The sequence below is a fragment of the Camelus bactrianus genome, chromosome 8 (genome assembly GCF_048773025.1).
Source record: "Camelus bactrianus isolate YW-2024 breed Bactrian camel chromosome 8, ASM4877302v1, whole genome shotgun sequence".
NCBI lineage: Eukaryota > Metazoa > Chordata > Mammalia > Artiodactyla > Camelidae > Camelus > Camelus bactrianus.
In genome coordinates, this window is record NC_133546.1 from 54,889,714 (window position 1) to 54,961,802 (window position 72,089).

The 72,089-nt window shown below is 36.4% G+C and overlaps 1 long non-coding RNA gene and 1 other non-coding gene across 2 annotated transcripts; both read right to left on the reverse strand.

The window, feature by feature from the left end:
* Nucleotides 1-27,237: 27,237 nt before the first annotated feature.
* Nucleotides 27,238-43,794, reverse strand: LOC123614941 (uncharacterized). The gene is made up of 2 exons (XR_012508726.1): nt 39,243-43,794; nt 27,238-36,122 (listed from the first exon to the last, which is right to left on the reverse strand). It is a non-coding gene; the product is annotated as an uncharacterized LOC123614941 (long non-coding RNA).
* On the reverse strand, nt 40,883-40,988 carry LOC123614951 (U6 spliceosomal RNA). The gene has a single exon (XR_006722453.1). It is a non-coding gene; the product is annotated as a U6 spliceosomal RNA (small nuclear RNA).
* Nucleotides 43,795-72,089: the final 28,295 nt, after the last annotated feature.

Sequence of the window (72,089 nt, forward strand, 5' to 3'; positions counted from 1 at the left end):
GACACAGAAAAAAGAGGACACCAAAAACGGTACTGAGAGTGTGAGAGGGAAAAAAGGCATTACCACTGAACACCCTGCTAGGCAAGCAGCCACTCTTTTTTTCTTCTGTGAAGATGGACATACCCATGGGGATTGGCCGCCTCTATGCTAATGACTTTGAAGATAATTTGTATAATTTTTCCTCTGCTTGCATGGTTAAAGAAATGCGCTGGGCAGGAATAGATACTGGTGGGGTTTTAACATTTAGGATAGTTCTAATGCACCTCCCTCAAATTAACTCTATAAATAAGTTCTGAGCCACCTAGTTATTATCTGAAATTAAACATGTGGAGAATTATATTAAAGGTTCCTTCTTAGAAATGGCTTTCCTCACATGTTGTGCTAAGACTATAATATAACTTAATTAGAGAGCTTCACTACTGTCAGCAACTTTGTGTGTTGGAAACCAGCTATTTTAAACTCACAAATTTTCTCATTTAGCCATTGAATGGTCCTAGAGATAAGAAAGCTTTCTTTGCTACCATATTTCTCCCAAGCTGTCTTTGGAGATGGGATTGTTGCTCTCTTGGGAGAATGTTATACTTTAGCTCTGCTAATTACCAGGAAAGGGAATATTATATATGAGCAATCAATTTTCACTGAAGGCATAGATAAGGTAAAGGAGATTTGAGGTCATAAGAAGGTCTGTTTTCAAGTGCTTTATAATTTTTATACCCTTTTAAAATCTTAGTTATAGTCAGGCCATCTGCACTATGCTTAGAATGTTACCTTAACCATCTTTTTCTTTATAGTTACTTTATATGTAGCAGGAGTAGAAAAGTACTCGTTTTTTGAAGGTCAACATATAGCAAAAAATAAGAATTCACCTCATCAAAAAACAGGTTAGTAAAACTCCTCAATTACATTGTCTATGTATTTTTTCATTTAGTTTTTCTGCAAAAGAAGGGTCTTAGTATTTTCATCACCTGAGTGGCCATAATATTTTATTAAAAAGACTTGTATTTCATTATCAAGAAGGATGCTAAAATTTCTTGAAGGTTTGGAATTCAAATTTCTAGGGCTACTTTAAAATTACCTTTTAAAACTCTATTCTTTCTCCTGAGTAAGTATAGTACCACTTCAAGTACATGCTAAAAAAATACAATGTATCAACCTTGAGAATAAACACTTCAAGTATATGCAGCTTCTCCTCAAAAGCAGCAATTTAGTGTCATGCAGGTCCATTTTATCCCTTTATTTATTTAGAGGTAAAAGTAAGAGTAGGAAAACACACTAGCTCTCTAGCAGTTCAAACTCTGGGATATTCAATTACTTGGTGGAAGCTGATCATTTGATTAGATACATCCTAGCACGTCACAGAGGGTGGAAAGGTTCCTCCAGAGACAAAGGTGTTTTAGAGCAATTTCACTTCTAATTTTGTTTCCTGTAAGGTTTTGTTTGTGTCTGACTTAAAATAGGATGTAATCTGCTAGAGAGAGAAAGAAATCAAAAGATTAACATCACCTTATTATCTCCTATGAAATGGGCCTGGGCTTAGGCTGATGTGATGAAAACTACTTATAGAATTTTTTTCTCTGTTATTTAAAAGGGAGATTGCCACTGGGTAGATAACGAGCAGATGTATTAATGTAGTGCGGTGTACCAGCATAACATCAGCTAATGTCTATAATACAAATGTTTAGCTTTATTGATATATACCTAAAGAAGATTCTAGAGTTTGTTCATTCTTGGATTGTGACCATTGTAAATTGTTTGATAACTGACATGCTAGGGCCTGCAATGAATGTTGGCCAAGTTTAACTGAATTATGAAAAAGAAAGATGTTTCTTTTACTTACTTCATCTTCAACATTAGAAAACAAAAAAAATGTAAATGCATTTTTGACTCACTGTAAAACTGATTCAGGTTATGTCCTTGTGGACTTACTTTTAGATATTGTTAATTTGAAAACCATATATTCTGACCTTTTTTGTGCCAATTAATTACAGATTTCTGTGGGGAAGTGCTTGGAAATAACCAGTATACTCCTGCATGGGTTATTGATGGTTATGTTTTTGAAGAGAAAGGGTCTTATTACTCTAAAAAATTGTTTAGGAACTAGAAAAATAGACAAATGAAATTTGTGGTACTCAATAATGTACAGCTTAATTCTTGTTTTCCATTTTGCCTTTAATATGTAGTCCGTGGGAAAGCATTTTTGTCTTGCTCTTGAACACAATCTCAGTCTTTGGCCTCAAAGTTTTAAAACTCACTTTTAGACAGTAATACATTCTGTAGTCATAGTCACTTAACAGAATCTTAATTTAAAAATTATAATTGCCAGTCCTTTACAATAATCAAATTGCTTGCAATAGCCAGTTTTTCACTGCATTAGAAATATCTTCAAAATGTCAGTGACTGGCAAGGAAATTGGTTATTTCTTATTCTCGGATCTGTGGAGTAGATATAGTTCTGCTGAACTCCTCTGGGTTCAACTGGTCTAAACTGTGTATGAGGCTCCAGCTCAGTTCAGATCTTTCTCACTAGTCTTCATCATTCTTCAACTAGCTACTACCAAAGCATTTTCTTCCCATGGTAAATAGAAGTACAAGAGATCAAAACAACCCTGCAAACACATTATTTAAAGCCTCTGCTCTTTAATACTCACCAACATTTCATTGGCCACAGAAACTTACCCGGCCAAGCTCAACATCAGTGAGATGAAAAATTATACTCCTCCCAAAATGAGGTAGGTGTTGAGACATTGACAGAATGGGAAAAAATAAATGTTGGAAAACTGTAATCTACCACAATGTCAAGTGTGATTTAACAGCAGTTCCTCTTCCATCCTCCAGCCTGGGTCATAGGCTGCAAGTTTACAGTGTGGATAGTAGATGTGGTCATTTTATTCTAATCTCTTTCCCACTCAACCCCACCCATCTCCAATAACCGTACTAACTCATTCATAGGTAGAGAGTGAGAGATCTTATGGGAAGGGGGACAGTTAAGGGAAGAGGTCAGTTAAATTTTTTACATGAATGATTATTGGCATAAGATGGCTTCTTGCTGTGTGTGCCTGGCTGATGTTTAGATGGAGGGAAATATTGTGGGATCTGTCCTTGGTACTGAACACATTCTCCTGGTGGTACTCTCCAGCTGATACTTTTGGAGCATAAGCAATACTTTTCCTTCAGATGATGGCTTCCCTATTCATCTCCTGTTTGTTTTTATGTTTTGTGTGTGCGTGTGTGAGAAACCCATTTCTCATAGTCTAGAGTCGTGGCACACTTTTTAGTCATTTCTCTTGGGCAGAGCTCTCTCCCGTGTGGAGTTTATTTGTTCTAAGGAAGCACTCATGCATATTTTGACATATCAGCGAAAGGTAGTCCAATTAATCCCTAAAGTAATCAATTACTTGTTTCTCTCCTGCCCGGGCAGCTCTCTAATCAATCTCTGTGACCTGCTTTTGATTCTTTCTGAAAAGCAGAGGACATATTCCAAGCTTTCTGTAAAGAGCCTTAGAAAATTTGTCTTTCTGTAATTGATGTGAAAGAAGTAGTCTCCCTCTCCCATCCTTTTCCAAGAGATGAGGGAGGGTGATGGGACTCATAGAGGGCAGCAGTTGTCTTTCAAAAACTCTACTGACAAATTACTTCTTTTTTATTGTATAGTACTTTTTTTGTTGAAATACAGTTGATGTATAATATTATGTTAATTTCAGGTGTGCTACATAATGAGTTGACATTTGCATACATTATGAGACGATCATCACAATAAGTCTAGTAAGCATCTGACTCATATAAAGTTAATAGAATGTCATTATTGGCCTTATTCCTTATGCTGTGTATTACATCCTCATGACTTATTAATTACATCACTGGAGGTTTGTACCTCTTAATCCCCTACATCTATCGCACCGTCCCCTGCCTCCCTCCCTTCTGGCAACCACCTGTTTGTGCTCTGTATCCATGAGTCTGTTTCCATTGTGTTTTGATTGTTTGGCTTTTTAGATACCACGTAAAAGTGAGATCATGTGGTATTTGTCTTTCTCTGACTTATCCCACTTTGCATGATTTCTCTAGTTCCATTCATGTTGTTGCAAATGGCAAGATTTCATTTTTGAGGGCTGAGTAATACTTTATTATATATTATATACATCACATCTTCTTTATTCATTCATCTATCAATAGACAGGTTGCTTTCTTACCTTGGCTATTGAAAATAATGCTGCAATGAACATAGAGGTGTGTGTATCTTTTCAAATTAATGTTTTTGTTTTCGTTGAGTAAATACTTAGAAGTAAAATTTCTGGATCAAATGGAAGTTGTACTTTTAATTTTTTGAGAAACCTCCATACTGTTTTTCCATTGTGGCTGCACCAACTTACAATCCGACCGACAATTCATGAGGGTTTCATTTTCTCCACACCCTTGCCAACACTTGTTGTTTGTTGTCTTTATGGTGATAGCCATTCTGACAGGTATGAGGTGATATTTCATTGTGGTTTTGATTTGCATTTCCCTGATGATTAGTGATGTTGAACATTTTTTTATGTGCCTGTTGGCTATTTGTGTGTCTTTTGGAAAAATGACTATTCACGCCCTCTGCTTTTTTAAAAACCGGGTTATTTGGGGTTTTATTGTTTTTTTGATATTGATTTGTATGAGTTCTATCTATATTTTGAATATTAATCCTTTATTGTATATATCATTTATAAATATCTTCTCCCTTTTTGTTGGTGGCGCGTTCATTTTCTTGATAGTTTCCTTCATTGTGCGGAAGCTCTTTAGTTTGATGTAGTCCCATTTGTTTATTTTTGCTTTTGTTTTCCTTGCCTGAGAAAACATATTTTAAAATATTGCTAAGACCAATGTCAAAGAGTATACTGCCTTTGTTTTCCTCTAGGAGTTTTATGGATTCAAGTCTTACATTTGAATCTTTAATCCATGTTGAATTTATTTTTATATGGTGTGAGAAAGTAGTCTAGTTTGATTCTCTTTCATGTAGTTGCCCAGCTTTCCCCACACTATTTATTGAAAAGGCTGTTTGTTTTCCCCATTGTATACTCTTGCCTCCTTTGTCATAGATTAATTAACCACATAAGTGCATAAGTTTATTTCTGAGCTCTCTATTCTCTTTTGTTGATCTATGTGTCTTTGTGCCAAAACCATACTGTTTTGAATACTGGAGCTTTGTAGTTTGAAATCAGGGTGCATGATACTTCCATCTCTCTTCTTTCTTAAGATTATTTTGACAATCTGAGGTCTTTTGTGTTTCCATACAAATTTTAGGACATTTATTCTAGTTCTGTGAAAAATGCCATTGGTATTTTGATAGGGATTGCATTGAATCTATAGAATGCCTTGGGTAGTCATCTTAACAATATTAATTTTTCTAATCCGTCAGCATGGTCTATCTTTCCATTGTGTTATCTTCAGTTTTTTTCATCAGTGTCTTATAGTTTTCAAGTACTGGTCTTTTACCTCCTAAGTTAGATTTTTTTCCTAGGTATTTTATTCTTTCTGATGCAATTGTAGATGAAACTGTTTTCTTAATTTCTCTTCCTGGTAGTTTGTTGTTAGTGTATAGAAACACAAAAGATTTCTGTATTTAATGTTGTAACCTGAAATATTAGTGAATTCATTTACTCTAAGTTTTTTGGTGGTGTGTATAGGATTTTCCATATAAATTATCATGTCATCTGCAAAAATTGACAGTGTTACTTCTTCTTTTCCAGTTTGGATTCCTTTTGTTTCTTTCTCTTGTTTTATTTATGTGACTAGAACTTTAAATACTATGTTGAGTAAAACTGGCAAGAGTGCACATTCTTATCTTGTTTCTAATCTTAGAGAAAATGCTTTTGGCTTTTCACCATTAAGCATGATGTGGTCTGAGGTTTGTCTTTTTTACGCCTTTATTATGTTGAGGTATCTTCCCTCTCTACCCACTTTGTTGACAGTTTTTAATATAAACAAATGTTGAATTTTGTCAAAAGCTTTTCTGTATCTATTGAGATGATTATATGATTTTTATTCTTCAATTTCTTAATGTGATGTATCGTGTTAACTGATGCTAACTGATTTGTAGATATTGAAACATCCTTTCATCCCTGGGATAAACCCCATTTGATCACTGCATATGATCCTTTTAATATACTGTTGAATTCAGTTCACTAACATTTTGTTGAGGGTTTGCATTTATGTTCTCAGTGATATTGGCTTGTTATTTTTGTTTTGTTTTGTCTTTGTCTCACTTTTGATATAAGGGTATTGGCTTCATAGTTTGAGTCCAGAAGTGTTCCATCCTATTCAACTTTTTGCAATAGTTTGTTGACAGCTTTTTTTTTTTTTTTAAATTTACTGCTTCAGTTTTATTACTGGTAATTGATCTGTTCATATTTTATTTCTTCCTGATTCAGTCTTGGTTGTCCAATTTTTTGGCATGCAGTTGGTGGTAATCACTTAAGATCCTTTGTATTTCTGTGGTGTCGGTTGTAACTTCTCTTCCACTTCTGATTTTATATTTGAGTTCTTTCTTTTTTTTCTTGATGAGTCTGGCTAGGGCTTTGTCAATTTTGTTTAAGTTTTCCAAGAATCAGCTCTTATCTCTATTGATGTTTTCCACTTTTTGTCTCTATTTCGTTTATTTCTGCTCTGATCTTTATTTTCCTTTCCTTCTACTAAATTTAAATTTTCTTTTTCTAGTTCGTTTATGTATAAGTTTAGGGTATTTATTTGAGATTTTTCTTACTTCTTGAGGTAGCCTTGTAACACTATAAGCTATCCTCTGAGAATATATATCTGCATCTGTAGTATGTTTCTGTATCTGTTTCTCCACCAAACCTTGTTAAATCCTAGACTTTGGTTTTCCTCCAGACAGTGCAACAAAATGAATGTCTTTGCAAAGCCTAACAATGATTCTAAGTTCCCTACACTATGTTACAGCTGATCTTTAAGAGATTTAAATATCCTGTGAAAACATAAACTCTTCAAAAGCTTAAGTATTATCTCTTTTTGGTTCAATGTTTATTTTGTTTTTTAAATCAATTTTAAATATGCAAAAATTTTTAGTAGGTAAATGGCCAAAGGGCATAATTAAAAAAAAAAGGAATTCAAAGATTATGAAATAAATAGTAGAATGTTTAATCTTACAATTTAAAAATACAAATCAAGATAAAAGATTTTTTTGTCAAATAACATTTTAAAAAATTTTTCATGAGAAAAGCAAAAGATTCACAGACACTAGTAAGAGAGAAACGTTCAAGTAATCACTCCTTCCTGGCATAAATTAAACCACAGTACCCTACATTTTAACTATTTTTAAATTAGCCCCTGCTCTTTATTTTCTTATTTGCATGCCTAAAAGCTAAAGCACAATTGTTTCAATCTAATGATTTTAATAGTATTTTTACCTCACCATAAAACTTTGGCCTATATCAAGCATGAACATTTTTATTAAGGCTAACCCACTACTCCATATATCTACATGTGCTTAGAAAAAAAAAACAGCTAATCAACAAACCAGTCAACAACAACAAAATTCCATTATATTTTCATTTGCAGCGATTCCATTAACTATAGAAGATCCAAAAGTAATCAGACCCAGAAATGAATTTACAGTTAGTAAGAATAAGTTCATAGCTTGTGTATGGAAAGGTTTGGGATGAGGTGAAATTAAGTAAGATGGAATTGTGATACCTTACCTGAAGAAGATGTGTCCCAAGTCAAAAAGAACTGATTTAATTGTTGGTAATACAGGGGTCCAGTCTTCCTTCTGGCTTCTTTTAATTTTCTCCTCAGATTTAGCTGGTCTTTCAGTTTCCCATTGATGCTGCAATGTTCCTCATAAATCAGTTTTTCTTATGGCAGCCTGAATTAGCTCTGTGCTTCTATTACTGAGTCTCAGGAAATCACATGGTCTTATAGAGTCATAGAGTTTGTAAAGGGAAAGTTAAAAAAGTGGTATTCTAGTCTCAAACCACCCTCTATTTTTGATAAATATTTAATTCTCAACCATACAATAAAGAGTTGATCTCTTAGGTGAAGTAATTTCTACTTCTAAGACTGGTTTTCTCAGTGTAGATTTCCTCAGTGGACAAGTTAAACTCAATTTGAATATAGCACATTATGATTATGCAATAATCTTCAATCTATCAAATACTTATTTGAGTATCTGATAGCCCAACCTGTTCCTAATACCTATATCTGTGTATAATACCTCTGTACTTTTCTGAAAAACATACTTTAGGTACAGCATTTTTTAAATATTTTTTCTATTTGATTTTATTCTCTTCCTGCATAATGAAAACTTCATTTTCATACTTTGAAAAGTAGCTTATGTGTTATGTAATTCAATTTCAGAACATTATTCACCATCATGTGACATAATCTATGGAGTGATTTTCTGAGGACAGCTCTCTGCTTGAATCTATCTGGTTGCCACATAATAAAAAATGCTGTTATTTTTCCTTTTGAATTTTGCAGCTCACATCTTCTCTCTGCACAATAATTCGTGGGTATATATAAAAAAAAAAACCTCCACACCTACAAAATAGCACAGCTTGGGCTGCTCTGAATTCATGATTGAACTGAAGAAACTGTGCTCTAAGAAATATATTTGTATACATTGTTATTAAGATTTGGGTTTTGAAATAATTTGCCAACTAATCTCAGACAGGATCCTATCATTGATTTTGCAAATGGTTCTGATCAAAAGTGCTGGGATTTATGAAAAATGCTTTTTTGGTGTTCTGTGTAAGTTCTTATGTATAAAAAGAACATACATATTTTCAAGAGAAACAAGCAAATCATTTGAGGCAAAGTGATTTTTTTTCCAAGCAGAAAATTAAAAAGTTCAGAAAAGAACATGTTTTGTCAGAGCCCTTGAAAATAATGGTTGGTTTTTAAAATGTTGAGGTGGTAACATACATTGACCTAAATATAGCAATGTAATTAAGGGAAAGAATTATACATATAAATGTGGTGAATTAATAAGCAGAGAAGTGTTTAGGCTATAAAATTTGTTCTTTTGCTTAAGATTGAATTTACCAGCATCATCATCCCACCATTGGTGAAGAACTTTTTTTTTTTTTTTTTTGCATAGGAATCAGGATGCCAAATTATTACATCTAATGTATTACATAAGCTATCCTTGTGGTTGAATATTCATAATTCAGCTTATATATTTCTGGAAGAAGAGATCACAGTACAAAGACAGCTAAGTCCTACCTATTGACAGTCTAATGAATAAACACACATAAACACATACATGCACACGCACACACACATGCATTCACAAACTCAAAATTCAAATAGGAAAGAAAAACTCATATAAGGTTTCATTGCATTTTTTAAAAATTCTGTGAAACAAATAAGCCAAACAATTGTATATAACAACTGCTTATACAAGTATACATGTATGTACACACACACACACATACATACACATACACATATTCATGATAGAAGGGCATAAATACTTGAGGAACATAATCAGGTCCATTGAATATAGATCATAAAGCCTGACTGAGGAACCAAAAGAAGAACTGAATGAAGAATGAGCATTAAACAGACGTTGCCAGAAAGCCAAGGCTGAAATACCAGCTCTTAAAGGATGTGTTAAAATTTCATAACTAGAGGGCCTCATATTTGCAGATTTGGGTGACTGGAATCTAGAGGACTATAGGTTGAAACTTGTTCTTAAACTGCCACTGATTAGCTGTGTCATATTTGTAGTTATTTAGCTTGCATGGACCTCAATTTCCCCATCTGAAAATGAGACAATGTGAGTGGAGGATGTCTTAAATTCTTTCAATCCTAAATTGCAATAATTATTACATATCTAGGTTATGCATGATCTTTATCCCCTTTTCTTCTGTCTGTAAAATGATTTTTTTTCATTTTTATTGTTGAAATCCTGCTGATTCTCAAGTGAGCTGTATGCCTTAGCATGTTCATTACAAGGGTATACATTTTAAGGAATAACTGAAAAGAAACTAAATAACCAATTAAAAAATAGCTAAATTTTGGTTAATCAACTCTGGAATATTATGCAGTCATTTAACTTAAAATTGTAAATAAAACTTTTAATAACCATGAAGTTTTTAAAAAGTAGAATAAAAAGTTGAATGTATATTTCAGCTGCAGTTATATAAATGGTATAAACACATAAAGAGAGTAAAATGAAAAAAAGCCAAATTAATTTTTTTGAAGTACTAGGACTATAGGTGATTTTTATTTCTTTTGATATTTATTAATGCGATACTTAAGCAATAATGCTGGTAATGATGACAATTTAAAAGTGTTATCCATATCTTAAGACCTAGCTTAAATGCTTCCTCCTGAATAAAAATAAATTTTCTCATTTGTTTCTACTGCACACTCTACATCTTACAGTATTTATTAATTTAAACTTTATTATATATATTTTTTCTATATCAGTATCCCTTATAGATTATAGACTCTTTGAGGGAAAGAACATGTTGTCAACCTCTATAGTTGTCTGTAATCTATAACTCTATGCCTTGTAGATACTTTGTGCTCAGTAAGTTTGTTCAATTCAGTTCAATTTAATTAGCTAGACTGCACATCATGAAATAAAGCAGAGTTGAACTGATTAATATACTCAATATATATTTATTGAGAGTCAGGTTCTACTTGAGGAGCTGGGGATACCACAGTAAAAATATAAACAAAGTTTATGTAAAACTGTATAAAACATAACTTTTCAGTGTGTTACACCTAACAACGGGAAGGTTTTGTGGCTGCAGAAGAGAAAGAAACAGAGAGGTAGGACATAAGGTTTGAGGAGAGAGGCAAGGCTAGAGCATATAAGGCCTTCAATGTACCTGGGAAGGAGTCTGGATTTTTATTCTGGATAACATGGGAGGCCGCTGGGAGATTTTAAGCAGGGAAGTGCCGTGAATTTACTGGAATTTAAAAAAAATTTGTAGTTGGGAGCTATGCTTAAACGGGACAACATTGAAAGAAGGAAGACGAGTTATAAGGTCGCAAGGGATTTGGACTGAACATGGTGGCATAAATTTTGATGGCAACTATGTTATAGATGGTCTCTGCCAGATAAGTCAGGTCTCTTCTTTAAGGTTGTATACACTGCTCATCTTGGTCACTCAGAGCCTTCATATCCAGTTAAGGTCTTAAAGTAGTCTGGTTGCTGTGTCTGTGTGTTACATTAATCTTAACCATTACTCAATCTCTGCTAAATCCCTATATAATCCCAATTCTTACTGTGTCCAGAATTGGCTTTTTTCTTCTTTTTTTTTCAGATAAGACATAATTCCCACTTTAATTTTCTATGTACTAGTTCTTAGGGGAAACATATATATAGTACAGGAATTGTTTCAATTTGCAAAAGAGTAACTGAATTAAAGAATTTAATTTGCCAAACAGCACAAAAAGCGTAGGCAGAGAGAAGTGAAATATTTATTTTCCATCTACCATTGATACTATGCAGTATATAAGACAGTTATATATTTACCACATTTAATCTGCACAAATCCCCCATGAGGTAATAGTTGTTTTCCTTAATTAACAGATGAAAAACAATAATTTAACTGATTTTCGATAATGCTCAGCTATTAAATTTTAGAGTGAGGATTTACACTCAGGTTAGTTTAATTTTTAAGCTTCAGCCTGCCATCAAAGCTACCTACTACAAATTCATCACTCAAATTTGGATGTTCTTTTAAATTTTGTAGTTTAAGATTTAGTCTTTTGCACTTTTTATAAACAAAATGCAACTTCTTTATGAGGATTCAAGTAGTGATTCTTTGGTTTCCTGTGAATTTGTAGGATTCAAATATTTTAGTACCCAAGTGCAAATTATTCCAAATCATAGAGGTGGAACATAAATGTAAATGTAACTTGTTACTTATATTTTTATGTGTTTGTGTGGTTTGTGTGCATGTGTGTGAAGGATATACTACAGTTAGTCTACGTCGTTAACTGTTGAACTTTCATATAGTAAATTAGTTGGTGATTTTTTGTTTTGGCTGCTGGCATAGTGGGTCAACATAAATACAAACATTGATATGTGGAATAAATTGCTTGTCAGCTCTCCTGTGTTTGAATCGTCATAACTTACACACAATGGCTGTTAGCAAGATTGTTAATAATGTCTACAAACTTACTGTACTTTTTGGGCTTTCAGATTAGGTATCCTCTTAGAATCTGTAAGGACTGAAGAATGTATAGGTGTTCATACTCAGGTTTATTTATTCCAAAATGTATTTGAAAGTACATGGGTTAGAGAAAATCCATTTGGTAAATTTACCTTAATTCTCCATTTCCTAGCTATATTGATTTTTTTTTCTCTCACACTTTTTGTCATTGACTATTTTCTAAAACTTAGGTAATGACAATATGCTGCTAATTTCCCAATTTCCCAACAACCACAGAATCAAATTAGAAGACCCATAAAAACTCCCCAAGCTATAATTGAACATTTGGAATTCATGAAATGAAATTCTGGATGTCTCAATAAATCTGGTGTACATGCAGTCTGCCTTTCAATGACTTTTAAAGTGAGTCTGGGCATTGTTCACATGATACAATATTGTTGTCAATAGGGCAGTATGGTTTCAAGACAAACAGATTAATGAATCAGACATCATCTTGTGCTTGTCCTCTATGTAGAAATTTTATGTAGGAATAACAAAATACTATTCCTGTGAAAATATTGTCAGTTTACTTAAAATCAAACAAATTTTCCTTCCTTAAAAGATTTAACGACCCAGAAATACGTAAAATCACAATGTTCAATAATACATAGTATTTTAATTCTATTTTATGTGAAGGGTCTGATATATTTGTCTCTTGGAATTATTGAATAAAATGACATCTGTGTGATTATGTTTGAATCAACTATTACTATAGTATCTTCTATGAGGAAACCCAAGAAATGAGGCTCATAAATTATAAAATCAGTCTTAATAAGATGCTACAAGAATTTATGCGACTAAAATCTTTTGATCCAATGTTCTTCTTCATATGCTTACCAAAATTCCATAATATTTCAAGGAAGTATCTAATGAAAGACAAACACAGCATTTAAGACCACCTCCCTTTCACTGTATTTGTCAACTATGATGCTCATAGTTGATTCAAAGATGAACAGTCATCTGGATCAAGATGGCAAAGTAGAGGGATGTGGAGCTCATCTCCTCCCAAGTACATCAGAAATACGTCAACATGTGAAACAGTTCTCACAGAATACCTGCTAAAAGCTGGCAGGAGATCTCATAAAACCAAAATTACAAGAAAAATCTCCATATGACGAGGTAGGACAAAAGAAAAAAGAAGGGCTTAGGATGGACCTGCACCCCTGAGAGGGAGCTGTGAAAGAGGAAAGATTCTCTCATCCTAGGAAGCCCCTTCAGTGGGGAAATCAGCTAGGACAGAAAGGGAGCTTCACAGGCTCAGGAGAGTGCGGGAACCAGTATGTAGCAGGCAGAACAGAGAGAGGTCCGGGCCAACTTGCTGCATTGCCCAACCTGAGATGCTCATCTGCTAGTGTGAGCGGGGGCTGGGTGCTGAAACTCGGGCTTCAGAGGACAGATCGGGGAGAAGACAGGGGTTGGCTGTGTGGAGACAGCAGACTCCAGGATGCAACTGGGAGTATGCACAGGAAGGAGCCTTGATCTGCGTTGAAGCCCCATTGTTAACATGCATACTTGAAGGGAGGGGTGGAGCCCACCCTAGCAGCTTCATTCTAGGCATGCTCACAGCAGGCTTCTATGAGTTCTGGGAGTGTGCAAGCACTGGCAGGTTGCCCTGAAGCAGAGGTGAAGCTGAAATCCAAGCCAGTCACCAGGGGCCTCGTGACTTTGGAAGCAGGGCTGAAATCTGAGTGTCCTAGCAGCTGTGCATTTCATGTATTTACCCGCTGCAGGCAGTGGGGCATCCTAGTGGCTTCCTGGTGCTTCCATGGCTGGGGCAGGTACAGTTGCCAGCTCTGCAGGCATGCACACACAGAGTGGGGCCGGGGTATGAGCTAACTCAGTAGCTACTACAGTGGGTTGAGTGCCTGACCTCAGTGATTCTGTGCCATCAGATCTGTGCTAATGGCTTTGTGAGCACAGTGACTGAAGGACATCCAGGTCGATTGCCTGAATTCCCACAGTTGAGATGGGGCTGAGGGCAGTACCAAAAATAAGGTACTTTGTGAGCCCACCCAGGGGGTGACAGGTGACACCATAGAGCACACTTTGCAGTGGATGGCTCCTGCACAGCTCTTCTCACAGTGGGAGGACTCTAGTCCCGCCCACCCCACATCACAGTTGAGAGACAGATGGGGGGGGTGTTGACTCCAACAACTGGGAGCATACACTGCCCGCAACAGAGCTGTGACAACCACAGAGCAAAAAAAGAGACCCTGCTCATCACCCAGTGCAGGCTCTGGTCATCACACCAATCACGTCCCCTACCATGGGGGTAATGGCCAGCACACACTGAGGAAAGAAGTTGCAGGCATCCACACTAACAACAAAAATATTAGGCTCACAGAGGCTGCATAGGGACACTTCCACATAAAAATAGCTCTTCAAGACCACAGTAGATAACTGCTTTTACTAAACTCACAGAGTTAGAGAAATATAAGAAAATGAAAAAGCAGAGGAATTACTCCCAATTAAAAGATCAAGAGAATTTCCTTGAAGAAACAATGAACAGACAACTCCAGTCTACCAGAAAGCCCAGAAATAGACCCTTGCAAACCTATGGTCAATCAATCTTTGACAAAGGAGGCCAGCAAATATAATGGAGAAAAGACAATCTCTTCAGCAAGTGGTGCTGGGAAAGTTGGACAGCAGCATGTAAATCGGTGAAGTTAGAACATTCCCTCACACCGTACGCAAAAATAAATTCAAAATCGCTTAAAGACTTAAATAGAAGACATAACACTATGAAACTCCTAGAAGAGAACGTAGGCAAAACATTCTTTGACATCGAGTTGTACCAGTGTTTTCTTAGGTCAGTCTCCCGAGACAATAAAAATAAAAGCAAAAATAAATGGGATCTAATCAAACTTATAAGCTTTTGTACAGCAAAGGATACCATGAACAAAATGCAAAGACAGCCTACAACCGAGAGAAAATACTTGCAAACAACGCAGCCAGCAAGGGCTTGATTTCCACCCAGACCACATGACTCCAGAGAAGTTAATCTTAGTCACAGTGCCGTGGTACATTGGAAATGCATGTTTAGAAACAGACTGTATGGTTATGAAATCACAAGTATTTATTTCTAATGTATTTTCCTGAAGTCATTACTTTGTATGACTTTGTGACATATTTTCCTACCCTAGATCCCTTTTTCTAAGCTTCCGTGCATTTTCCTTCTTTTCTTATGTGTATAGCATTGTTATTCTTCCATGATTATTAATTGCATATATCCTATACTGTACGCCATACTTTCTTATGTAGTTTTAAGACTTCCTACACCTAATGATGGTACTGTTTCTTTGCTCCTGATGCAAAGAAAATATATTCATTGATTTCCCCAAAAATATCACTACAGAATATTCTGTTTCAGGCACTGTGCAAGGCACTGTGGTCATAATAATGGGAAAAGAATTAGAGCCTTTGTATTTAGATAGGTTCCAGCTTATTTAAGGAGAAAGACATTAATGAAATCACTATTATATTGATGACTGTGTAAGTACAACTGATCAGAGCTCCACAGATGAAGACTAAGTATGAAGACTGAGACAGCATAAAGAAGAGGACCAAACCAATGTGTAAAAATGGAGGGGAGATGTAAAATGTTGAGAAAATATCTGGAGCAAAGTTTTCATGGGAGAAGGAAGAATGGCATGAAATGAGATCTGAGAGAAGGTTTGATAATGCGCCCAATGTCTTAGCTTAGTCAGAATGCCAAGACTCACTTCCACACTTCTAAATATTGTTGGGTCCGGTTATGGGTTGAGTTGTTTTATACACACACACATACATACATATAAAATTCCTAACCCCAGTACTTCAGAACGTGACCTTGTTTGGAAAGAGTTGTTGCAGATGTAATTAATTAAGTTAGATGCTGCCATCCTGGAGTGGGGAGGGCTCTTTACCCAGTGCCACTGTTGTCCTTATGAGGAGACAGACATGTGAAGACACGGAGATTCAGGAAGAAGGCTACGTGATAAGACAGACAGAGACTGGAGGTATGCAGCTCTAAGCCAAAGAATATGAAAGATTGTCAGCAAAACATTAGAAGCTTGGGAGAGGTAAAGAAGGATTTTTCTACAGGTTTCAGAGGAGTGTGACCCTACCGACATCTTGATTTCAGACTTCCAGCTCCAGAACTGTGAAACAATAAATTTCTGTTGTTTTAAGTTTAATTCAATTTTTGATGTTTTGTTCAGCAGCCCTAGGAAACTAATATATTCCCTTCAACTACAACCTAGAATATGAGCTTCTATTTTTTTCTAATAAAGTGTGATTAAGCTTAAACCCTAGGATTAAGTCTAAGGTATGAAAATTTTAGAATTTAGTATCAAATGGGGAAATGGAAGTTCCCTTTCTAAAAATGCAAATTGAAAAGGTGAAAGTGATAAATCAGAACAACAGTGTAAAATTTTGGAATTAGCATTTTTGTTTCTTTATGTGTATGTGTGCATGTGTGTGCTTGTGCGTGTGTGTATGCTCCATTAAATATGAAAGAGAAAAATATAGATAAATTCCTTCAAAGTATTGTTAGCACATCAAATTTCATTGCATAAAGGACATTGCTTGCAATAATTTTCATTTATCAAGTGAAACCCAGTGATTACAAAATCAATCATTTGAAAAACAGCATAAGCAGGAACAAGAAAATAAAGGAACCAACCACAAAGATAATTTTTAATTGTTCTCATTCAAAACTGCATGTACTTTTCAAAACATTGCTCTCATTTCTGGGAGACTAATTACAAATTGTATCAGAGTACATCTAACTGCAAGTTCCACTCCTCCTAGCAGATTGTTGTTGGTATGAGGACATCAGAGAGTGGGGGGGGAAACTGCCTGCACCAATGACATAGTTTCTTTATAAGAGTCAAAGATAGAATCAGAGGATAGGTAATTTCTAGTGAATGTGATCATGCAGGGTGCACGTGGCCACATTATTTACACACACACACACACCCCGTTTTCTTTTTTCTGTTAAGCACAGGGATCTTAACAAGAGAGTGATGCGCGTCAATATTTCCATATTACTTTAGAAAGCTATGTGTCATAACTTTTGGTAATTAAAATAATTTAGTGATGACCTTGTTATAGCAATTACTTAAAAATATAAACTATAGATCCCACTTTTCTCCAATTCCCTCAAAACTTGTAACAAGAAAATTTCATATTGATTGTATAATAAAAATTATTTATAAAAACAAATTGCAAAATAGAAGTAAATATGTCATCTTACATTTAAAAATTTGGTCTTAGTATTCTGGATTACATGCCAACATTCTGAACAGTTTTTAAAAGTAACTTCAAAAATAAAAGATAAGTTTATTATTCATTCATTTAGTGCCAGGCACTGAGAATAGATTTTGTATTAGTATACTTTGTTTGATACATGAAGTTTCTTTTTAAAATTATTTTAAAGGTAAATATGCTTTGCTAAGTGGCTTTTGTCTTCCAGGCACATGCAGTCTCACTAGGCCTTTCTCTAAAGTGCCTGTAGACAGAAAAAAAAAACAAAAAATATGCACATTATTGAAAATTAAGATTACCAGTTAACCCTACATCCTATTAGAAATATCCCTCTACTCTTAAATCAGTGGTGGTTCATTAAAAAAAACAAAAGTAATAAAACAACAAACAACTACCAGGCTTCAGTTTATATAGTCTGTGCCCTAGTCGTGAAATGGATATAACCTGTTAAAAATGTATTATCTCTCCCCTAAAAGTTGGGAAATCCTAAGCTAAGTCATACTCTAAAAGACTTCCAACAATGATTGAAAGTAAGGGAATATGTGTTTGGGGAACACAGGAAAAACCAAAAGACAGTACAAGAATGTAATGGGGATGATTAAATTTTTTCTGATAGTACATCAATGCTCTTTCTGGTATCTGTTTTGTACTCCCAAGCTATTCTCTTTCCAGTATTTTCTGCGAAACAATACACAATTTACCACAATGCAAACATTCCCAAGATTACATGAAATTAAAAGCTGATTGAAGAAGTGTATCTAAAACTCAGAATTATGTGGGAAAATTTTCTGTCTAGGCAAAAGAAAAATTTCTCTTATTTTTAAACAAAATTGTCTACATTTAGGGTGTACAACATGACGATTTGATATATACACAGTGAAATGATTACTACAATCAAGCTAATTAACATATTCCCTCACAAGGCGACCACTTTGATTGTGAGATGAGTGCACCTGAAATCTGCTCTCAGCATTTTCCAGTGTTCAGTACACTATTAAGTATAGTCATCCCGTCTGCTGCATTCGATCTCTAGCCTCATCCATCTCACATAACTGGAAATTCTTACCCTTTGACTGACCTCTCCCCTTGTCCTCTCACCTCCAGACCCTGGTAAAGACCATTCTGTTCTCTACTTCTATGAGTTTGATTTTTTTTTATTTAAAGATTCCATTCATTAAAAGTGATATCATGCAGTATTTGTCTCCCTCTTTCTGGCTTATTTCATTTGCATAATGTCTTCTGGTTTCATCCATGTTGTTGCAAATGGCAGGATTTCATGGCAGAATATTTTACTGGGTATATATATATATATATATATATATATATATATATATATATACGCATATATACCACATTTTATTTAACACATTTTCTTTATCCATTCATTGGTCAGTAGACAGGTTGTTTGCCTAACTTGGCTATTGACAATAGACTGCGATGAACTTGGGAGTGCTAATATCTCTTCAAGATAGTGATTTTATTTCCTTTGGATAAATACCAAGAAGTAGAATTGCTGGATCACATGGTGATTCTACTTTTAATTTATTGAGGAACTTCCGTAGTGTTTTCCATAGTGGCTATACCAATTTAGATTCCCACCAAAAATGCACAAATGTTTTGATTAATATATCTTTGTAGTATATTTTCAAATCGGTAATGTGCTGTCTCGAACTTTGTGTGTGTGTTTTTCTCCTCAAGATTGCTTTTGCTATTTGTGGTTTTTCGAGGTTCCATTTGAATTTTAGGGTTGTTTATTCTGTTTCCGTGAAAAATGCCAGAATTTTGATAGGGATTGCATTTAATTCATATATTGCTTTGGGCAATATGGTCATTTTAACAATATTAATTCTTAAAATTCATGAGCACAGAGTGTCTTTCCATTTATCTGTAATCCCTTCGATTTTTTTTGTTAATGTTTTATCGTTTTCAATAGACAGTTTTCACCTCCTTGTTTAAATTTATTTCTAGATATTTTACTCTTTTTGATACAATTGTAAATGAGATTGTTTTTGTTAATTATCTTTCTCATAGGTTATTATTAATGTATAGAAATGCATTAGATTTTTGTGTATTGATTTTGTAACCTGCAAATTTACTGGATCTGTTTATTAGTCCTAACAGTCTTATGATGATATCATTAGGGTTTTCTATATATAATATTGCCATCTGCAAGTAGTGACAGTTTTGCTTCTTCCTTTCCAATTTGAATGACTTTTACTTGTTTTTCTTGCCTATATGCTCTGGCTGGGACTTTCAATACTATGTTGAATAAAAGTAGTGAGAGTGGGCATCCTTATTCCTGATATTAGAAGAAAAGCTTTAGAAGCTTAGAAGAAAATTTTTCACTATTATAAGGTTAGCTGTGGGCTTGTCATATATAGTCATTCTTATGTTGCGGTACATTACCTCTATGCCCACTTTATTGACAGTTTTTTATTATAAATGCATCTTGAATTTTGTCAGTTTTTTTTCATCTATTGAGATGTTCATATAATTTTTATCTTTCATTTTTTTAATGTGTATCACATTGATTTGTGGATATTGAATGATCCTTGCATCTCTGGAATAAATCCCACTTGATTATCGTGTATAAATCCTTTAGTGTATTGTTAATTCAATTTGCTAATATTTTGTTGATATTTTTTGCACCTGTGTTCATCTGGGATATTCATCTGTCATTTTCTTTTCTCGTGGCCTCCGTATCTCGTTTTGGTTATTGGGGTAATACTGGCCTTGTAAAATAAGTTTGGAATGTTCTCTCCTCTTACCCTTTTTGGAGGAGTTGGAGAAGCGTTGGTGTTAATTCTTTGAATTCTTGGTAGAATTCACCAATGAAGTTATCTGGTCTTGGACTTTTATTTGTTCACGGTTTTAGATTATTGATTCAGTCTCCTTGATAGTAATTGGTCTGTTCAGATTTAGTATTTCTTCATGATTCAGTCTGAAGATTATATGTTTCTATGATTTATTCATTTATCAAGGTTGTCTAATTTGTTGGTATACAGTTATTCATAGTAGTCTCCTACAATTCTTTGTATTTCTGTGGCATCTGTTGTAACATTTTCTCTTTTATTTCTGATTTTATTTGAGTTCCCTCTCTTTTTTTCTTCATGAGTTTAGCTGAAGTTTTGTCAAAGTTGTTTACCTTTTTCAGAGAACCATCTCAGTTCTACTGGTCTTTTCTATTGCCTTTTTTAGCCTCTATTTCATTTATTTCTGCTCTCATATTTATTTCCTTCCTATTACTAGTTTTGGGCTTCATCTGTCCTTTTTCTAGTTTCTTGAGTATAAAGTTAGGGTTTTTATTTTAGAATTTTCTGATTTCCTGAGGTAGCATTTTTGCTATGAACTTCTCTCTTGGAACAACTTTTGCTTCATCCCATGAATTTTGCTATATTATATCTCCATTTTCAGTGTCTCAGTGTTCTTAATTTTTTTTGACCCATTAATTGCTTAATAGCATCTTGTTTAATCTACACATATTTATACATTTGGAACTTTTCTTCATGTAATTTCTGGTTTCATATCATTGTGGTTGGGAAAGATGCTTGATATGATTTCAATTCTCTTAAATTTACTGACTTGTTTTGTGACCTAATATATGTCTTGGAAACTGCTCCATGTGTACTGGAGAAGAATGTGTATTTGGTTGCTTTGGGATGGAATGATCTGTAAATATGTGATAAGTCCATCTGGTCTAATGTGTTGTTGAAGGTCAATGTTTCCTTATTGATTTTCTGTCTGGATGGTCTACCACTGATACAAGTGGGATATTAAAATCCCCTATTACTATTGTATTGCTGTATATTTCTCCCTTCAGGTCTGTTAGTATTTGCTTTATATCTTTAGGCTCTCTTATCTTGTGTGCAAAAATATTTACAGATGTTTTATCTTCTTGTTAGATTGATCATCCTTATCATTATGTCATGTCTTTGTTTTAGTCTTTTTTTGTGTGTGATTGATAGAAACAGAGCTACTCCAGCTTGCTTTTGGCTTCCATTTACATGGACTATCTTTTTCTATTCCTTCACTTTCAGTTTGTGTATGTCCTTACATCTAAAGTGAATCTCTCGTAGGAAACATACAGATCAGTTGTGTTTTTTGGTTTTTTAGTTTTATTTTTAATCCATTCAGCCACTCTCTTTTGATTTAGCCACAAAATGAAGAATTTAGTCCATTTTCATTTAAAGTAATCACTAACAGGTATGTGCTTAATGCTATTTTGTTCATTGTTTTCTGGCTATTTTTGTAGTTCTTTTTTCCGTGGTTCTTCTCTTGCTCTCTTCCTTTGGTTTGATGACACCGATGATAGTGATATGCTTATATTACTTCCCTTTATTTTTGTATTTACTATAGGTTTTCCTTTGTGATTACCATGAGGCTTATATGTAACAACCTATAACAGTATATTTTAAGTTGATAACAACTTAATTTTGATCCCTTTTAAAGCCCAACAACATTACCAACCCCACATTTTGTGTTCTTGATGTCACATTTTACATCTTTTTATCTTGTATATACTTTAACAATTTATTGTTATAATAATTATTTTTACCACTTTTAACCTTCATACTAGCTTCGTAAGTGATTCATCCACTATCTACTATATATACTTCTGTGTAAAAAAGCTCTATGTTTAACTTCTCCTACATTTTTTGTTATTGTCATCACAATTCACATCTTTTCTATATGGTGTATCCATTTAACACATTATTGTAGCTATAGTTATTTTAATGTTTGTCTTTTAACTTTTATGCCAGAGTTAAAATTGATTTACATAGCACCATTACAGTATTAGGGTATTCTGAATTTGTCTGTTCTTAGCTCTACAGTGAGTTTTTACCTCCATGTATTTTCATATTGTTAGTATCCTTTCATTTTAGCTTGAAATCATTTTAGTGCTTCTTGTAAGGTAGGACTATTGGTGATAAACTCCCAAAGCTTTTTTTTTTTTTTCATTTGGTCTGAGAAAATCTTTATCTCTTTCATTTCGAAAGGACAGTTTTACTCAGTTTACTCAGTAAAGTATTATTGTCTGGCAGTTGTTTCTTTCTGTATTTAGAGTGTATCATTCTGCTTTCTCCTGGTTTGCTAGGTTTCTGCTGAGAATTCTGCTGTTAGTATTATGGAGTTTTCCTTGTATGTGAGAATTTCCTTTCTCTTACTGCTTTTGAAATGTATGCTTGTCTTTGATTTTAAACAGTTTTATTATAATGTATCTTAGAGAAGATCTTTCTGAGTTGAGACATTTTGGAGACCTATGACCTTCATGAGCTTGTATGTCTTAATTTCTCCCCCAATTTATGACGTTCTCATTCATTATTTATTTAAATAAGCTTTCTGTCCCCTCCTCTTTCTATTCTCCTTCTGGAATTTCAATAATACATAATTGTGTCTCTTAATGATATCTCAGAGTTCATACAGGCCTTTTTCATTCTGTATGTTGCCTTTTCATTTTGTTGATTGTGTCCTTTACTGTACAGAAGATTTTTTTGTTTGATGTAATCCTACTTTGTTTATTTTTGCTTTTGTTGTCTTTGCTTTCAGTGTCAAATCCAGAAAAAACTTTGAAGACTGTTGTCAAGGAGCTTACTGCCCATGGTTTTTTTTCTAGGAGTTTTACAGTTTTAAGTCTTAAATTTAAGGTTAAATACACTTAAGTTGATTTTTGTGCATGGTATAAGATATGGGTCCAGTTTCATTCTTTTGCATGTAGATATCCAGTTTTTCAACATGATTTATTATAAAAACTCACTTTTCTCAATTGTATATTTTTGGCTCCTTTCTTAATAGCAGGGGGTCTAAGAAATGGCCCACTTGGCTATAAGAGTAGAAATGCTGTCAGTATGGTCAAGACAGTGACTTTTTAGCCACTGGTATCACTATTTTAACTACAAATGTAGCTGTCCTGGTGCATGTAAGGTGAATATGGCCTCTGCATATGACTGCTGTATCTATTTGATGGGAAAGTTAGTGGTCCAAGATGTGGCAATAAAGGTCCCTTTTTTTTTCTCCTCCACTAAAAAGGATGACAACTTCCTAGGTTCCTCCACCTGCATGTGAAGGGAAGAGTTTAACAGAGTACCCATGTGTCTTCATTTGTTGAAGGCAGGGAGCAGAGCTAGATACACTAATGGATAAGAACACTTGCCCTTTGGGTATTTTAAACTTATAGATGATCAAATATAGTTCAGAGCATTGAGTTCTTCAGAAGTTTGCAGATACTCCAGTGCTCAAGAAGAGCCCTTAATCATGACAAGAGATCCCTTGGGGCTTCTTGAGGACAATGCCATCTAAGCCTAGTCTTAAAAATGAGATAGAATGAGTCATGCAATTAAGTGAGGGATAAAGGCTTGGCAGGAGGTGGTAGTTGAGGCAAGGACAAAGTCATAGAGTTGAAAATAGCAATGGAATGTTACAGTCTGGGAACAAGATGTTCAGAAAGCAGCAGCGTAGGATGAAAGGCAAGGAGCTCCAGATGAGTGTAACTAGGAAGATACATAGGATGCAGACCATGAAGGCCTTTAAAAGTAGTTTTCAGTTCACCTTAAAAGATATTGGAAGGGTTTGGAGGCAGGTAAGCAAGTGACCACATTTATAGTTTAAGAAGATCACTGGATGCAATGCCAAATCTAGATTGAAGGGAGAAAAGCTGGAGGCACAAGGACAGTTTAAAAGGCTGTAGGAGCAGTCTAGGCAAGAGATGCCCCAAGTGATAGAAAGGCTTTTTACTGGGCAAAACTTGTCTTCAAGGGATTTGAAGACAGACTGATGAGCCCTGGATACTCAGTGTGGGGTGAGGAAGAAGGAGCAAAGATGACTTTGAAATTTCAGGCCCAGGTCACCATGTGGAAGCTACATATAATCAGTCTGAATCCTAGCTCTTTCCAAGGCTGGGTATCAGAGAGAACACAGGTTTGCTGGGACACTCAATGTATAATATGCCATTACACACGTGAGGACTGTTGGCCAACCACTGTTTTATCAGTGCAAACATGGTGTCTCATAGAAATGATCAAACCCTTGTGCTCACTCCCTAAAGACTTCTGTATTTAGCTGCTGGAAGAGTACTTTGAAAGGTCAGCATCGGGTTTGAATATTAAAACCCACTTCTCCACATCCCAGCAGAATATTTGATGCACGGATAAGAGTAATTGAATGTAGGTTAAAAAAAATTCATAAGTAATCTTTGTGCTTAACAACTTAAACTGCTTTATCCAAGACTTCACAGTTTTCTCCCACTGATAACCACAGAAGGCTTTCAAGATAGAGGCTTTTAAAACAGAAATTATAAAAAGAAAAAAATCTTTAGTTTGTCACTGAAAATGGGAAAAACCCATGAAAGACCAAAAAAGAAAATAGTAATTTTTGGTTTTCTTTCCAAAGGGCTTTATGTGTTGTGTTTTGATCATATTTTGTCTTGTTTTACTTTGTTTTTTCACCTGAACATCTTGATGTGCTGTCAGATCTCAATATCACAAAACAGTAATACACTCTTGCATGGTTTAGTATTACAGTAAGACATACACATCACACACACGTACCCTCTTAACATACTTTTAAAACCACTCAGAAAGATATAAACTCAACCCTCCTATCTTCTCTGATCACTTTTTCTTACTTTTGACAACATAGAATGCTCCAGTGGAAGAGAAGATATTGTGGACACTGTACAAAACATTCAGACTATTTCTATATATTGAGGGCTGTGAAGATATATGCTACAATCATAATTGTACAGCAAAACAAAAGCTGCAGCTAATTAGATCTTGGGTGTGCTCCAGTGCTCTTCTTTTCCGTTAGAAAGTTCTACTCAAGATAACCCAATTAAATAATGTTATGAAGCCTCTGCTGCAGTGTTTCAGATTACTTCTGAGACAGGGAAGAGCAGCTCATAAATGGTGCACTTCAACCACGGTTCCTGACCTCAATATATGGATTACCAATGCACACAAATCAGATCTAATTTTATCATGTTCATGGCGGGGTTCTTTTCCTCCTTGTCTGAAACCCTGAATCATGATTCCTCTGAAGGACCAGTCTGCTTCCATGACTGACATCTGGATCCTAGCTTTAAGCTGTATTTCATTCTATTTTATAATAAACATTAAATTTTTTTTAATGAAAAGGAGATGCTCATTTTTAGGAACCCTGACTGTGGCTATGTGACAGAACTCTTGTCTGTTGCAAATGCTTTTCCTACTTTGTAAAGTAAAATCTGAATTCAGACACACTGATGTGATAATGCTATATAACAACTGACCGAAATCGATAATACATCGCACAGACCAAAAAATACAGCCTAATTAAATGGGTTGCAAGGCCTGTTTAGTCTTAAATTTTAGTGTAGTTCTTTTCCTTAGTACACTCATGTTAATTGCAGTTCAAGCTACCAGAAGAAATGATCCAGAGAGAATATGTTAAGATGTCCATTAAGGTCCTGCATGACCTTGAAAACTATGCAGAATCAAAATGCTATACTTAGATCTCTGATTCAGGATACTTTTTTTTTTTCTTAAAAAGGGTAAATTTGTCAGAGTGAAATGAATTGACCAGTATAGGGATTTGGGTTTATTTTAATTACTTTAATTATAATTATTTTTAGAAATGACTTAGATGCTTTTTTTTTAGCATTTTTTATTGAGTTTTAGTCATTTTACAATGTTGTGTCAAATTCCAATGTAGAGCACAATTTTTCAGTTACACATGAACATACATATATTCATTGTCACATTTTTTTTTGCTGTGAGCTACCACAAGATCTTGTATATATTTCCCTGTGCTATACAGTATAATCTTGTTTATCTAGATACTTGTTTTTTAACAACTCACAATTGATTCACCAAATACAATTGCTAGTACTTTTATTTTTGTTAATCTCCAGCTAGGAATTCTCAACTTGGAGAAATAGTCATTCAGTCAGTCAACAAACAAGCATTCTTAAACATTTATTATTTGTCAGGAACATAATAGATGCTAAATAATCCCTGTCAACAGAAAGATTTAACAAAGTGGTGAAAAAAAGTGATGGCAAAAAGCATACCCTCATGTATGATTCTACATGACTGGCATTATAAGAATCATGAATTAAAAGTCTATAGGAATTCAAAATAAAGATTCTCTTTTATCCCAGAAATGTTAAAGAAGATGAAAGACTTCATGGAGAAAATAATGTTTCTGTTCACCTTGAATAATTAGTGTGTTTCAGCAGACTGAGATTTTGTTAAGGCTAGCACAATCTATGGCTAGAAAAAAATCAGGAGGGAAGTGAGAGGGGTCATGTATGGTTGAAAAACACTCAGTGGGTCTACACTAGGTAGAGCACATAGAGTCATAGAAAATAAGGCTAGAAAGTTAGAGCAGAATCAGAATGAGCTGGATATTGAATGCCATGATAATTTGTGTGTTTATTTACTATTATGTTATTTTTGAAAACAAGCCACAAAATAATATATTTACTGTCACAGTTTTCTAAAATAATGAAAAGGTTTGTGTGCACAGAAAATGTACTAGAGACTCAAAATGGAATTCTTTTTTTTTTTTAAACATTTTTATTGATTTATAATCATTTTACAATGTTGTGTCAAATTCCAGTGTTCAGCACAATTTTTCAGTCATTCATGGACATATACACACTCATTGTCACACTTTTTTCTCTGTGAGTTATCATAACATTTTGTGTATATTTCCCTGTGCTATACAGTGTAGTCTATTCTACAATTTTGAAATCCCAGTCTATCCCTTCCCACCCTCCACCCCCCTGGTAACCACAAGTCTGTATTCTCTGTCTGTGAGTCTATTTCTGTCCTGTATTTATGCTTTGTTTTTGTTTGTTTGTTTTTGTTTTTTAGATTCCACATATGAGTGATCTCATATGGTATTCTTTCTCTTTCTGGCTTACTTCACTTAGAATGACATTCTCCAGGAGCATCCATGTTGCTGCAAATGGCATTATGTTGTCGGTTTTTATGGCTGAGTAGTGTTCCATTGTATAAATATACCACTGCTTCTTTATCCAGTCACCTGTTGATGGACATTTAGGCTGTTTCCCTGTTTTGGCTATTGTAAATAGTGCTGCTATGAACATTGGGGTGCAGGTGTCATCCTGAAGTAGATTTCCTTCTGGATACAAGCCCAGGAGTGGGATTCCTGGGTCATATGGTAAGTCTATTCCTAGTCTTTTGAGGAATCTCCACACTGTTTTCCATAGTGGCTGCACCAAACTGCATTCCCACCAGCAGTGTAGGAGGGTTCCCCTTTCTCCACAGCCTCCCCAGCATTTGTCATTTGTGGATTTTTGAATGACGGCCATTCTGACTGGTGTGAGGTGATACCTCATTGTAGTTTTGATTTGCATTTCTCTGATAATTAGTGATATTGAGCATTTTTTCATGTGCTTTTTTGATCATTTGTATGTCTTCCTTGGAGAATTGCTTGTTTAGGTCTTCTGCCCATTTTTGGATTGGGTTGTTTATTTTTTTCTTATTGAGTCGTATGAGCTGCTTATATATTCTGGAGATCAAGCCTTTGTCGGTTTCACTTGCAAAAATTTTCTCCCATTCCGTAGGTTGTCTTCTTGTTTTACTTCTGGTTTCCTTTGCTGTGCAGAAGCTTGTAAGTTTCATTAGGTCCCATTTGTTTATTCTTGCTTTTATTTCTTCTAGGAGAAAATTTTTGAAATGTATGTCAGATAATGTTTTGCCTATGTTTTCCTCTAGGAGGTTTATTGTATCTTGTCTTATGTTTAAGTCTTTGATCCATTTTGAGTTGATTTTTGTGTATGGTGTAAGGGAGTGTTCTAGCTTCACTGTTTTACATGCTGCTGTCCAGTTTTCCCAACACCATTTGCTGAAGAGACTGTCTTTATTCCATTGTATATTCTTGCCTCCTTGGTCGAAGATGAGTTGACCAAAAGTTTGTGGGTTCATTTCTGGGCTCTCTATTCTGTTCCATTGGTCTATATGTCTGTTTTTGTACCAATACCATGCTGTCTTGATGACTGTAGCTCTATAGTATTGTCTGAAGTCTGGGAGAGTTATTCCTCCAGCCTCTTTCTTTGTCTTCAGTAATGCTTTGGCAATTCTAGGTCTTTGATGGTTCCATATGAATTTTATTATGATTTGTTCTAGTTCTGTGAAATATGTCCTGGGTAATTGGATAGGGATTGCATTAAATCTGTAGATTGCCTTGGGCAGTGTGACCATTTTAACAATATTGATTCTTCCAATCCAAGAGCATGGAATATCTTTCCATTTTTTAAAGTCTTCTTTAATTTCCTTCATCAGTGGTTTATAGTTTTCTGTGTATAATTCTTTCACCTCCTTGGTTAGATTTATTCCCAGATATTTTATTACTTTGGGTGCTATTTTAAAGGGGATTGTTTCTTTACTTTCTTCTTCTGTTGATTTATCGTTAGTGTAAAGAAATGCAACTGATTTTTGAACATTAATTTTGTAACCTGCTACCTTGCTGAATTCTTGATTTTTCTTTATAAATTGTATGTACATTTTCACACGTCAAAAATAATATGCATTGTATTAATGTATTGAATAAGTGTTTCTAATTATAAAATTAATATATGAGCAAAGAAGAAAACTATATTTTTCAGAACATGGGAAATTAAGTGCATGCACACACAGAATCCCTAATAATCCAACCATCTAAAGGTAATGTTCAATGTTTTGTTTTATTTTATGCATTAAAAATAATTACAGATTACTTTTGAAAAATTATTACTTTCAATTTAAAAGTATGATAAATACGTCCCAATGTCTAGAAACATGCACAGATTCTTGTTAAGTAAGATTATGATTAAGATCACCTGAAAAATCTCCAGGTTCAAATGGTAGAATAAAATGTAAGGAGATGCTTTAAAACACATGGCTCATCTTGCAGGAACAAAAAGGAAAGTCAGGCAACAAAGAGAACTCTACAAATGTTGGATTTCAGTAGTAGGTATAATAGATTTTAGTAAATTTCTATTTTGGACATCAGTGTCCAATTTTCTCACTATTGTAAATGAGCTGTAATTAAACTGCTTTTCATATATTTTACACATATCTGATTATTTCTTTTAGAAAAGTCCTAGGAGTGTTGGCTCAAAACACAGACATTAAATGCTTTAGATACGTATTGCTAAGTTCCTGTTCAAAAGGCTTAATCAATTTGCATTCTAGTAACGACAGCAACTCTTTATTGACACCGTGTCAGGTAGATTACATATATTATCACATATAAATCTCCCAAAACTGAGGTTTTTATCATCTCCAGTTTCAGGAGTAAAAGCCAAAGATTACAAAATGAAAGTTACTTGCCAAATGTATAAAGTTAATAACTGGCAATATAGTAATTTCTATCCATGAATTACCTGATTTCAAAAACCAGTGATATGAATCACTGTACACCATTAATGCCACTCCGATGAAGGGTGCCAGTTTCTTTCTGTGTTTCCCCATGCTGGCCTTTACTGTTCATTTACATTTTGCCAATCTATAGGGGAAAATGATCTCTCATCTCATTTGCATTTCTTTCATAACTAGTACAGGGTAATCATTAATTTTTTAAGTTCATTTTTATTATGAATTTAACTGTTGAGAGGAGTTTTAGATCCACAGTAAAACTGAGGCGAAGGCACAGAGGCACCCCTTGCCCCACACGTGCAAGCCCTACCCCATTATCAACATCCATCTCCAGGGTGGTAACATTTGTTACCATTGATAAGCCTACACTGACATCATAATCACTCAAAGTCCATAGCTGATAATTACATTCACTCATAGTGTTGTACATTCTGTGGGTTTGGACAAATGTATAATAACATATAACCATCATTACGTTATCATACAGAGTATTTTCACTGCCCTAAAAATCCTCTCTGCTCTTCCTATTCATCCCATTCCCTCCCAATCTTTATCTCCTTTCCAGCAACCACTGAGTTTTTTTTATTGTCTCTGTAGTTTTGCATTTCCCAGAATGCCATGGAGTTGTAATTATACAGTTCATCAGCTTATTTTCAGGTTGGCTTCTTTTACTTAGTTTTATACATTTAGGTTTTTTCCACATCTTTTTCATGGCTTGAGAGCTCATTTCATTTTATGAATAATATTCCATTGTCTGGAGGGACCACCGTTTATCCATTTACCTAGTGAAGGACATCTTGGTTGCTACTAAGCTTTGGCAATTATCAATAAAGCTGCTATAAACATCTGTGTGCAGGTTATTGTGTAGACCCATATCTTTCATTTTTATTTAGTTTTGTTTAAAAAAACCCCACAAAACCCCCCCAAAACTGCCAAACTGTTTTCCAAAGTGGCTGTACATTTTGCATTCTCACCAGCAGGAAAAGAAAATTCCTGTTGTTCCACATCCTTAGCATTTGGTGTTGTCAGTGTTCCAGATTTTGGCCATTCTAATAGGTGTGTAGTGGTATCTCGGTTTAATTTGTATTTCCTTGCTGACATATGGTACATCTTTTCATATGTTTATTTGCCATCTGTGTATCTTCTTTGTGAAGTATCTGTTAGGATTGCTGGCCCATTTCTTAATAGGGTTGTTAGTTTTCTTACTGACTTTTAAGAGTTCTTTCCACATTTTGGTAAGACTCCGTTATTAGATGTGCCTTTTGCAAATACTTTCTGCCACTTTGTGACTTCTCATTCTCTTAAAATTGTCTTTCTCAGAACTGAAATTTTTCATTTGAATCGAGTTCAGTTTATCAGTTATTTATTTCACTGATGGTATCTTTGATGTATCTAAGAAGGCATTATCATGCCCAAAGTTATCTAGACTTTCTCCTGCATTATCTTTTAGGAGGTTCAGAGTTTTGTGTTTTACATTTAGGTTTATGTTTCATTTTGAGTTAAATTATAACTCATTGATTGATGGTGTTATTGCATCAAACTGTCCTTTCAAGACTTTCTGCCTGCTGGATCTGTCCATTGATGAAGGAGTGCTGAAGACTCCAGGTATGATTGTGAATTCATCTATTTCTCTTTGTAATTCTATTAGTTTTTGCTTCATATAGTTTAATGGGTTTTTTAGTCAGGTGCATACAAGTTAAGTATTGTAATGTCTTCTTTGAAAATTGACCTGTCTTTCATTAAATGATGCCCTTCTCTATTTCTGATACTGTCTGCTCTATCCAAAATTACTATAGCTAATCCTACTTTTTGGATTAGTTTTAGCATGGTATCCTTTTCTACATTACATTTACTTTCAATCTATATGTATTTATAATTAAGCAGGTTTTCTGTAGACGTATGTATTTGGATCTTTTTTCAATCCATTCTTACAATTTCTGTCCTTTAATGGGTACATTTAAACCATTGACATTGAAAGTGATTATTGATATATTTGGATTAATATCTACCACATTTGTTACTGTTTTTTATTTGTTGCCATTGTTCTTTTATTTCCTATTTTTATCTTTTACTCTTTTGCTGCCTTTTGTGGTTTTAATCGAGCATTTATATGATTCCATTTTTCCTCCTTTCTTGACATATCAGTTACACTTTTTTATTCTACCTTTTAAATGACTGCCCCAGAGTTTGATATACATTTCCAGCTAATCCAAGTCTTCTTTCAGATAAACTGTATCACTCACAGGTAATATGAGTTCCTTATAATAAAAAAAAATCATAATTCCTCCCTTCTGTCCCTTTTATCATTGCTGTCATTCATTTCACTTATATAGAAGCATATATGTGTATATAAAATTGAACACATTGTTGCTATAAGTATTTTGTACAAACTGTTACCTGTTAGATCAATTAGAATGAGAAAAATAAACATTCTTATTTTACCTTATTCCTTCTTTGATTCTCTACCTTATTTCATGTAGAGCTGAGTTTTTGACCTGTATTACTTCTCTTCTCTCTAAAGGTAGATCTACTGACAACAAATTTCCTCACTTTTGTTTTTCTGAGAAAGACTTTATTTTTCCTTCACTTTTGAAGGATAATTTCACAAGGTATAGAATTCTAGGTTGGTGCAATTCCTCCCCTCAGTACTTTAAATATTTCACTTCATGTTCTTCTTGCTTGTGTGCTTTCCTAGAAGTTGGATATAATTCTTATATTTATGTCTCTGTAAGTAAGGTGTTTTTTAAACTTTATGTTTTTCAGATTATTTTTCTTTATCTTTTATCTTCTATAGTTTGAAAATGATTATCTTAGGTAGAGCATTTTAGGCATTTATCCTTCTTGGTATTATTTCAACTTCATGATCTGTTGACATTAATTGGGGGAAATTTTCAGTTATTGTTTCAATATTTCTCTGTTACTTTATCTCTTTTCCTTTGTTATTCTCATTATGCATATGTTACACTTTTCATAGCTGTCCCACAGTCCTTGGGTGTTCTGTTCTAATTTTTAAAATTTTTTCCTGTTTTTCAGTTTTTGAAGATTTTATTGACATATCTTGTAGTTCAGAGATTCTTCCACAGCTATGTCTGGTCTACTAATAAACCAGTCAAAAGTATTCTTTATTTCTGTTACAGTGTTTTTATTGCTTGGATTTCTTTCTGGGTCTTTCTTAGGATTTCCATCTCTCTGTCTACATTGGCTATTTTTTCTTGCATGCTATCTACTTTATACGTTAGTGCCCTGAACATGTTAATCACAGGTGTTTTTAAGTTCTTGATCTGATTATTCCAGCATTTCTGCCATATCTAGTTCTGATGCTTGCTCTGTCTCTTCAGTATGTGTTTTTTGCCGTTTGGAATGCTTTGTAATTTTTTCTTATTAGCTGGACATGATGTACTGGGAAAAAGGAAGTGCTGTCAGTAGGCCTTTAGCCATGTGGTACTGAGGTGTGGGAGGAGGGGAAGCATTCTGTAGTCCTGTGGTTAGTTCTCAGTCTTGCAGTGAGGTTGTGACTGGACTGTGAACTTCACAAGTGTTTCTCAGGTTTTTTCTCCCCCTCTTTGGTGGAACAGAGAATGGCTAGAACTAGCTGGGATTGGGTATTACCTGTCACTCAGGTTAGTTAGGCTCTGATAAAACCCCAGCAGGTTAGACTCTGGCTATCTAGTTTCCTCTGAGCACCGGCCTTGTTAAGAGAACTAGAGTGCTCTGGTGAGTTTCACGATAGTCCCTTTTCCACTCTCCCTGCTGGAGCATGTGGGATTTTTGTCCAGTATTTTCTGTGGGAACCTGGTTGGGCTCCTGGAGGTAAACTCACCAAATTGTTGTGGTTCCACTCTGAGTGAGTCTCCCGAGAATTTTCAACTCTCAGAGTAGTCCTCACTGAGCCTTCAGCAATTTGCCAATTACAGTTCAGGGTTTCCTTCCTGGGCACTGGTTTCCCCAGTGGTTTCTGCTCATGAGCCTCTGCTCTGGTAAGCTGTGACTCCCCGTATCTGTCTGTCTCTCAAATTTGAGTGCAGCAGTCTGCCCTGTGTCCTCCCTTTTTTAAGGATCTAATATAGGTTGTTGATTTTTCAGTCTGTTCAGCTACTTACCTATTGTTAAGATGAAGTGGCAACTTCCAGGCTTTCTTACATGCAGAACTAGAAACCAGAAATCTCTGAACACTTATTTTAATGTTTATTGGCCATTTGCATTTATACTTTTGCAAACTGCTTATTTGAGTAGAGTACCTGTATTTTCCTTATTTATATGTAAAAGCTTTTAAGAATTATGGGTATCAATACTTTTATAACTGTATTAAGGGTATTTTCTCCAATAAGCTGTTAATTTTTGACCATAATTTTGTCATAAAAATGTTTACTTTTTTATGCTTTAAACTTTATCAATACCTATATATATATATTTTTTTCTGACTCTGGAACATATTCCTAAAAGGATGTTGGTTGTCCTTTGAATTTTATATAAATTTTAGATTCATGGTCTACTTTAAAAAACATGTATAGAAAAAAAGTCTGTAATAAGTATGATAGTCTAAGGTTATTTATGTGGTTTTCCTTTTAACCTTTGAAACTTTTCTTCATACCACATCCTCTTTGCCCAACTCTGTCCTTCTGCCTGAAGATTAGAACTTGTTATAGAAGGAATCCAAGAAAAAGATTCATTTTCTGACATTTAAAAATATTATTTGGAAGCAAGTTTTATAATAACCTTGAGAGCTAGGATATTGTCATGAGAAAAGATTGTCAAATTTCTTTCTCTCTCTCTTTAGCGTATCAAGAGCTAGGATATGTGGGTTAAACCATGCAAGCCCAAAAAGAAAAAGCAAACAGGGAAGTCACTTTTTTTCTGAACCTGGGGAAAGCAGAGAAGGAATGGATTAGAAGCGGAGGTTATGTACATGACTACAGTTGGGTGTCCTGGAAACAGACTCATTAAGGTAACCTTGGTGTTGCTGCTCTGTCTAGCAGGGGGAAGCAATTGCGTTTTATTTCCCCAGAGTAACCCTTGTCTCCCATATTATAGAAGCAGAAGCAAGAGAAAGGCTTGCTAGAATCTCTGTGGTTGTGCAGGGAGCATACAGAGGGACCACTCTGACTAAGATCAGTGGTGGTCACACTCAGATCTCTGATTAGTTCACAGACACATCCTTGGGCAGATCAGGCTCATCAGAGACTCCCTTTAGGACTGTTCTAGATCTGAGAGTTGAACAAAGGTTAATAGACATGGACTTAAGCATTAGAGGCCAGGGACATGTAAAGACAAAACAGACAGAAGATTTACTTCGCAATCAGCTGATGCCAGTCAGTGTACAGCTCAGGACTAGCCAGGGGCCTGTCCCCTCAACATTGCAAGCCCACTCCCCCACTTCGGTGCTCGTTACGGTGAGAGGGTAGAGAAATTACGGGAGGGGTTATTTGAAAGATGCTTTAACCCTATGATTAGTTCAGGTTTTAAACTGGATCTGAGATTTAGTTAAGTTTTGGCTTTTTTTTTTTTTTAAACTAACCAGTGGGTGGTTTCTCATGAAAGAGATCAGAACAACCAATGAGAAATAAAGGGCATATAAAATTTTTTTTCTTTGTCTCTATGTTATAGAAGGTTCACTTATAGTCCAAGTGAATTTCTTTCTAGAACTCAAATTGTTAGAAGGTCATCAGACTGCAGAAAGAAGCTTTGAGAAAAATAGCTAAACCTAAAGATGAGGTAGAAATTCAGAACTTTCCAATTTTACTTTAGTGAAAATTTCTGTGGGAGGAGATGAATGACCAATCCACATTTTTTGCTTTGTCATCCCTTCCTTGTAAAACATAGTCAGGCACAGAGGAAAAGAAGAGCTTGTGCTACTCAACTAACATGAATCCTTACTAATCTTAGTTGCTCTTATAGGGAACTCTCAAAGGCAAAAACTGACATGAGTTATAAGAGGGGAAAAGATCTGTGTATTCTCATCACATAGAATACACATATTTTAAGTAGATTTTTCTCTTATATTAATATTTCTCTGTAACTTAGGTCTTCCAATGAAGAAAAAGGATTTAGTTTCTGGGTAGGAAATGTAAAACACATACATATTTTAACACATAGAACCTAAGGTGTATGCACTTGTTTTGCATGCATGTAATATTTACTGAATCAAATAATTTGAAGTGATTCTGATATTGCCATTTATTTATTTATTTATTTATTTTGCTCTTGGCCTTAAATGTCAAAAAAGTTGGTATTTAATTTTGTAATCACTGTACTATAAAAGGCAGAATGATGAGAATCCAGAAAAAAGTCTATGAATAGATGGTCTATGATCTTTGGTTCTTTGATATACCTCTTACAACTCCATGAAGAAAAAGTGGTGCCTGTGAAATTGAAAAAAACATATTAAAGAATATAGGTCAAGATCTTGGCATTAAATATTTATTGAATAATGCAAATAGTCTCATTAATGCACTTTAAGTTGGTAGTTCTAATCATTCTTGTAGCATTTGCCGTCCTTCCTGGCTGTTCTAAGTGACTCACAAGGTGAGATTCTTTCATCTCTGCCAACACAAGCCTCACACTGGGACTCAAAGCACATAGGAGAAATAATGTGAGGGTTTAACTGACTCCAAATTGTTCCAAGATTATTTTTATGACTAGGGATAATAGCTTCACCTTTTTATTCAATTTAATGGTAGTAATTTTATATCCTTTGCTTTATTCTAGAAAGTCCTAAAGAATAGCATTGTCTTGCAGACCTGCAGAGCTTGTTTCCCACTCAGGGAAGGTGGCTGGGCTTATCAGCTCTTGGGCAACAACACAGCCTCCAAGAAGGAGATGTGTTCATGGAAAGGGTAGTTTATTAGCCCTCTTATGTGAGGCTCTCTCAACAACTATGACAGGAGAGTTTCAAAGGTCAATAGCTACCATTTTATGCTGCCAAACGTGTAATATGACATATTTTGATTTTTCTCAGTTTTTTCTTTAATTTCTTGTACTATGGAAGAGATGGTAGTTAAAAAGGGAAGAACATTAAAAATAAAAAGGAACCTATGTAATATTAATACCTTTTCAAATAAGGCAGAATTGATATAAATTCAAATTCAATACTCACCCAGTTCAACTATCAGAGCTCAGTTTTCTGCCCTTAATTTGTTTCCATAACCTTCTGTGTTGTATTCATATCAGAAGTACTGAGTTTTCCTCCCTAGTTGTTCTAAAGCATAAATTCAGTGGATTGCTTTTGTCTCAAGTTTATCTAATTTACTTAGTAAAGTGACATTATTTCTGAATTACTGCTTTAGGAAGGTCAAGTACTATTTATTTTTAAAGCAATAAAAGAAAAGCTATTAGATATTTAGGCATAAACACTCAAATAGTGAAGTATTACTTAGTATTAATTGCTTTTAAGTCATCATAATTTTCACACAATATGCATGCCAATCACACACACATTTGATCAGCCATCCAAATGTTCATTTATTAACTAACTCACATTCTTTTAAAAAAGATGCTAACCACTGTATAGCAAAATATAGTTCCCTACTCTAAGATGCAAAGTTAATCAGTGTACTTTAGATTTTGAACTTTTAGATTGATTAATCATATTGTTTCCATTATTATTAAAAGAGCATATGAGATTGCTCATATGTGGAATCTAAAAAACAAAAACAAAAAAAACAAAGCATAAATACAAAACAGAAATAGACTCATAGACATAGAATACAAACTTGTGGTTGCCAAGGGGGTGGAGGGTGGGAAGGGATAGACGGGATTTTAAAATTGTAGAATAGATAAACAAGATTATACTGTATAGCACAGGGAAATACATACAAGATCTTATGGAAGCTCACAGAGAAAAAAGTGTGACAATGAATATATGTGTGTTCATGTATAGCTGAAAAATTGTGCTCTACACTGGAATTTGACACAACATTGTAAAATAACTATAAATCAATAAAAAATGTTAAAAAAAAAGAGCATTAGTACTGCTGTTTTCCCACAAGCTGTTATTATTACAAATCAGCATAACTTTACTACTTTATTTAAAAATGGCAGAAAGTATAAACTAATAGATTTGTTGGTTTTTTTTTTTTTAAACAAAAATAGTTTTATTGTAACATGGTGAAGCTTTTTTGGTTTTGCTGCATTTAACAAGCTAAGAACAGAATGGTTTTAGTGAGAGAATAGTTTTTGTTGTGGGAACTATCTTGATAAGCCTCTAATGGAGGAAGAAGGAGAGGAGCCTAGGGAGGCGAGGAACTTAGGTCAGCACAAAGCAAGAAACGAAAGAGATGGTAGAACTTCCCTATGTGATGGCAAAACAGGAATTTGGGGAAAGGAGAAGAGAGAGGAAAAAAAGGGAGCAAGATGGTGGAAAGCTGAAACCCTGTGTAAATTCCCCATCTTCCAAAAACCTCATGTGAAGTTTCCAGTATACTTAAAATGCATGTAAATATAGCTTATTTGATGGGATTTGAGAAGGACCAGAGATCTGGATGGCATTAAGCCAGTGTAGGGAAACCAGGAGACAAATGGTATCATGATCCCTATCCTAAACTAAGCTAACTCTGTTTAGTTCTGTGCAGGATCCCCAAACCAGATGTGAGCTAAACTCTCACTGACTTTACACACACACACACACACACACACACACACACACACAGACACACACACACACACAGATATGCAGGCAGGCAGACATAAAAGTCTTTCTTAAAATGCCTATTCATATGTTAGTTCCAGCTTGGAAAAAAAATTTTGCCGCCTTATTGTCAACTAAGGAAAAATATTATAAACTAGTAGAACCAAAGACCATGTAATAACTTATCACTGTATTTCATATTTTTATGATGTTAACCAGTGCACAAAAATGTGAATATATATATTATACATAATATTTATTACACATGTGCAATAAAAGTCATATATAAACAATTCTACATCATTTACAAACTATCCATTCTATAGATAGATTTGTTGTTAAAATCCCTAATCCCTTGTTTATTTCCCAACTGTCCAGATCCTTGCTTGCAGGTATAGGTAAAAGTAATGCAAGTCTGTTTAATTGTTACATAAGCAATCGTAATTAGCAATATAAATTTTATAATCTTTATAAAAGGTCATACTATTGATTCTAAACCTAGATAGAAATAATTTTGTGTTTGGAGTATCCCAAGGTGCCCTTTACAACTTACCTATTTCTACTGAGATTAAATATTTAAAAAACATGAACATTTTCTTTGATTTTTATTTTTTCAGCAAGAATTCACATGAAATCTTCTGAGGTCTAATATTTTTAATTCCTTCACACTTCTTAAGTAAGTATTCCCCATATGCTAAAAGACGAAACTCAGAAGTTCAAAATAAACAGTTTTTTTTTTCATGATGAAAAATCCAAAGCTACTTATTGAATTTTCTCAATTTTAATCGCCTTGAAGCCTTGAAGAACTGCATCTGGCCAGAAATCACTCTCCATCTCCTATTTCTTCCAACCTTACCTTCAATTCTTCCCCGTTCCACTTTTGTGCAGACACATTAAGCATATACATGAGTATATATTCAGCATGTAGGGCGGTACTGTGTTACAGATGGAAAAAAAAACCATATATTAACTCAGTGGAAAAGAAAGCACTTTGTACTTTCATTCAGTCTTTTGTTCTTCCGATGGACAGTAAGTTCCCATCTGCCAAGCACTGTGCTAGACACTGAAGACAAAGAAAAAGCAAGGCATGATCATAAGTGAATGATATGATGGGAATGCATTAGGAGCTAGGAGACGAAAGCACCTGAGTCTGTGTAGAGAGAATGAGGGAGCTCCGGTAATGGTTTCTTAAAATGACTTTAACGCTGAAAGCTGAAAGATAAATACAAATTAGCTCCACAAAGAGAAGAGTGGGAGGAAGAGCCGGTGGAGATGAGAAGTCCAGAGAGAATATGGCCCATTCAATGAATTTTTAAAAAGTCAGTAATACTGGAACACGGAACAAAAGGAGGTGGGGAAGAGGCAGCAGAAAGGCTTGAGAGGTAGTCAGGGGCCAGAGCCGGCAGGCTTCGTTTTCATCCTAATGGCAATGACAGGACGTTCAAGGGCTTAAATAAGAGAATCAATATAATAAAATATGCTTTAAAAGTATGATGGCTTATTTGTGAAGAATATATGAGGGAAAGCAGTGCTGAGCATCAGTGAAAGCAAAGCTGTTGTAGAAATTCAGGTTACGAGCTGCGGGTGGCTGCCCTGAGTTTGTGATTGAAGGTGAAGAGAAATGAAAACATCCAGTAGTTATTTAGAAGCTAGAATGGATAATAAATAGTGAGTTTCTGTATATGAGTGTTGGGGGGAAATGTGGTGAAGGAAGGCTGCCAGAAGTTTAATGTGGATAACTATGGATATTGGGTTTTTTTTTTAATTGAAATTAGTTGATTTACAATGTTGTGTTAATTTCTAGTACACAGCATAATGATTCAATTATACACACACACATATATATATATATTCCTTTTCATATAATTTCTAGTATGCAGCATAGTGAGTTATACATATATATATATAATTTTTTTCATATTCTTTTTCATTCTAAGCCATTAAAGGTATTGAATATAGTTCCCTGTGTTACACAGTAGGACTTTGTTGTTTAACTATTTTATATATAGTAGTCAGTATCTGCAAATCCCAAATTCCTAATTTATCCCTTCCCACACCTTTTCCCCTTGGTAACCATAAGTTTGTTTTCTATGTCTGTGAGTCTGTCTGTTTCATAAGTAAGTTCATTTGTATTTTTTTCTTTAAGATTCCACATATAAGTGATATCATATGATATTTTTCTTTCTCTCTCTGGCTTACTTCACTTAGTATGATGATCTCCAGGTCCATCCATGTTCCTGCAAATGGCATTATTTTATTCTTTTTTATGGCTGAGTAGTATTCATATATATATATCTCTCACAACTTCTTTATCCAGTAGTCTGTGGATGGACATTTAAGTTGCCTCCATGTCTTGGCTATTGTAAATAGAGCTGCTATGAACATTGGGATGCATGTGTCTTTTCAAATTAGAGTTTCCTCCAAATATATGCCCAGGAGTGGGATTGATGGATCATAGGGTAAGTCTATTTTCAGTTTTTTAAGGCATCTCCACACAAAAACATGGAATGTTTACAAATTTGCATGTCATTCTTGCACAGAGGTTGTGCTAATCTTCTCTGTATCGTTTCAATTTTAGTATATAGGCTGCCAGAATGAGCACTGGATATTGGTTTTATTCTTTGAGAGTAAACATGAAGATGACAATAAAGAAGGGTGTGTGTGTGTTGTGATGGGTTCAGTTTGAATTTGTTGATTTGAGGATTCAACAAGATACTTAGGCAGAAATATTTAAAAGGTAGTTGGACATTTGGGATAAGAGTTTTGGAAAATGGTAGGAGTAGGTCATTAGTACATGAGGGATAAGTGAAGATTTCAGAATAGACAAAACCACTTAGGCAATGTAGAGTGATAATAGAAGAAAGCTCAGTACAGACGCCAAAGGAACACCCACCTTCAAGGATTGATGTGTAGCAGTGGAAGAAGGGAATAGTGTGGTGTGGTGTCCTGTCACAGAGCCAAAGTGGAAGAATGCTTTCTGAAGAAAGGAAGTTAAAAAAAAATAAGCATTGTCGTTTGGATTTAGTAATGAGGAAGTCGCTAGTGCCTAATAGAATATTTATAACTATAATAGGAAAATGCTCAGCAACAGGGATGGTGTGAGTTGAGAAATAACAAGAATGATGAGAAAAGTAATGTCATCAACTGTGCCTGTAGTGAAAGTTTATAAAAATGGAACCATCTCCTAGGAAGTGCCAAAAGCGTCAGAAAGTGGAGAGAAGTGGAGAAAGTAGTGTTTACAGAGAAGAACTTCAGTAGTTGACAAGCAGCACAGTTAGGCAGGGCCTTTGAGCACCTAGCTTGCAGTGACATTTACAGCCGTTAGTGTCTTTGGTGATCCTACATCCTCACAGTTGTTTGCTGTTACACGCTAGACAGTGTGAAACTTGGAGGAAGAGACTGGGCATGATGATTATGATAATAGCATGGCTGGAGTACTCCAAGGTGTATCTTAGAACTCCCTGTTGGGAATTCATATTAGGACAACCTCCTACCCTGAGGGAGGTGAAAAGCAATTGTAAATAAAATAAATGAGATGGAGAGCCAAATCTCAACTAGGCACATAACTAACAGAGGCCAAGGTCGGTAGGCTTAAATGCCAATAAAAATGTTATCACTGTCTATATGAGAGGTATGCGGGGGCACAAGTGCAGTTGGCAATCCTGATACTACGAGCATCACAGAGAATGCCTCTAGTTAGAATACAGGGTACCCACCCCAGAAAAAATGGACAGGAAAGCAGCCAAGGCCATTTGGAGTAATTAAGTGCAGCAGTCTGTGTCCTATGAATACGTATTTTAGTGTGTATGGCAAGTGAGTGAGGAGGTATTTTTACATGTGGGGGCTACAGATGGAGCATGTCTTTTAAATATGCAGTAATTCACATCATGGAATTTTTATTAACTCATACCATGAAAGGTACTTCATCCTTCTTTATCTAATTGCTCTTGCTTGATTGCTTTACATAGATCCCAGCTTAAAACTGACCTTTAATGCCATATAGTGTTCCTATGTCCACAGGTGAATTGTACCTAATTTTCTCTGGATAATTTTATTATTTTGGTTGACAGTTACACTATATCACACAACACTGCTTTAATTTTTTTGGAGGAAAATGTAACTGGAGGCATAACAACCAAAGTTCTTGCTTTAATTTTTAAAAGCTTGTAAGGAGTATTATTTTAGGAAAAGCAGAAGAGTTACAAATAAATTTAAATCCGTTTTTCCTGGTCATATGAATTGTTCATTTTAACTTCAGTTGTGGTCATAAACAAGATTTTTTCAAAGCTACCTTTTTGAGCTGCTACATTTTTTAAATGATTGCAGGTTTTTCATCGCTGCATCTAGGCCACTGCAAAGCTCTGAAACACAGAGTTAGATGCTGCTTCGTCTAACTGACAATTTGGCCAGAAGGGAGAAGAATTTATAGCAAGGCCATGTTTAACACTGGCTCCTCAGCACCATGGTCAGCACACTCAAAACCCAAACTCACGCAGAGGGGTCATCACATCTGGAAGGAAGTTGGTTGGGGTGGCATTGGTAGCCCCTTCAGAGACCTGACCCTTCATCTAGGAACGTGACATTCTTTAGGAAACATGAAAAGGAAACATCTTGGTTTATCCACAGCACCACGTTGTTACTAGCAACTCAGGTCTCATCTCCCTTCTCGCTTAACTTTTGTACAACAGAACCCACCAAAACTTGAGAAGAACAGACAGTCACAAAAGGAATCAGATTTAGGGGGTGAAATCTGTTCTAGGTCTTTCCCACTATGCCAGCTCAGATGAAGTTTTCTGTGCTCTAGGTAAGTTCAAGGACAGAGTTTTGGGAGATAATTGCAGAAGAAAGAATCTATAGAAACGTGGAACAATTTTACTAAGACTTTAAAAAGTATTGAAGTTATTGGGTATAATGGAAAAGGAACTGGACTCAGAGTCAAGATTCCTAGGGACAAAGAGATGAGGCCTTTGTGTAACCTCTAGAAATTCATTTAATTTCCCAGATTTTAATTCCTTCAGGAGTAAAAGGTCTAGACTAGATGATAACAGTATCACATTGTTTTCAAAAGGACTTATATGTATGTATGTCATGATTCCATATCTACATAATTTTAGCATCCTGTTTACAGTATGTTTGTTGGATTCTGTTCTCCTTCAAGTGAGAAACTGCAGAGAAGGAAAAAAAATTATCCATATGAGGACAAAAACTGAGATGACAAGCAATTATACAATGGGAGCAATTAATTACACTAAAAATCAAAAGCTTGTACCTGCATATTTTAGGCCCTTAGACTGCATAACAATCTGTCATCTATTTGCATCTGTCTTATCATTTAGATACTGCAATATCCTTAGCATTTATCATATATTCTGGGAACAACATTTCACTGAAGAAAATTAAAAAATAATCTTTACCCTTCATCAAGCAGAAGGAGGTAATACCAGGCTGCCTGTAGTGTCTGAGGTGCTCGTGTAGGGGAATGTGAATGTTCATTTAGGACTCATTCCTGGCTGGAAGATTCCTGGTTCAAACTTGTCCCTGGAGGGGAAAAAACAAACAGAAACAAAGGATTTGGGATTGTGAAAAACCCTCAAGGTAAAAAGGCAATGAAGATAAAAAGGGAAAGAGGGTGGAAGAGATGTGCTTTAGGAATGAGATCTCCTAGACAAAATGTGGGGCGAAGAGAAGGAGTGGGAAGAGGCTTTGTTGGCAGCTACAAGCACTGGTGACTATGGTTTAGTGACAGCAAAGCAAGATCTCCAGTTTCTATGCCTGAATTTTTATGCTTTCACACTTTTGTTCTCACCCTTAGTAGCAAAGAAAACACACATGCATTTCCCTAAACTCAGACTTACTGAATCAGGAATTACAGTCTTAATGCCCTAATAAAATTCCTTCAAAAATTAAACCTGATATAAAAGATAGGGAAAAATCAGTGTTCACAGTGCTGCTAGCAGCTACTCCAGCCAGAAATCTGAGAAATATTAGGCATGAATTGAAAGGGAAAAACAAAAACAAAAACAGAAAATCTCCTGAGAGACAGAGATCTGGAGGAGCTGTGATTGTTGTTGGCTTCCTACCTAAGTTTTTTCCTTCTAATCTTTGCTTACACTTTGAGACCTTTAAGGAGAAGATTCTCTTAGAAGTGAAAAGGGAGCAGAAGTTATTCAAGCAAGATGAATCAAGGTATTAAAAAGCTCAGGAATGTGAAAGTGGCTTGGCATAGATGAACTCTTTGGGAGATGGTTAAGATTCTTCAGGAAATATCGAAAGATGGAACATGGGAGTAAAATTGGGTAAGGCCATCTTGTAAAGGGACATTTACCACATTAAGGTGTGTAGCTTTCATTTGGGGACAATAAGGAGAAAGATCAGTATTTCAAAAAGGTAGTCGCATTTGTTTTTGAAAGATAACTGGTATGAGCGTAGATGCTGGGTTGGAGTGGGGAAGGGGCAGAAGGGACGAGTTGAACCACTGGAATAATCCAGCCAAGAGGTGGAGGAAGGAAGCACTTAAGGCAGTTGTGACAGTAAAGACGAGGAGGGGACAAACTGGAGAGATATTTGAAAGGTAAATTTAATTGGGCTTAATAAAAGATTGCGTGAGTGGTGTAAAATTGCTAAGGACAACTCTAAACATAGGAGTTTGGAGAACTGGGTGACTGACAATTTTATCAGCTGGAGTAGGAAATGCAAGAACTAAGTCACTTGTAATTTTGGCCAGGCTGGGTCAGCCTGCAGGATATCCAGGTGGAAACACTCTTCCAGTAATCTTGGAGCCCACAAAAGAGTGAAAAAAAAAATGTGGGGTTTACCATAGATATCTAATACTACAAATGCACTACCATTGTACACCCATGTCTCCTTCCTCCATCCAGTTTCTTCACCATCCAAAATACCCCAAAACTCTCTGAGGTTGGATTTTTTAGTCTGTGAAATTTAGCTGGAAAAGGGCCTCCAGACAGAAAGTCTGTCAAAGCACCAGCTCAAACCTATAAGGACATATTGTATACTGGAAAAAATTAAGAAAACATAATAATCTCTCCAAAATGTAAGTTTTAGTAATCAAATGTATTAATATTATGTCAGGTCCCAGTAAGACTTATGGGAAGTACTTCCAATTTTTCCAAAGTCCTTATTTAAACAGTTTTTTGTCAAATACATTCAACTTGAAATTATTTTAGACATCTTTTATTCATACAGTTGATGCAATTTAAGGACCATGATGTATCCTCTCACTCCTTAATTTAAAAAACAAATAAATGTCTTCCATTTAAGGTGTGAGTTCAGCATGACAATTTGATGTCCTAGTCAGTTGTTATAAATGGTGTTTTATTTGTATTTGACTGTGTGTGTTGTTCACCAAAATAACATGTTCAAGACATGTTGCGCCTCTGCATAGCACTTTCTGTGATGGTAATAGGTAATATTCTGAAATGAACAGATTTCTAGGCAGTTTTGCAAAATCATAAATACATTTTACACAAATTGCTGAACATTTTAAATGAGGCCAGTAGTGCTCATACATACCTTAAGCCATTTCTTAAATACACAGGGTTAAATATAAAGGTCTATCGACTTGGTTAATGAAATTAAAGAAGTGAAATTTAAATGTCATTTAATTACCTTTTTGGTGCAACTAAGAATTCTCAGAAGAAACCAAGAAACCACCAAAATCCTTTGATGAAATAGACTTACATTTATTTAAATAATGATTATTTCTGGGATTTTTTTACTTAATGATTTTCTTTTCCTCACTTGTTCCCTTCTAGTATTCCTTGGCAAAGTCAACAAAAACAGATTCTAAGTCCATCCTCTTTTCCCCTCTTCTCCAGATGCACCCTAGTTCGAGTAACAGTCATCTCTTGTCTGGGGCCTCAGACCGTTTCTCTATTCTTCCACTCTCATCCATCCCTTACATAGATCCTCCCTTCAGAACAACCTTTTAAAACAGAATATGCCATGTAATCACTTAAAACCTTCCAAAGGCCCCCATTACACATAAAACAAAAGCCAAAACTTAAACATTACACTGTTTCAGTCCTTCGTCATCCTGTGCTTGTCTGTTTCCAACCAGAATTCGCACTGTCCTCTCTAGCCTAGTCTGTGCCCATCTTAAGGTCCTGGCACCAGATCTTTGTATTTTGAACACTGTTTCCTTCATTTTTGCTTAGCTGCTTCCTTTTTTGTGTCCCAGATCTCCCAGCTTAGACAGAAGAGCCTTCCTATCACCCAGCGTAAAGCAACTGCCTCATTATTGCAGCCAGCCAGCATGTTTTAACTCTCTTCTCAGCACTTGTATGCAGTCACATTTGCAAAGACCTCTCTTGCTTGTTTCTTTATGTGTTTGTTGTCCACCTTCCTCTATGTAATGTTAAATCCCAGGACTGTTCTGTGCACGAGAGAGATGATCACAGGGGTGGGGAGCACAGTTATTGGCATCAATGGCCAAGGTTTGAAACTTTGGTTATAACTGTGCCATCTCTAGAAAGTTATTAAAACTAACTTTGCCTCAGTTTCTCACCTGTTAAATAGGGATAACATTAGTATTTACCTCATCAAGCTCTTGTGAATATTAAATGAGTTAAACAGGGACTGGTGCATTTTAAGCACCTGAGAAACAGCATCTATTATTCACCTCTGGATTTCAACAGCTTAAACAGTTCTGCGTACAAGTGGGAACTTAATAAATATTTTTTAAAAAAGAAAAGAAACCTATTATACCCGTATTTATATTGAAGTGTTTTTTGTCTCTTTTAGAAAAGATTTGTTATTTCCTTCATTTCAGCTGTAAGGTATAGGTTTATACCTGTACAAATTCCAAATGGGAATTTATTTTTTAATTTGTAATCCAGCTCCTCATAGATGTAAATATTAGGTTACTTTGGAGCTTCAGTGGTCTTTCTTATAAAATGAAACTAACCTTCCTTGACCTTTCGCACTCCACAGGCATGTAAGGCAGGACAGAACTGAAGAACAGCAGTAAGTTACCGATTGCTTGTTAATTTAGCTGCTGCCTCTGTGTAACCCCACCGCTGCAATACAAGGCAGTTTCAGTTGTAAACTGGGAAGAATATAAATTGTGGCTAATTGAAAGTGCCAGGGAGACCTGAAAGATGACAGAATGCAATTACTCAAACTGGGTGTGGGCCAGGCCAGTACGGGGATGTCTGCTCTTAGAAATACTGGGGAGCTTTATGTGCCTAGAACAACTTGGTAAAATATGGCCGCTAGAACTAGCTCGCCCCGCGGCCTCCCCCAGTCTCCCCACAGCTCTGTGTTTCCAGAACTAAGTACTCCTGGGAAAAGAGTTTCTGGGAGCTTCTGTCTCACAAATGACCACATATTTGCATAGATGTAACTCTATTTTGCTTAAAGCCCAAGAGTGCCCCTGGTTTCCTGGTCAGGAATGTCTGGTGCCTTTTGGGGGTAATTTGTCTCAGAAACCAGAGGCTGTTCATTTGATTTTAGGTTGGAAACTGCTGCTTCCTCAGTCTTGGGAATAGAATAAAACACAATTTGGTTCTCCCCTTAGGCAAGAAGATGGAATTTAATATAATATTTTTCTTTTATGTATCTTGGGCTTTAATTCGTTGCCATATAAAGAATACTTGCAAGATTTCTTTTTTGTATTTTTATGAGGTTTGCTTTCACTCTGAACTGTGTATATATGAGTTCATTAATTTATTTCAAAGGTGGGAGAAAAGTACATTTCTTCCTTATACCCACTTGCCTTGTGGTGGTTTCATTATTCCCACTTATCACAGGGAGAAGCCTCGTGTTAGAGAGGTTACATGCCTTCGACACAACCACACAGCTTGTCCCTGACCAAGGAGGGGTTCCAGCTCAGGCCCAGGTGAGCCTTCAACACCCCACTGGTTTTCAAGGACAACTACATGCAAAACTGTAGAGAAGGTTGAAAAACTGGATCTCACATTATCCACGCACGACCTTAACAAATTTACCACCTGGTAATGGAAAATGTGGTATAAACATCTGTAAGTAGAGAGGACACTCCCCCTGCTGCCCCACCCTCCTCCTGGAGCCCGAGCTGTTTTTATTGCTGGGATTCATGCGGTGCCCTGGGAAGCGACCCCAAAGAAAGTCTACAGGAATGAGGGGCTGAGTGGCTAGAAGAGGAGTCACTGTTGGGGAAGGAACCACGCAGGACAATCTGGCCTCCAGGGAGCAGAGCTGATTTCAGCCTCTCCCACTACAAGTGTATCTCTGACTCCTCTGCTGCTAGAACACATTCCAATGATCAAACGCTTGCTGAGAGGCTGTTGCACTCTTGCATCAGCAGCATGTTGCACAGGGCTTGAAGCACGGCCTCAGTAACTGTTCACCAGCATGATAGCGAAGAGTACCAGCCGCGGGGCCGGACACCTGGGTTCCAATCTCTGCTTCACCGCTTACTAATTGTGCGACTTTAGACAAATTAATTAATCTCTCAGTGCCTCAGGTTTCTCATCTGTAAACTAGAGATAATCATACCACCTGCCTAGGACCCCCACAGTATAAGGATTAGATGCATTAATACCTGAAATGCAAAGAACAGTCCATTTTTGATTGAATGAGCTTAAACAGTCCCTCATATTTTTTTTTAACAGAGACATTAATTTCTCTTTTTTTGTTTGTTGGGTTTTTTTGTCATCAATTTTTATTTTTAAACATTCCCTCATCATGGTCGCGAACTTCTGTTCTGTAGCCTCATTGGGGACTGAAAACGGGTTTGGTCTGGTCTGCACAGTGTATAGAAGAAAACTGCATTGGAATATATTCAGCAAGGGCATGCACACCTCATTTTCACACAGCCCCGACCACTGCTTGTTTTTGTACATTCCGCACTCGACAATTTTGTGTCATCTGTCACACTGCTAGTAATTTGTTTTGAGACAGTGATAAAATTGTTAAGGAGGACAAAGACAAGGACATTAATCCATTAGGATGACACAGAAATTTACTTCAACATTTCTTAGATGCAACTGTTCAAACAACTCCAAATCCATGTCAAAGTAGATCATCTAGGCTACGTCTTTATTACACGAATCTATTTTTAAGCCCATCCTTTGCTTAAAATAGTCTTTGTGGAATAATCATTATCTTCTAATTCTCTATAAATATTCACACAACAGATTTCTATGTATTAATCTTGAATCCAGCAACTTTACTGAATTCATTTATTAGTTCCAGTAGTTTTTTTGGTGGAGACGTTAGGATTTTCGATATATAGTAACACTCATCTGCAAATAGTGACAACTTTACTGTTTCCCTTCCAATTTAGATGCCTTTTACTTCTTGTTTTCTGATTGATGTAGCTGAACTTCCAATTCCAATTTACAATTTTTTTGTCTTTTAATCTTCATTCTAGCTTATTTAAGTAGTTGATACACTGTCTACTATATATTTGCCTTTACTAGTGGGAGTTTTCTTTTACAGATTTTTACTTCTTGTTGTATCCTTTTCTTTTTCACTTAGAAAAGACTCTAACTTTTTTTTTTTTAGTGTTTAATATTGATAGACTCTTAATTTTTGCTCTTCTGAGAAGTTATTTTTCCTTCAATTCTGAATGATTATCTTGCTGGGCAGAGTATCCCGGGTCATTGGTTTTTCCCTTTCAGCACTTTAAACGTATCATGCCACTCCCTTCTGGCCTGCAGCATTTCCACAGCAAAGTCATCTGACAGACTTATGGGGGTTCCCTTGTATGTGACTCTGTCTTTCTCTTGCTGCCTTTAGAATCCCCTCTTTGAATTTTGCCATTTCATTTATAATATGTTTTAATATGTATCTGTTTGGTTTCATCTTGTATGGGGGCTTTCTGTGCATACTGTACATGGATACCTGTTCCTTCTTCATGTTCCAAAAATTTTCAGCCATAATTTTGTCAAATGTATTTTCAACCTTTTTCTCTCTCTCTTTTCCTTCTGGGGCCCTTATAATGTGATGTGAATATATTTGATGTTGGTCCCTTAAAGTGTTCTCTATTTTTTAATTTTTAATTTTTTTTTTTACTGTTCTGATTGGCTGATATCCATTATTTTATCTTTCAAATCACTTTCTGTTCTTCTTTACCACCTCATCTGTTGTTAATTCCATCTAGTATATTTTTATTTCAGTTATTGTTTCTTCAGTTTTAACTGGTTCTTTTTTATATTTAGTATTTTCTTGTTAAAATTCTCACTATGTTTATCTATTTTTTCCTTAGTTTAATTGGCATTCTTACTGCTAGTGTTTTGAATTCTTTATCCATATTTTATTAGCTTTTTCTGTTATTAGTTTTGTTGTTGTTGTTCTTTCATTTGAAACAGATTTATCTGTCTTCTCGTTTGCTTGTCTGTATGAAATCAGGTGAAACAATTACCTATCCATCTTGAAGGGGTGTCCTTGTGTGGGACTGTCTGTACACAGTCTGCGTGTGACCAGTGGCTTTGGTGGGAGAGCTGGATATAAGGTGAGCATCATGTATCCCCCAGGGTGTGCTGGCAGCCATCACCTTGGTGGGAGGTGGGGCTGGAGATGGAGGGACGTTAGTGCCAGAGTCAGGTGTGGCACGGGGCTTCTCTTCTGCTCAGTGGCCAACACCATCCTTTTGGTTGCTGGAACAGGAACAGAAGCCCTGAAGGTTAGGTCTGAGCTGGTTCCATTCCCTTTAAGTGTGTGTTCTCCCCCCACCCCACCCCCAGCATTGATGCTTTCTCACCAGAGAGGAGCAGCACTGGAGCAAAAGGTCCTGCGGCATGTGCCTGCTATGGGCAGGGGCACATGCTGGGGCCATCTTGGCTTACCAGTCAGTTTCTGAGCTGCTCCCTATTTGCTGTCCCCATGGACACCAGTAATGGCTTTCCTTGCACAGTTTGGATGCCGCACTGGGTACAGGCTGGCTCTGTCCCCCATAACTGTGTGCTCTCCTCAGCACCAGCCTTTGCTCCAGTGTGGAGCTGGCACCACAGAGCAAGAGGGCAGAGCAGGTGCTCAGTGCAAGCGCACCGGGGTGGTTTCAGGAAATCGCCACAGTCCCAAGCAGTTTCAGTACGCTGCCTCTGCGTCGTTTCGGGGGTGAGCAAGTGTGTGCGTGCTCTTCATTAGTAGAATAGGTTTATTACGGCCTTGCTGTTGGTCCCACTGTGTTTTAAACCAGAGGACTCCTGGTGTCAGACCCCAGGGCTAGGGCACTCACTATGTGATCTGAACTGCTCACTCCCCACGGAGGATCTCAGCCTGTGTAATCCTATTCCTCCTCCTCTTCTGTGCTCCCTCCTGAGTCCCGACCTGCTTCCTTCTGTTCACTTTCTTCCTGACTCCACGTGGGTCTTTCTTACAGTCTTGGTTGTATGAGCATCTTCCTGCCACCCTCTGGTCTGTTTCAGTGAGAACTGTTCCACATGTAGAGATATTTTTGATGTGCTCATGGGAGTAAGGTGAGCTTTGCTCCTCACGCCACCATCTTGATCTCCTCCGTCACCCTTTAACCTTTAGAGCTACATTTTTAGACTGATCACTTTTGTATGATAAGTGTTCAAACACTTTCTTACAGATACTCAATTGACCCCCGCGCCATCTATTGAGAAGTCTGTCTTAACCCACTCTAACATAGTATCACCTTTCTCATAAATTCTAGGCAATTTTTAAAGTTGAAAGAACATTAAAAAAGGATATAATGTGTAATTGGTGCCCCTTATGAACATTCACATCTCAAATGGTTTTTTCTAGAGTTATTGACATACTTAAAAATATTAACTTATTCTTATTTATTAATTTAGTTATTCAATTCAGTGAGAAGCAGTGTAATAAAATGGTTTCTGTCTCTGTTCCTCATCACTGTGCTTTGTGATGGTACCTCCTTGGTAACCTGCTGATTTTTATTAAGCTTTCTTGCCATGTACAGATGACAGACATACAAAATTAGATGTGAACTAAATGATGTGCTTCTGCTCATACCTATCTCTCCTCTCTGTAATTGTAATATACTCATCAGTAGACTTCATACATATGCAGAGAAGTTTCCATTTCCGAGTAACCTTAGAAATATATTTTACACAGAAGAAAATTGTAGTCCCAGAAAAATGAGGTGACTTGTCACCGTGCTAGTTAGACAGCCTAGAATTTAAGCCTGGAAATTCTGAGCCTTATGTCCTTGAAGATTCTTATTTTTTAACAACAACAAAAAAGAAAAATCTGAGTCACCTAATTATTTTGAAAATATGTCAATTCATCAAAAATATAGCTGCTTTTCTCTCAATAAGATTGGAGATCACTGGGTCTGTAAATTTTGACCTTGAGACAATGGAAGACCTGCTACCAGTCTCCTGAGGATACCTGCTCTGGTCTGAGTATTTGTGCCCCCTTAAATTCTTATGTTGAAGCCTCCAAAGATGATTATATTAGGGGGTGGGGGCTTGGGAGGTGCTTAAGGCATGGTGTTGAGTCCTCATGAATGGGATTAGTGTTCTCATGAAAGAGAGGTCCCTAGTCACAGCAGAAAGACACTGGCTGTGAACCAGGGGGAGGGCCCTCACCAAAGCCAGGCCACGCTCACTCCTTGATCTCATTATTTCCAGCCTCCAGAACTGTGAGGAATAAATTCCTGTTGTTTATAAGCCACATAGTCTGTGGTATCTTGTTACAGCAGCTGAACAGACTAAGACAATACCTCACCTCCTGACTTGTCACCAAGGACCCAGGGAAGTAATAGAAAACAGTAGCAAGAGACCCCACCTGTGTGACACTCCGACTGTAGTGACTCTAAGCTACCATTCACTTTCCGGATTTTGAAAAATTATAAAAATCACTGGCGAGGATAAATGAATTTCTCTCTTAATGTATCTGTCTATATAGATGTATACATATGTTAATAATGCATTTCTAGTCTGTACACTTTATAGACTTCATATGTTTTTCTTCATCTTTTATTTGGACTTTATAAAAATTTTTTAAAAGTACAAATTCAGTCTAATTGATAGCCATTCCAGATTTTTTTAATCCAGAAATCAATATTTAATGCAGCCATACATTTACTTTTTTTGACATTGGAGACATTCGTTCTTTTCTGGGTGTCCCACACCTCCCCCTCCCTACATAATTAAAGTACTTCTGGCAGTGACGCTCAGATCGCATTTGTACATTTCTACAGCTTCCTAGAATATAAATCTTCAGAGTCTTGAGACTTGGATTAATTTAACTAGGGACTGCCTCAGACCATTTATGTACTATCTCAAGCAGTAACTTTTTTTTTTTAATACTGTTCTAGCTTTTTTTAGTTCGAAGGTCATCTTTCCCAGAAAAGATGGAATCTGAGGAATATTTGGTTATTCTTCCTTCTTTCATTTGTAAAAATGACATTTTAAGTAAGCAGTATGTCTGTTATTTTCTTCTTGTCTCTTTACAAATAACTTCTACTGAAATATGACACTTTAAGTGGAGTAAAGCAGACATGAATGTAAATTCTAATTTTATTTCATTTGTTGATTTGAGCAAGTTTCTTAAATTCTAGAAGCTTTCTTTTCTTTATTCCCAATTCTGAATAAATGAATATATCACACAAGATTTGTGATAAGCACTTAAAGGACATGTGGTGTAAATATAAAATATTTAGTAGAGTGTTTGGCATATATATATATATATATGTATAAACAAATTCTTAATTTCATTAAATTGAAAGTTTAACCTATACTGTGTTTTCAGATGGTCATTATCACAGAGTGATTGAGTGATTGTGTGTAAGTTGTGTCTCTGGGAGGCAGACTCTGAATTGGAGTTAGGAGTGTAAGATTTTTATTGGGGAGGAGAGCAGGAAAAGGCTTCAGACTCCAATACAGATCTGTCTTCTATGACAAGAAAAGAGAATCTCAAACTGAGATAGAGATCTGTCAAAATCTTCCCTGGCCAAAAGGGCTTTGGAGCAAAATTACCCACTAGAAGAGACTTAACAATGGGTAGAAATGCCAAACCCTGGTATCTCTGCCACACTCATCAGGCAGGAATTGGCAGAGACCCCAGGAAGAGTGTAGTGTTTGTTAAAAAAAAAAAAAAAATCAGACATTGTAGTTAGACACTGTCAGCCACCTGCACTTCTTGCAGCCAAATAGCAAACTTTTTCTTGAAGGAGGATCCAATCAGTACCTCTCAGGTTGCCATGATATGGTTGTGGAGCGACATTGCCTGTGTTCATTCAAACCTGTCTTACTAACTGGGTTGTGAGGAAAGTCCTTATTAACCTCTCTGAGTTGTCTCCCTCATCTGTAAAATGAGAAAAATAACAGTAGCTACCATAGGGCTTCTGTGCAAATTAAATTAAACAATGTATATAAAGTATTTAGAATAGTATCTGAAACAGAGCAGAGACCAATAAATGTTTACTATTATTATTGGCATATTCTTACACATTTTGCCACTTCTTTGGGTATATTATTCTTGGCCATATAGCCCCTTACATCTTTTGTATATATTCTTTTCTAAAAAGCATATATTTTGGTGTGAACCTAAAACGGCTCTAAAAAATAGCCTTAAAAGCACTCTTCAAGGATCCTCCTGAGTAAATACTAATTGCTTCTATGCCTTTTCTTGCTCTTGCTTCTCCTCGTTCATTGTTGTCAGTGCAGGCAATTGCACTTATTAATATTTCATTCAATAGTCGCATTTAGTATAGGTAACAAGAGAGTCTACATGTGATTTTCAGGCCGAAACCTTGCAGAGTCGATGTACTGGTTCCACAATATGAACAAAATAAGCTGCTCTGAGGGCAAATCATAAGCACGATGTGCTGTATCATTCCCAGATAAAAGGGAGCTATTTTATACCCATCAGAGTTGAAATAAGGTTTAGTTTAGTGGACCAGAAAAATATTACCTGTTTTGACATAAATACAATGGAACAACTCCAAAGAAATCCAATTTTGAAGAGCACTGCGTGGAGGGATTAGAAAGTTTCGGAAGATTTGGGTGTTCTGAACGCTTTTTGTCGTTAGCGATGCTCTCGTAAGATGAGCCGAGCATTAATATGACAAAGCGCCTTATCCTTGTGCTCTTTCAATTTCTTCAGAAATGAAAGTTTAATAACCATCCATTATATTCACAGTCTCACCCGTTCCAAGAATCTGAAGTTTTTCAGATGTATCATCGTTTTAAGAAGATACTCCTTTAGAGCCATCCCAGGAATAGCACTAGTATTTTCATGTGAAAAATAGAAACCATGAGCTACTAAACTGTGATTGTAGAGAAACATTGGATTATTTTGACCAACTTGACAATCATGTACTTCCTTTTCAAAGTGTCATTTCTTTTTCATCGTGTCATAATGACAGCTTGCCACATAGAGAATACAAGTCATGAATCTGTGTTCCATTTTCATGATACTTCAATTGTCTTAATATGTTGCTGTAAGAATCATCTATTCGCTCAGTAAATGTTTACTGAGCAGCTGCTTTGTGGCTGGCTTACTTCTTGGTACAATGGTATAGAAGTGAATACCTGAAATAACATTCATTAATAACATTTATTTTCCAGCTTAAAATTATTCACTATAATGAGAAGAGAACTGTTACATTGCCGACAGGTCCAAATTGGGACCTGAGCCTCTGCCTCTGTCAATGAGCTTAAGTTGTACAAGATCCTCTGAGCTCACCCTGCTGCAGGCACACTGTTCTACAGCCCTTCTCTTTGCTTCTGATTATCTCAAGCTTTCTCCTACCCTAGGACATTTGCACCAGCTGTTACCTCTGTATGAAAGGCCTTTCCTACAGATATTATGGTTTCTTCTCATTCAGATCTCACATCAAAGGGTGAGCTCACGGAGAAGTCTCTGGCCTCAAATAGCTCCCAACTCCACTCTCCAACACTATTTATCCTTTAATACTGCTTTATTTCTCATCCAAAATAATCACTATTGGAAACTATCATATTTGTTTTTAACTATTTATGACTTTTTTGAAGTGTTCATGATCTTATGACTCCATTTGACAGCCACCTCTCGCCCTTTTATGACCATCCGCAGGACCCCACCGTGTGTTTCTGGATGACTATTTTCTTAGTTGTAATGATCTTTGTATTTGACTTCCCCTAGCACTAACATGCAGGCTGCTTGAGGAGAGGGGGGACTACAGCTTCAGAGCCGTGCACAGTACATAGAGATGTCTCAAAACGTATTTATTGAGCAAATTAATGACTTAATTGACTTAGAATTTATGTAATATTTACCATGTAATTACTATGTGCTCTTTCAACTTCCACATAAATAAGGAAAAAAGATAGAAGCTTAACCTCCCTTCTCCCTTTTTAAAGAAGGGTTGCTTTCCTACTCTAAAACTATCAAAACCATATATTTTTATAGCCACTTGTGAGTTCTGGGGAACTGAATGCACTTCTCATTACAGGTCCATAAATAGGAAGCAAGCAGGAAGAATTAAGAACATTTGGGGTACTATCACTTGAAATTTATGTTCTAGGTCACCTCATTCCCCTAAATTAATTATAGAGAAAACTTCTGACATTTCATACACAGGAACTCATATACACACATATATATAAGAAGAATGGGTAAAGCTTTATGTACTGATTTTTAAATTATTATTTCTATGTCTGACATTTCTACAACCATTTAAATATACATGCCTTTTGTTAGCAAAGAGCAGGTTTAATTTCTTCCAAAAGTAACAACAGTATTAGAATTTCTTCCAACACCAATTACAGCTCTTCAAGATCATGAAACCTAATTATTTATTAAGTTTTCAAGGAGAAGATAAATGCTTGTTACTTATGGCACTGTAATAGGTAATTCCTCCTATTCAGATAGACTTACAGAGTAGATATTCGATAAGACAAACAGAATATATGAAGACCTAATTATATACAGAGAACAAAACATAAATGTGCTCTTTGATTGTGGCTGTTTTCATCAGAATTTTGTTGCAAAATGGAATATAAATCCTCAAAACCTTAGAGTAGATCAACTAATGCAGCTACAACCAGGGACACTGGAGTAGCTTCCTCAGGTATCATTAGGATTAGCGTGGGTAGAGGTACTGCTGCTGGACTCACAACCTTGACATTGTACAAAATAACAATAATTCAGCTTTTATATTTAAGTATTATTCTTCCATATGTGGTTTGAAATACATATCAGTAACAGGAACATCAGAAATTATATTAAACTGGGCCAAGTATTAAGCAAAGGCATTACATTCTCCGATAGAATTAGATCTAGGATCAATCATGTTTTTAAGAGATATTAAGCTGATTCATCATAGAAGGACAGTTTTCTTTGTTTCAAAATGTCATTTTATACAGCATATTCTTTTCTCTAAAGTGATGCACTCACAAGTACAGTCATTTTCATGCTCTGGAAAGGGTATGAGTTGCCATTGTTTTCCACAGAAGCAGTCGAGGCAAGTTAAACTGAAATGAATGCAGGAGAGAAGAATCACCATCATTCAATGGAAATGTCTGTGCCCCACAGTCAGTGGTGTCTTTTGGAATAATCTAGGGGGAAATGGGCAGTGTTTCCCCTCTCAAATGTTCTTTCAGTGTTGTCCTTTGATAGTGTGTGAAAAGATGTACTCCAGTGATTGGCAGCCTGACTTGCCCAGGTATTCACAGTGGTGTCCCCTTGCATAGATTTATATGTCGAGGTTTTTTACACACTGAGGGAGAGATTTATGTCTACATTCCTCCAGTGCATAAAGTGATGTGAAAACCCCATGCCAATTGGTTATACAAAATGCCTCAACTTGGACAGGGCTGATTTAAAAGAAAGATGAACTCAGGAGCATCCTGGAAAGAGGAGGAAGTGGACCTAGAAGAAGAAAAGAATAGGATAAGGGAAAGACAGGATGGATAAGGCTGTATAATACTGAAATGAGCAGAAGTAAAAAAAAGTAAAAAAAAAAAAAAAAAAAGGTAAAAAAATGGTGCACCAACTAAACTATTTCTCAAAGTCCAAAAACAAATTTAGGGTCATTTTCTTAATATCTTTCCCGTTCCTCCACACATTTATCTGTCATACTCAATCTGTAATGTTTTCCACATCATTTTATATTCTTAATCTCTTTAAGCTAGTGTAAGGATTAGTTCCAGGAAGAGGTTCTGTGGATTTTTTTGTCTTCACAGGAGCAAAGATAGTTCTTTAGCACTGCAAATAATGACCTCTGGCTTGTCTTGTATTGATAACCTTAAATTAGTCAAAAATTGGAGGAAATATTAATTTAAGGACAAGGGAGGGCATACAGTGAATGAGATAACAGTTGTGTTCTCCCTAGATACAAATGAAGCAAGTTGTCTTAAGGGCAGGTGGAGTGTGGACATGGTGAGGGCATTTCTCTCCCACAGTGCACCCTGGGAGATACGCTAGTTGTATAAACTCTCCAAAGGTTTATGACCATGAAGGGAGCTATGTTGGAAGAAAGTAAATAATTGGCCACACAGTAGCCATAATGCTTTTTCTGTCTCTTTTACATACTGAAGATGGTGTCCCTCTCTCTCTCTCTGTGACAAGTATATTTGCCCTGTGGTGAGCTCAGTTCAGCTGATGTGTCAGCTTATGGTCTAAGAATGCAAGTCTTATTGGATTCATGATTTACAGCCCTAATTACAGAAGCATGAGCGATGAAAACTGGCCTTGAACTAAATGGTTATTCACCCTTCTGCAATCCTATGCCCTAGACTTGAACATAATTTTAATAAGTAAAGACGCTGAGGTCAGATCATGAAACTAGTAAAGTGATGAAGCCAGAATTTGCATCTGCAGCTGTGACTCTCAAACTTGCACCCTTCCTGTCTTCCGGTGTTTTCCTGTTAGAATCAAGTGCTTAACCTTCTTTTGAGGACGGGGACACCTTTAAGTAAGTGATAAAACTGCTCTTACTAGAATAATCCATGTGCTTTTGATTTATGAAAATATGCCATACAGTGCAGGGGATTCACAGCCCCCATCTTTTAAAGATGAGTATTTGATTCAGAATGAGACTTTCTCTGTCCCTGAGTCTATACCAGAGGGTAAAGGGAGGGAGGGGTTGATTAGGAGTTTGGGATTAACAGATACACATTCATATATATATATAATAGATAGATAGCAAGGACCTACTTATAGCACAGGGAACTGTATTCAATTTCTTATAATAACATATAATGGAAAAGAATCTGAAAAACATATGTGTATATGTGTGAATTGCTTTGCTGTACATCTGAAGCTAACATTGTAAATCAACTACACTTAAGTAAAAAACAGAATTAAAAAACAAACACACAATTACAAAGAAAACCAAAAAATAAAAAATAAAACAAAACAAAACCCAGAATGAGACTTTCTTATGAGAAATCAAAACAGAAGCTTTATTTCTCTTCTTTTCTGGAGTCCAAGGATTTTTTTTTTTTTAATAGTGTTGTGTTCAAAAAGGAAGTGAAAGATAAATAAGGTTGATTTTAAGGGACTAAATAGTGTTATAAACTCAAGATCAGCAACAACAGAATAACAGGAGCAATCATTGTGCTCTTTTGTGATTAGAACGGATTGTTTGTACACTTCCTCCCTTCAAAGACCCGCATTTTAAAGTAATCATCTCCTGTTCAGCTCACATGGTAAAATTTTACTTTTCTACTTGTGTACTGACATTTTAATATTTATTTTTCTATTTCTCCTTTAGTAACCGTAACCTCAAAAGAATGATTTAAACATGGATGCATTTAGACAATACAATGTACGTGACTGAGAAAAATTTTAAAACCATAATTTATGACACGTAGTTTCACCATGATTTTCATCTCAGTTACATCCTCCTGTTAGTACAGTTTAATCTAGATTTCTGAATCTAGGAAGCTCAACATGTCTGATTCTGTGTGCATAATCAGATCCAAAGCGTTAGATACTTTCCCACTTTATTTGATTTTTAGCTTTTGTTTGAATTCATCAATATGATTATTAAAACAATTGGGAAAAAGCACAATGAGCAAATTTTCAAAACATAGGATTCTGTGAGTCTCTAAAATTCGCCATGCCAATGACCAAATTTGAGAAGCTATCAAATAAACTTGGACCAGAACATTTTGATCTAGTTGATTTCTACCCTCGGAGAGATACAGAGCTACTTTTTGCCAATGAGTAGTTTTTAAAACTCCCTTTTCAAAGTTAGATCATCCTCTCCCCATCTCGCCTGCCGTGACTGAATTAAGTGTCACATTGGTGAGAGTGTGCACACCTTCTCTTGGAAACATAGTAAAAGTTATAGCTTTCCCCCCAGCACAGGTAGAGCCATGGAGGTGATAATGAAAGTGAGGAAATTTGGAAGCCTTGTGAGGATCAATGAGAAATGAACATGAAATTGCTTTGTAAATTACAAATTACTATTTACATATAAAATATTGCCATTCTTATTTTTAGTATTGCTACTACTACCACCATCACAGTTAATATTTGGATTTTATAGAGCCTGAAGGAATCTGAAAGTTCCTTTTGTCCATGAAGGGAGGATTGATAATAGGCCTTGTGCCACAGAGATCAATATCTGAATTCTGGCTCTCCATTCAACATCTGTGTAATTTGGGGCAATTTATTTTAATTATCTGTGCCTCAGGGTTTTCATCTGTAAAGTGGGAATACAAATTTTATCTGAGCAATTCCACTTCTGGTCATGATGGAGTAACTGATACTAGACTTTCCTGCCTATGTAAAGAACTAGATAAATAAGTATGAGCAACCTGTATGAGACAACTGTTTTTAGATATGAGGCAACAGCCAAAGTGGGATGGTTTGCCCTTAATGAAGGGAGAAACCATGCTGAGCCCTACAGTTGTTTCAGCTTTCTGCCTGAATGCATATTCCAGATGATGGAGCAGGGAGAGGGAATCTGTAAGGATGGCACTTTTGTCAGTCGAGGAATTTGCATGCGGAGATCACGGAAGCTGAGGGGGCTGGGATTTTCAGAGCAGAACTGTAGGAGAGGGAGCAACACGCACAAAAAAAATGAGCACCAGAATGTACATAGGGAACTCTGTTGAGTCTGTAATCATGAAACTGTCACATGTGGTAAGACTCCATGAGTTTATGCAAAGAACAAGCACAGGGACCAGGCACCTTCCAGATACTATTAGCTGAAAAATCACTGGGTGAAATTTTTAGAGGGATGAAACCTACTGAGTTCTGACCAACCAGAGTAGAGCTATGTTATTGAACATCTGAATAGGTTAACATTAAAGGAATTTACTACATAGTAACCCTTGAGCAGTCTGGTCCATTTCCCTCCCTTCTCACAGATCCCTTCTTGTTCCTATTTTGTTTTCTAAAGTTGGAAGTGGGGATGCGGATTAACTTTTCTAAAAGGAAAGTCTTTTTGTATGAGGCAAAAGACGAGTAGAGAGAGACAGAGAGAAGATAAAAAGAGGATACACCCTTTGCGCACACACACACCCACACCCAAAAGGAAAGGAACAAATTTCATAAAAGCAAGAGCTCTGAATCACTTTCATATTTACTACATAAGCTCCTACCCCTCAGCACCATGGTCTATTAATGTTCTCAACTGTGACCCCCATCAGTGCTTCTTTTCCTTGGGGGTAGAATACAGAGGACTCGAATTCAGCTAAAGATCAAAGTTTTCTATTAATAGTCATGACCTGAACACCAGTGATGGCAACATGGAAAAAGAAGGAAATGTAGTGAGAATTGCTGCAGAGGAATAAACTTAAGGCTGGAGTTTCAAGGATTAAGAAGAAAGAAAATGGTGGCATCATTAGTAGGACATGGAACATGGACATAGTAGGCATGCAAAAAGCATGCAATAATTTGAACATGTGGAGATGGGCCTAATTTTGGATTTGCTGAATTGGGATTGCTGGTGTACCAGTGAGGTGGAGCTGTGTGGCTGATAACAAAAAAGAGACATGTTTTATGTGAGCCATTGGAATTAAAAATAGAGATTTTAAAGTGATCTTTTTGGGGGGTGACTATAGACACTTTAGGCAGTAATTAGTGAATAGGTTAACATTAAAGGAAATTAAAAAGTTTAGGATAAAATGTGGAGGCATATCAGACATTCAGATGAGTGAAATGGGTGAAGAGCCAGTAAAAGCAGAAGAGTGCTGAGAGAGATGAGATTTCCAGGGTGCAGTGGGTATATTGATTTGCTAGGGCTGTGTGATACTGTGATTTTAATAAGAAATAGATAGACATTTAGTTCTTTATCCATTCCTAGAACAGAGCTGCAAAACCCCTGGGAATTTCCTAAGTGGTGATAGAGATCAAGGTGTCTTTTGTTATGTTAATGAGGAGGTGACTTTTAGACAACACCTAAGGGTGTGGATTGGTTGCCAGGAGAACCAACCAAGTGGTAAGAAGGTTGGAACTTTTAGTCCCACCCCCGACTTGGGGTGGGAGGGTGTATGGTTTGCTGCTGGATATTGAGCTCAAATATCAGAGGACAAGGATCTAATCAGTCTTGCTTATGAAATGAAGCCTCCATAAAGATCCAAAAGGAGAGGTCTTGGAGAGCTTCCAGGTTGGTGAACACGTGGAAACTGAGAGGGTGGAGCCCTCAGAAGGTATGACGCTTTCTACCCTTCTCTCATACCTTGCCCTGTGCATCTCTTCCATCTGGCTGATCGTGATTATCCTTTGATCATAAACTGATGATCTAGTAAGTAAAATTTTCTTCTGAGTTCTGTGGGCTACTCTAGCAAATTAATCAAACCTCAGGAGATCCTGGAAATCTCCAACTTGTAGGTGGATCAGAAGTAACAACCTGGGCTTGTGATTGGCATCTGGAGTGAGGTAGGAGGCAGTCTTGCAGGAATACGGTGGAATACTGTGCTATCTCTGGGAAGGCAGTATCAGAACTGAGTTGAGTAGGATGCCCTGCTGGTGTCAGAGAACTGGTGATGTGAGTAAACACCTCCCCGCCAGTTGCAATGGGTGCAGAACCCTTAGGTTGCCGTAACAAAATACATAGACTGAGTGGTTTTAACAACATAACCTTGTTTTCTCACCATTGTGGAGGCTGGAAGTCTAAGATCGAGATGTCAGCAGGTTTGAGTTCTTCTGAGGCCTCTCTCCTTGGTTTCCAGGTAGCTGCCTTTTCACTGTGTCACTCAATCTTTTCTCCGTGCACGAGGGTCCCTGGGGTCTCTTTGTATGTCCTCATATCCTCTTATAAGGACACCAGTCCAATTGGATTAGGACCACCCTAAGAGCATCACTTAATCACCTCTTTCAAGGTACCTATCTCCGATTACAGTCACATTGTGAGGTACTGGAGGGTAGGGCTCAACATACGACTTTTGAGAAGACACAATTTGACCCATAATAGTAGGGGAGAAAGAAAAGCATTTAAAGAAAAGTATAATGAAAAATATCTACAGTTAATTTTAGAGAAGTCAAGGAGAAATGGATTTAACAACATAAGCTGTGGAATTCTTAAAATGGTTTATTAGTGTGACGGGGTAGCAGGCAGGACGTGAAGAGTTTAGGATGGAGTGGTTGAACGGGAGATGCTGGCACGTGTGCAGTCCTTTGAGAGTGCAGCAAGACTGAAAGGACTTTTTTTTCTTTCTTTCTGACTAGAAAGGTCTGAGTGTTCTAAGTCGAGTGGGAGAAGCTGGTAATGCACAGACAGAATAGATACGGCCGGTGGAAAAATCTGGGAAGGACGTTTTAAGGAAAAGGCTTAGGAAGAAAATGGGATAGGGAGACTTAGTGTGCAGGATTTAAATTTTTTATTTTTCTTAAGTTGTAAGAGGGAGAAATTGAACGAGTTCATGCCAGTTGATCTCAACACTTTTAATAAAGTAGGTTGCTAGGCCATCTTCAAAAAATGAAAAGTTTGCCCTACTGTGACTGGCTTATCTCACTTAACAACTTATAGGAGGTGTCAAAAATGGTCAGACATGTGGAAGAGAATAGAATGGTGTTGTCAGGGGTTTGGGGAGAGGGGAACTGGCAGTGCTGTTCAATGGGTATAAAGTTTCAGTTTTGTGAGATGATCACGTCCTAGAGGTCTGCTGCACAGCACACTAGCCACAGTTACAACACACTATTACTGTGCTTCAGCGCTTGTTAAGAGGGTAGATCTGGTGTTGAGTGTTCTTACCACAAAAAATAAGATAAGATTAAATTAAATTAAAAAGTGGTGCGGCTCCAGCTTACTGGTAAAGCAAATGAGTGAGAAGAGGAGTGATGAGGGAATAGAAAAGAAGTTAAAGTATTGATGATGTGGAGATTTTAATAGGAAGGAATGAATGGGAGTTTGAAAACAGGAAAATTATATTCAGAGCAGTGTTTGGTGGAATGTGGAGAAATAATAGGGATAGAATGTTCTTGTGCTTTGGAAGAAATAATGCTAGTAACATTACGGATTTTAAGGATTTGGCAAATAAAGAAGAGTAGTTTAATTTTACTGAAGAATGAGTGGGAGAGGAACTCATATCAGGCAACTGACATTAACAGAAGCAATCACCTATTTTTTTTTTTTTCTGTCTCTTAGTGCCCTGGCTCACATAATAAACCATATTAGGGGCTAAAGGGTTCTTTTAATTCTGTAACAATGTCTCATCTTGGAATGATCTGTGTGGTTTTCATTATAAATTTTTGATATAAATTTTAATAGGCTGAACCTACATAGCCTTAAGAAAGTTAATTTGTTTCTAAGGAATCCTTTAATAGCTATTACAGAAACCAAGAAAAAGAGACCTAAGAAAAAAAAGATTAAAGTTGATTTATCTAAGTCTCAGAAAATGCAAGCTAACTGAAAATACAAAATGCCTCAATGCATGGAAATTGTTGTCGTAAAAATAAATTATCTTAGTGGATATGTATTCAGAGATGGGTAAATAATGCTATTCACTCGTAAGAATACATTTACACTGGAAAAAAATAATAGACATCTCCCATTAAGAGAGAGAGTAATACAGACACACTAAATGGTATAAAATCACAGCACAGTCAGCAAGTCTGAAAACTGACGTGGTCACGTCTGCATAATGATAGTAGTAGGATCTAGGGTCAAAAATTTCACTGTGCCCGTGTTGCCTATTCTCGTTCTATTATAAAATAATGTAACTAAAACAGATAAACAGATTTTATCTGTGGTTTCCTGGAATCAGAAACGCTTGATACATAATCACACTCACAAGGAGAGAAACTCAACAGAGACATGCATTCACTTCCACTGCAGTTCAGACATACAGAGCGTGTGGAGATGCTGTATTCTCTCTCTGATCTGTGGTTCCTCAGAGACCTCTGCTCCCACTGGGCAGCTGAAACTAAATTTACCTAATCCAGTAATCTTCGTTTGAGTTAATAATGTTAAACTGCTCTTTAAGTAATTCCATTTCTTTGGAATAAAAAATATTTTCTTCCAGATTTCTCTCTCTCCCCTTTTGAGAGAAGGCAATGACTGATGCAGTCTTGTGTTTGCAAAGGAGTCTCAGGCTGGGACTCACACGGTGTCCCGTGTGTCCTCCAGGATCTTGGCTTTGGGGGGCCTTGGACTGGTCAGGCCCCTGGTCTAGGGAGGTGTGACTGACCGTGTTTCGCTCCATGTGTGTCGTGGGCTGGCAGCCACTGCTGGAGACCATGGCTACAGGTATTTGTCCTAGGTCGTAAAGTTCCTATCTGCAGTAGCTCCATCATGAAACTACAGATTTTACAGGCCACCTACTGTCCCTCTTAGGACATCTGCTTCCCCTCACAGGGTATGTGGGAACTCCCAGAGCCTCAGTACAAGAAAAAGCCTTCAGGAACATGGGTATCTCTTCAGGTCTATCAATCTACCTGCCTCTGGCCATCACTTCTGAGCCATGTTTATACCTCATTGGATCCAGAGCATTTTCCCAGGGGTTTGCAGCCTCATCACACAATTCCCATGGACTTATGCCTATTGCCACAATATTTCCCAACTCTAACCTTCAGGTATGGATGTTTCTCAAAAACTTCAGCTTAAGGTTTTGGTACTGAGTATCAAATATAGAAGAAAGGGGCTTTGAAACTACTTTTTCATACTTCCCTGAGGAGAGTAAAACTTATGAGCTAATCATCACAGGCAGATGGAATGTCTTCTCTGCACTATGAAAGAAAGTCTTTGGCTGGAGTCTCTCAGGTTTATTTCTTCTTATACTAAAAGAATTTAGAAAATTCATGTCTCTCTAAAAAAGCTTAGAAATCTAGATAATTGTTTTTCATCAAAATACTATTTTAAACATAAACTGAATACAGCATTGACTCTTTCATTCCCTTTGCATTTCTCCTGTACCAACTGTTTGTCTCCACATGTAAACCGAAAGTGATGCCTCGCTTCTGAAAGGCAAGTGAGATAATCATGAACCTATTACATAAAAAGAAAAAAGTGCCCTAATATATTTCCAAATATTGGATTTGTTGCACTGAAAAAGGAAATTGTAGAATTAGAATGGAATTGATTTGAAATTAGGATCTATTATCTACCAATTTCTTCTGGACTTTGCACTAACTTCTTTTGAATTAAGAAAACCAAGCAAGCAGGTCTCACATCTTATCACTTCCCTATTATCTGTGCATTCCTCAGATCAAATCTGGCATTGTGTCCCTACGTAGCATGAGTTATTCTCCAGAACATGTGACTCTGGGGTGATCTGCTAACTAGACAATGAAAAAGCAAAATTTGAACACTCAGTTTTTTGATGTGTGGTGGGATCCTATTAATGTCCATCTATTAATTCCTTTAATACTGTTCTTACAGAAGTCTGGTCTCCATTAGTCTCTCGAATATCTTTATTGTCTTTGTCCATCCCCTTCACTCTAAATTTGGCCCTTATAAACTATGCTGGGCAGACATTCTTTCAGTCTGTTTAGTATCATTTCTGTATTAGTTATCAATACCTCTGTCACTTTTACCATATTTTACTTGTCAGACACAAGTTGTTAAGTCTAGCCCACACCTACTGTGGAGGAGGACTAACCTCTACCTCTTGAAGGGAGGAGTATCAGATAATTTGTGGATATATTTTAAAACCTTCCTACACCTTCCTTCACCTTCTGCCATAATACTGTGTCTGACTTTCATAGTGCTGTTCTGGACCCAGGAGTTAGCATGTGTTCAGACCAAGCCAATGACTCTCATCCACTGGACAGTGATGGTCCATCCATTCCCGAGTCTACTGCTGAAGATCTTTCACTCTTAAACCCATGAGATATATCCACTCTTACCTGTCAAAATCTCTTTACAGATACACTTTGTGTGCTCCCGAATCTGTATACCATTTGTTCACCAGATTTTCTCTGCCTGAAATACATTTCTAAATAATTTTCCCACCTTACAACATCTTCTAAATCTTCATGTATAAAATCCTGATACATCTTGAGTCCTAGCTGAAATGCTACCTCACATTAAAGTGTTATGTTTTAAGAATGTCTTACCCCTGTTTTCTATCCTCTTACATTCTCTTAGCCTACCCTTTATTCAGCTGTTGCCTTAGCAACCAGCTTCACACAGGTACCACCTGACAGCACCTTCCCTTAGCTGTTATATTTTACTTTCTATCCCAAGCTTCCCTGACCCAGGACACCCATGGGAACCAATATGGACACTTACTCATGTGTAACCTGGAAGTATTAGGGAGTTAATGTCCTGAAGGGCAACTGTGATCAGTGGAGAGAGAATAGCTTTCATTAAGTCCTGATCTTTGTCTCTCAGACTGGCAGTTCTGGGATAACTCATGGCCCTACAGATGGTCCAGGCAGAATCAAACCAAGTTTTCACCGCTGGTGACCAACTCAAGAATGTGCTCTGGAGTTGGTGTTTTCCTCCTTAATTATTTCACTCTGCCTCATTTGCCACTCCTCTTCCCTGGGATTATTTCTGAAAGTAAACTACCTATCTACTTGAAACAGTCTCGGCCTCTGTTTCCAGGTGGACACCTCAAGTGCAACATTCTCCCTGACAATCAATGGGAAACTGTCACTTCCTTCTTCTCTATCACAGTAGGTCTTCGATACTGCTCTTATTATGCCTCCTTGTACTTGTCTGTAAGATTCTTTAAAGTGGAAACTATGTGCGATTCATCTTCATAGCCGTGATGCCCACCCCTGGGTTTTCCACATCATCAGTTTTCAAACATTTCTTGAATGAAGACATAAATTCCTTAAAAGTAGATGACATAGTAGCATACATATGCATGCTGCCTGCAAAACCAGATTAAGTACCTTCCTTAATGTGCAGTGTGCTTCTGAACATTTGGTCAGCGATACAAATCAAATTCAGATTACTTAAAATTAAATTCTCAGAGGAGATGCAAACTCTGCCAATCTGAGTTATTGATGGCGTCTCTTCTGGAAAGTTATAGCCACAGATTTACGGGGGCCTTTCAGGGGATATACAGACTTCTGAAGCCCAAGCATCTTGGGGGATCACCTGAGGCTGTGTCTCTGTGACATCAGGAAAATAATAACTTAGAAGATAATCAGAAAAATATAAAAATGAAAAGCGTTAAGATAGAAGCCAGCACCATCATTTCCCTTTTCCCTCTCAACATTCTGCAGTAATGAGGGAGACTTCCTTGTAAAACATCCTGTTTATCTATTGGTTGACCAGTTTCCCAAATCTCCACACTATGAACAGTTTTTATTTTAAAGAATATAAGGTATAACTGATCTCCCTGTTCTTATTTGACTTTCTTAAAATTAATTCCCCACACAGAGTAACCAAAATATTTTTAAAATGTACATCAGATCGTGTCATCACTCTCCTTAAAACAGGGGATATTAGAACAAATCCACCCCCTTACCCTGAACGACACAACTGCGTGATCTGACGCTGGCTTGTCTATCCCGCTTTCATACCACACTCAGCCTTGGTCACTGTGCTGATCACAAGCCCTGCGTTCTCTAACAGTCCACCTCTTTCTCATGGGTGGTCTCTACCCTACTTCCCTCTAATCTGGGGTGCTCTTCTACCTTTCTGCATGTCTGAGTCCTTATCACCCTTCAGTTTCAGCTCAGTGTTACTTCCTTAAGCGAATTCTTCCTTGACAACCATATCTAAAGAAACCATACTTAATCATTTTTTTCATAGCACCTTTTACATTCTGACTTTATACATTCATTTATTATCAGCTTTCCTTTTCTCTCTCTGCCCCCACCAAGTCCATGAGAGCAGGGACCTTGTCTTTTGCCTGCATTGCTATATCCCCAGTGATCTGTCCATAGCAGATGGTGTTTGATAAATCTCTTGAATGAATGAATGAGAAACAATATGGTGTGGTAGGAAAAGAATGTGCTTTAGAGTCAGACTGACTAATTTTGAATATCTGCCCCACTGCCCACCAGCTATCTACTATGGGCACCTTACTTGACCTGACTGTCCTCAGTAAAATGCAGATGACAAAAGGACCAATGTTATAACATTGTTGTAAAGATGAAATGCTTAGAACACAACCCAGCATAATAAGCACTCTGTAAGCATTAGTTATTATCAGGCAGAATGATTAAAAAAAAAAAGAACAAAGAAAAAAAGGGCAACATAGTCTTATTTAAAGAGATGAGAGCTGCCTGTATCTCTACCACTCATTTTTAAAGTTAGGGATTCAAGTATTTGGAGGGGAGGGCAGGAGAGTTGTGGTGGATATTCTTTGCTCCCTTATGTAGAAAGGGAAAGTTTTCAACTTCTCCTTCAGCTTGGCCCCTGAAAAAAACTGGCCATGACCATATGGTGTCTTACAAATGGCTAAGAGAAATGTCTGGGAGGTGGTGACTGATCTTCATGAAATACACAGTGACATGAAAGGATCTCAGAAAAAGAGGGCCAGGTGGATAAATGGCAGAATTTCCTAAGATTAACATGAAAATACTGGGTAGTTTTCCAATAGAGGCTTTGAACAGATGAATAACACAATATTAAGCCAGAAGCAATGGCTAAATTAAATTTAAGTTTAAAGTTTCTTTTTTTTTTTTTTTCAGTCTTTTGAAATTAGGGTTGGACAGTGAGATGAAATCAGTACTAGAAAATAAGATTACAGATTCAATAAATCTGAGTTACAGTAAATATAGTTTGGAATTCCAGACACACACATAGTCACTCATTTAAAGTGATTTTGAATAGCATTTTAAAAAAGTGCTTGGGAGAAAAGCAACCAAGTTATGCCATGTCTGACGCCAGGGAAGAGGCCCTCAGCTTGAGTGGGTGAAAGAATCACATGGTGATATTATACAGTTACAGGTATTCAACCTTTAATGCCAAAGAGTCTGGGTCAGTAGGGTTGGGTGGGCCTAGAAATCTGCATTTTAAAATATTGCTAGATGGTTAATTATATGCCAAGCTGTATGAGGACTAAATTTAAATAAAACTCTATGTCCTAAAGGTTTGTCTAACTTGTAGTTACGATAAATCAAGAGGGAACTTTCAAAGGTCCACTCCACAGGAGGGTAAGATGCCTGAATTTTAGACTGTATGGAAACAAGGGAATAAATCAAGGAAAATACAAATGCCATTAGTTATGATCTGAAAACCTAAGAAGCAACGTTTATCCTATTAACTGTTAACCAGAGAAAGCTGAAATATTTTAGAGAATGTAAGCTCTGTATAATTAAAGAGGTTAGGGAAAAGAAATCTTACAAAGAAAAGAAGACAGAGTTTTAAATATTTTATTCTTCCATTCTCCCTAATTAATTCATTTCCAAATAGCTTAAATTGTATCTGAAGTCAAACACCAGCCTGTACCAACTGCTGAGAAGCACCTTAATTTTACACCTATAAATGCACATCATCAAGGGAAATACATTCTTACAGGAGCCTCAAGTTACTTGAGCCAATTTGACATTAAAAAAAAAATTGTCTTCTCACTGTGATTCCATCTAACGTTAAGTTCAGTGACAAGCAAAGCTAATCTACATGTTAGAGCTCAGGGTTGTAGCTGCCCTTCGGGGAGGGGCGGCAGTACCTGAGGATGGGTGTCTGTAGAGGATGAAGGGGCTTTGGTGATACTGATAATGTTCTACTTTGTGATCTGGGAGCTGGATATACAAAAGTTTAAACACTTAGGACATGTACTTTTTAAAATAATTTTTTACAATTTTAGAACAGTTTTAGATTTACAGAAAGATTGTAAAGATAATACAGGGATTTCCCACATACTTCCCACCCAGTTTCCCCTGTTATTAACATCTTACATTTGCCACAATTGATTCAGATTTCCTTCGTTTTTACCTAGTGCTCTTTATCTGTTCCAGGATTCCACCTAGGAGTCCACACTGCATTTAGATGTTGTGTCTCCTTAGCTGTGACTATTCCTCAGAGTTCTCTTAGTTTTGATGACCTTGACAATTTTAAAGAATACTGGTCAGGTGTTTGGGATAATGTGTATCAGTTAGGATTGGTCTGATATTTTTCTCCTGAATCAGACTGGGGTCATGGGTTTTTGAGAGGAAGTGTCATCATCGCATCATACCAAGAGCACACACTGTCAACATGACTTGTCACTGGATGTTAACCTTCATCACCTGCCTAAGACAGTTACCGTTGGATTTCTCTTCTGTAAAGTTACTCTGGTTTCCCTCCGTTTCCATATTGTGCTCTAGGAAAGGAGGTCACTGTGTGCAGCCCCCCACTTCATGAGTGGGAAGTTACGCACTACACATTTGAGGTTGAAATGCCTACTACATAAATTATTTGGAATTCTTCTGCATGGGAGATCTGTCTGCTTTCCTCTGCATATTCTATCATGTAGTTATACCAGTGTGAACTCATAAATATATT